Here is a 68,769-nt window from a genome sequence, read left to right as displayed (position 1 = left end):
CTATTCTTTCGGGTTCTTCAGAATTGTCAGTGTCCTGTAAAGCTACTGTGTGTCCCCAAAAGTGGAACCCCCATTTGGCTACCAGATATTCTTTTAAAAAAATATTTATTGGGGGCTGGAGAGATGGTTTAGGAGTTAAGACACTTGCCAGCAAAGCTAAAGGACCCAGGTGCCATTCCCCAGTACCCACATAAAGCCAAATGCACAAGGTGGTACATGAGTCTGGAGATCCTTTGCAGTGGCTAGGAGGCCCCAGCATGCCCATTTTCTCTCTTTCTCTCTCTCAAATCAATAATAATAATAATAATACAATTTAGTCAGGTGTGGTGGCAAATGCCTTAAATCCCAGCACTTGGGAGGCAAAGGTAGGAGGATTGCTGAGAGTGAGAGGCCACCCTGAGACTACAGAGTGAATTCCAGGTTAGCCTGAGCTAGAGTGAGACCCTACCTCAAACAAAACAAAAAATAAATAAAAATTATTTATTGTGGGGGGCTGGAGAGATGGCTTAGCAGTTAAGGTACTTGCTTCCAAAGCCTAACGACCCTGGTTTGATTCCCCAGTACCCACATAATCCAGATACACAAGGCGGTGCATGCATCTGGAATTTGTTTACAGTAGCAAGAGGCCCTGGCATGCCCATTTTCTGTCTCTCTCTTTCTCTATCTGCCTCTTTCTCTCAAGCAAATAAATAAATAAAAAATTTAAAAAATTATTTATCGGGCTGGAGAGGTGGCTTAGTGATTAAGGCACTTGCCTGCAAAGCCAAAGGATCTCAGTTCCATTCCCCAGGATTCATGTAAAGCCAGATGCACAAGGTGGCGCATGAATCTGGAGTTCATTTGCAGTGGCCAGAGGCCCTGGCATGCCCATTATCTTTCTCTCTACCTGTCTCTTTCTCTCTCTCTCTCAAATAAATAAAAATGTTTAAAAGGGTCTGGAGAGATGGCTTAGTGGTTAAGTCCCTTGCCAGGTTTGATTCCCTAGGTCCCATGTAAACCAGATGCACATGGTAGCACATGCATCTGGAATTTGTTTTCAGTGGCTAGAGGCCCTGGGGTGTCTATTCTCTCCCTGTCTCTAATAAATAAAAGTTAAAATGTTAACAAAAATGCACTTATTTGCAAGCAGAGAGAGAGAGACAAAAACAGAAAGAGAGAGAATGGGTGTGCCAGGGTCTCTTGCCACTGTAAACAGACTCCATATGCATGAACCACTTTGTGCATCTAGCTTTATGTGGGTACTGGGGAATCAATCCTGGGCCAACAGGCTTTGCAAGTAAGCATCTGTAACTGCTCAGCCATCTCCCCAGCCCCAGAGGTTGTTTTTACTGGCTCTTTAGGCATCTACCTATAATTGCTTTCTTGCTGTGCTCAGACCCGAGGCCACAGGTTGGGACTTGTCCTCACTCTGATCCATGGAGCCTTCGCCAGCTCCATCCCATATGCTTACCAGTTACCTATAAAAATCTTGCTTCCGTGATAGGAAACTCCCTTGACTGCATCTCGGGATATTAAGTCCTGACTCACCATAAAGGCCCAGACTATCTTGAGTCCCAATTTGGTAGCAAGCTGTATCACTTCCTACTTCCTCTTTCACTTATAATTGAGAAAACTTAGGAAATCCCTAAATGTCCAAAGTAGGATTGGTTTTATTGTGATCCTAAACTAATGTTTAGCCACCAACAAAAAGAGACTGCCTGAGTGCTTTAATAATTGGTTGTGACATACTGTGATAGTCAAAAATAAAATTGATCTAGAGAGATTTCTCAGCCATTAAAAGTGCTTGCTTACAAAGCCTGTGGCACCAGGTTCAATTCCTGGGTACTGGGCATTTAACCTGGGTACTTTGGCTTTGCCAGCAAACATCTTAACCACTAAGCCATCTCTCCAGCCTGGATTTTTAAGATTACTAACACAAAACCATGACAAAGAGTTGAGGATTTTAAATTACCATGATCTAATCATTATACATTGCATATACATTATACATTCCATAAATGTTCATAATTATCAATTAAAAATTAAAATAATTGGCAAGGTGTGGTAGTTTGTAATATCAGTACTCAGGAGGCTGAGGCAGGAGTATTGCTGAGAGTTTGAGGCTAGTCTGGGATATGTAGTGAGTTCTAAGGCAACCAGAGGTATATAGTGAGATGCTGTCTTAGGAGAAAGAAGCTGGCTATGGTGGGTACATGCCTGTTATACTAGCAGGTAGGAGCCTGAGGCAAGAAGATTTGAATTTGAAGCCATCTTGGCCTGCATAGGGAGCTCTAGGCTATAGGCTGGAGAAACCCTACCTCATAAGTAAATAAATAAATACATATATACATACATACATACATATATAAAATAAGACATTTAATTATATATACGTTTTGGGCTCTGGAGATGGCTCAGTGGATAAAGTACTTATTGCACCAAAGTACCTGAGTTGGAATGTCCAGAATCCATGTAAAACTAGATGCTGCATCTGTAACCCCAGTGTGCCTAGGGCAAGAAGGGAAGTGGCAGCAGAATCACATGGAAGGTTGTGGGCGGCTAGCCTGGCAAATGGAGCAGTGATTGACAAGAGATCCTGCATCAAATGAAATGGAAGGCAAGTACTGACACCTACAAGTTGTCCTCTGATCTCCACACACATGCTGTGGCATGCTCTCTCCCTTATTCACATACAGAGAAAATACACACAAAATAATAAATGTAGAGGGCTGGAGAGATTGCTCAGTGGTTAAAGATGCTTGCTTGCAAAGCCTTGTGGCCTGGATTCCATTCTCCATTATCTATGTAAAGCCAGATGCACAAAGTGGCACATGTGTCTGGAGTTCTTTTGTTAATATTTTATTTTATTTTATTTATTTATTTATTTTTTTTTTGGTTTTTCGAGGCAGGGTCTCACTCTGGCTCAGGCTGACCTGGAATTCACTATGTAGTCTCAGGGTGGCCTAGAGCTCACAGCGATCCTCCTACCTCTGCCTCCCGAGTGCTGGGATTAAAGGCGTGTGCCACCACGCCCGGCTTTCTTTTGTTAATATTTTAAATTTTCATTTATTTACTTATTTATTTGAGAGAGAGAGAAAGAGGAAGAGAGAGAGAGAGAGAGGAAGAATGGGAACTCCAGGACCTCCAGCTGCTACAAATGAATTCCAGACACCTTGTGCATCTGGTTTATGGGGTCCTGGGGAATTGAACCTGGATCCTTAGGCTTTGCAGGCAAGTGCCTTAACTGCTAAGCCATCTTTCCAGCCCAACGTCTGGAATTCTTTTTATTACTGTTATTATTTGTTCTTTTTAAGTTGTTTGGTTTTTCAAGGTAGGGTCTTGCTGTAGCCCAGGCTAATCTAGAATTCACTATGTAGTCTCAGGTTGACCTCCAGCTCATGGTGATTCTTCTATCTCTGCCTCCCAAGTGCTGGGATTAAAGGTGTGTGCCACCACACCTGGCAACATCTCAAGTTCTTTTGCAGTGGCAGGAGACTCTGGTGCATCCATTCTCTCTCTCTCTCCCTCTCTCTATATATGTGTGTGTGTCTGCCTCTTTCTCTCTCTTAAATAAATAAATTATTAAGAAATAAATATGTAGAGGGAGGGAGTTGCCATGGTTTGTTGTCTATAATTATAGAAATTGTCAATTTAAAAAATAAGAAATAGAAATAAATAAACAAATGTGTGTACAACTTATTGTAGAATGTATGAAAAGTGCTAGAATAAAGGCAAAACAGGGCTGAAGAGATTGCTTAGCAGTTAAGGCACTGCAAAGCCAAAAGACCCAGGTTTGATTTCCCAGGACCCACATAGGCCAGATGCACAAGGTGGAGCTTGTGTCTGGAGTTCATTTGCAGTTAGAGGCCCTGGCGTGCCCATTCTCTCCTCCCCCCCCTTTTTGCTTCTCTCTCCAATAAATAAATAAACAAATAAATAAAGTATATTTAAAAAGATAAAACATAAGGCTGAAGTTGGAGGATCACTGTGAGTTTGTGACCAGTCTGGGCTACAGAGTGAGCTCTAGGTCAGCCTGGGCTAGAGTGACACCCTGCCTCAAGAAAAAAGCAAGGAAAACTAAAATAAATACAACACAATTTCCTGGTAGGTAGTTCATTCTATGGCTTCTGTAGAAGGATCAATGGATAGATACTGGAGGGAGGTGAAGGGCAAGGTAGGAGTTGAAATACCAGCGAAGGCTCTCCGTGCCTCTTCCCCACTTATGCATTCTCTCAAGCCGCCACCACCATGCTACCAGACGGCCTGGGTGCGTTGCCAAGAGCAGGGCGCAGGGGCACCATGCTGCCCCGCCCTTATCAGAACTAAGCGTCTACTGACACCCTTTCTGCTTGTTCCTGCTTTTCCTGCCACTCTCTTGATTTCTCCAATATCCTTCTTGCCTTCTCTTCCTCTGACGACCTCTGTATTTTGGATGCTATGTGGATTCTGTGTTTTTTATTCCAAGACCTTGACATGCTAGGCAAGCACCCTGCCAGCAAGTTCCATTCCCAACCCACGTGGAATCTGGTTTTTAAGGCCTCTTTTCATTCCCATGGGTGCTTTCCGAGATTCCCGGAGTCTTATGAGTTGATCTCAGACATCACTGACTACCTGTCTCCACCCCACAATCCCCTGAAGCAGTTCCATCAGGAGTAGTTCACTCTTCTCGCTTACCCCCTCCAGCTGCTCCTCCTCCTTTTATGGCCCCAACCTCCGTGAGCACTGGGCACTCTCCTCTGGCCTTCTTAGTTACATCAACTCTCCGCCCTTCATTTATTGATCTTGACTTGTTTCTACCTCCACCTTAGCTCTGGTCTCTCTGCTGGTCTCTATCCTCCAGTCTTCCCTCTTGTTGTGGTCTTTTATTTTTATTTACTTATTTGAGAACGACAGAGGGGGGGAGGGAGGGAGAGAGGGAGGGAGAGAATGGGCATGCCAGGGTCTCCAGCCATTGCGAACGAACTCCAGACACGTGCGCCCCCTTGTGCATCTGGCTAACGGGGGTCCTGGGGAATCGAGCCTCAACTCGGGGTCGTTAGGCTTCACAGGCAAGCGCTTAACGGCGCTAAACCATCTCTCCAGCCCTTTTTGTGGTCTTAAAAAAAGAAGAAGAAGAAGAAGAAGAAGAAGAGGGGGCTGGAGAGATGGCTTAGCGGTTAAGCGCTTGCCTGTGAAGCCTAAGAACCCCGGTTCGAGGCTCGGTTCCCCAGGTCCCACGTTAGCCAGATGCACAAGGGGGCGCACGCGTCTGGAGTTCGTTTGCAGAGGCTGGAAGCCCTGGCGCGCCCATTCTCTCTCTCTCCCTCTATCTGTCTTTCTCTCTGTGTCTGTCGCTCTCATATAAATAAATTAAAAATTAAAAAAAAATACTTTAAAAAAAAAAGAAGAAATAATCGAAAACAAGCCATTGCTGTTGATCTGAGCCATTGAGATTGGGGAGTGTTGCATCGGATGTCCCCCCCCCCCGCTTACTCATGCGTTTTGAATGCTTGGTCTCCAGCTGATGGCAATTTGGGAAGTGGAGGCTTGCTGGATGAGGTGTGTTGTTGGGGGCAGGCTTTGGGATGTTATAGCCAGTGCACCCTTGCCAGAGTTTGGCTCACTTTCTTGCCTCTGTTTTCCACCTGCTATGGGAAGGAGGTGATGTCCAGCCTCTGCTTTACTATCTTTCCCCTGCCATCATGAAGCTTCCCCTGGCGACTGTGTGCCAAAATAAAAACATTTCCTCTCAAATAATAATAATAATAGATACAGGAGCTCTAGTCCAATTGCCTTTCTTTTTAACAAATATTTTATTTAGGGCTGGGCATGGTGGCGCACGCCTTTAATTCCAGCACTCGGGAGGCAGATGTAGGAGGATAGCAGTAAGTTCAAGGCCACCCTGAGACTACATAGTGAATTCCAAGTCAGCCTGGGCTAGAGCAAAACCCTACTTTGAAAAACAAAACAAAACAAATATATATATACACACACATATATATTTTATTTACTTATTTGAGAGAGAGAGAGAGGGATATATTTTATTTACTTATTTGAGAGAGAGGGGGGGGGGAGAGCATGCCATGGCCTCTAGCCAATGCAAAGGAACTCCAGGTTTATGTTCCACCTTGTGCATCTGGCTATACGCGGATACTGGGGAATCGAACCTGGGTCCTTAGGCTTTGCAAGCAAGTTCTTAACTGCTGAGTCATCTCTCCAGCCCTCCAGTTGCCTTTCTGATCCTCCTGCCTCCACCTCTAGAGTATTGGGATTATAGGTGTGCCTGCACCACCATATTTGGTGTATGTGGTGGCATGGATCAAACCCAGGTCTTCCTCCATGCTGGCCAAGCACTCTGCCAATGGAACTGATACATGCATAGCCCATTTATTTTTGTTTTCCCCAGTAGAGAAAGGCTTATCTTTCTAATTCTGTCGTAACTGTCAAGTGGCTATGGCATTCTAGACACTGTGCTACTGCAAGATGGTCTCTTCTTTCATGGAATTTGCTTTTTAGTAAGTTTAGAAAACAATATTTTTGTGTGTGTAGTATATAGTAACTGAGCAAATTAATGAGATAATAAAATGTGGCAATGCCCAAAGAACATGAAAGTGATAGCTGGGCGTGGTGGTGCATGCCTTTAATCCCAGCACTTGGGAGGCAGAGGTTGGAAGATCACTGTGAGTTTGAAGCCGGCCAGGGACTACATAGTGAATTCCAGTTCAGCCTCAACTAGAGTGAGACCCTACGTTGAAAACAAATAACAGCAAAAAGTAATATGATAAAGAGTGTTGGAGGTAGCCTTGCACAGTGGTGTAATCCACCTGTAATCCCAGCACCTGGGAATTTGAAGCAGGAAGATCACCAGTTCAAGGTTTGAGGCTATTTAGTGAGATTGATGTGAGACATAGATAGATGTGTGTGTGTGCGTGTGTTGCAGTCAGGTTCTCATTGCTGGTAGAAATCACCCAACCAAGAGCAGCTTCTGGGAAAAAGACATTTACAAGCTCAAGGGGAAGCTCCCTGATGGAGGGGGAAACGATGGCATGAGCAGAGGGTGGACACCACCCCCTGACCAACATAAGGTGGGCAATAGCAACAGGAGAGTGTGCCAAACACTGGCATGGGGAAACTGGCTATAAAGCCCATAAGCCCACCCCCAACAATACACTCCCTCCAGGAGGCATTAATTCCCAAATCTCTACCAGCTGGGAACCTAGCATTCAGAACACCTAAATTTATGGGGGACACCTGAATCATACCACCACAGGTGTGTGTGTGTGTGTGTGTGTGTGTGTGTGTGTGTGTGTGTGAGAGAGAGAGAGAGAGAGAGAGAGAGAGAGAGAAAGAAGAAGAAGAGAGAGTGCTACATCTCATTTTGAACTCTAACCAGGCTAAACTTCTTACAGTTTCTCCCAAGTCCCCAAGGGCTTTGCTTTTCCCTTCGCCCCAAGGTCTTTGCACATGCTGTTATGTTCCTCTTCTTTTCCTGGCTAGCTTCTGTTTGTCCTCATTCTCTGCTTAAGATGCCAGTTCCTCCTGGAAGTCTTTCCTGATAGTCCAGAGCTGTCTCAGCACCAATTCTGTGTCCTGAGAATGTTAACTCTTTCATCATCACCAATCATACTGTGCTGTCGTTTTCTTTTTTTTCCCCTGATTTTTATTTATTTGAGATAGAGAGAAGGAGAGAGAAAGAGAGAGAGAATGGGGACACCAGGGCCTTTAGCCACTGCAAATGAACTCCAGATGCATGCACCCCCTTGTGCATCTGGCTTATATGGGACCTGGAGAATGGAACCTGGGTCCTTAGGCTTCTCAGCCAGGTGCCTTAACTTAACTTAATCTCTCCAGCCCTGTACTGTCATTTTCTTGCGTTTCTTCCAGGCTTCCCTACATGTCAGTGACTTTCAGATGTTCTAACAATGTTCTCCAGTAAGAAACACATTTTTACATCACAATGGAATATATATATATACCTGTATAAGCATTGTGGTGCTTTGATTCAGGTGTCCCCCATAAACTTAGGTGTTCTGAATGCTAGGTCCCCAACTGAAGGCAATTTGGAAATTAAGGCCTCCAGCAGGCAGTGTATTGTTGGGGTGGGCTTATGGGGGTTATAGTCAGCTTCCTCTTGCCAGTGTTTGGCACACTCTCCCATTGCTGTTGTCCACCTGATGTTGGCCAGGAGGTGATGTCCACCCTCTGCTCATGTCATTGTTTTCTCTGTTATCATGGAGCTTCCCGTTTAGTCTGTAAGCCAAAATAGACCCTCTTTTCCCACAAGCTGCTCTTGGTCCAGTGCATTCCACCAGCAATGTGAACCTGACTGCAACAAGCATACATTTTATTACATCTATAAGTGAACCAAACATCTCATAAAGTAGTATTTACTACCACGTATTAGTACGTATTAATACCTTTGTTCTGTTCTATTTCATCAAAAATATTTCTTGTTTGTTTTATGAGACAGGGTCTCATGTAGCCCGAGCTAGTCTCAAACTCCATGTGGCTGAGGATGACCCTGACCTGATCCTCCTGGCTCCACTCCCAAGTGCTGAGATTACAGGTGTGGGCCACCATACCCAGCTAAGAATATGTTTTTGAGACTTACTTATGACTTTATGATTCACACAGTTTGTCATAAACCTGTGTTTTCAAAATCTTGCTCTAGAATGAGTCAGCAAACTTTTTCTGCAAATGTAAATATTTTAGCTTCAGTAGTCATGGGGTTTCTATTATAAATTGTGTCAGACTTTTCACTGCTATGTGACAAAATACCTGTGAAAACCACTTAAGGGAGAGTGGATTTGTTGTGGTTCACAACTTTCTGTCCACTATCAGCTGGCTCTCGTGTTTTGGGCCTGAGTGAGGCAGAACATCATGGTGGTGATACAGGAAACTGAGGCTCACAGAACTAGCACCAGAGACTGAGTGCAGAATCAATTTACCACCATGGGCCCAGAAAAATCTCTTCCAAAGCCTGGACTCTGATTCTTGGTGGTTCAGAGATTAGATGCTTTATCTTGGGCTGTCCTCATTATTGTTAATTCTCAGAGCTCAAAACCCTGGCCTAGTGCCAGAGACCTTGAGTATATGATAGGCAAGTTTTACAGAAACAGAAGAAAATGGTTAGTTAGCAGACAGATGTCTGCAGCTGCTCTACGGAGATAAAAACAAAGCATAAGATGATTTACAATAGGAACAGCAACACAGATGATGGCCTTGAAACAATATAAAAAGTACAGTGTCAGCACAAGAGTCTATGCAGTACAGGACATAACTTTGGTGATAGGGGCTTCTAAAGTTCCTTTCTCCAATTTCTACCTCAGTGTGATAGAATCGAGCTGCTTACCTCATGGTAATCAGGAAGCAAGGCAAGAGAAGGGCCTGGAACAGGCATGCCTCCCACCATGAGCGACTTCCTCAAGTTGAGTCTTACCACCTTCCAATAATGGAGCCATATTATGAATCTGTTGAGGGATGGATCCGTTGATTAGATCAGATTGTTCATGATTGAATGACTTTCCCAAAGTCCATCTGCTGGTAACTCTGTTCCAATACAAACTGAGGAACTTCAAGTTACAATGTCCGTAAGTTTATATTGGAGTAGAGGAATGATTATTTCTTATTTATGTATTTGCTGCTACTTTTAGGATAAAACTGCAGAGTTTAGGGCTGGAGAGATGGCTTAGCAGTTAAGACACCTGCCTGCAGACCCAAGGACCCAGGTTTGATTTCCCAGTACTCACATAAGCCAGATGCACAAGGTGGCACATGTGCTTGGAGTTCGTTTGCAGTGGCTGGAGGCCCTGGCATGCCCGTTCTCTTTCTTTCTCTTTCTCTGCTTCTTCCCTCTCTCTCAAATATAAAAAAATGTTAAGATATAATATATGTTATACAATATAAAATAAAAATATAAAAATAGTTTTTATTTATTTATTTGAGAGAGACGGAGAGAGGGAGAGGCACATCAGGGCCTTCAGCCACTGTAAACAAACTCCAGATGCATGCGCCACCTTGTGCATCTGGTTTACGTCGGTCTTAGGGAATTGAACCTGGGTCCTTTGGCTTCACAGGCAGATATACACCTTAACTGCCAAGCCATCTCTCCACCTCAAAAATATATATTTTTTTAAATTTTGTTTATTTTTTATTTATTTGAGAGTGACAGAGAAAGAGGCAAATAGATAGATAGATAGATAGATAGATAGATAGATAGATAGATAGATAGAGAGAATGGGCACGCCAGGGCCTCTGGCCACTGCAAACTCCAGATGCATGTGCCACCTTGTGTATCTGGCTTACATGGGTCCTGGGAAATTGAGCTTTGAACCAAGGTTCTTAGGCTTCACAGGAAAGCGCTTAACTGCTAAGCCATCTCTCCAGCCTCAAAAAATTTTTTTTAATGCAGAGTTTAAATGCTGTATTTGTGTTACAGTTTTAATATGAAGCATGCCCCCAGAAGACTCAGTTGTTAATGGCTCAGCTACCAGAGAGAAAAGAAAAGAAGAAACAAAAAAGAAAAAAGAGGAGTTAAGAAGGTAGTTCAGTAGGTAAGAGAATTTTCTGGGCAAGGCTGAAGATCCAAATTTGATCCTCCAACACCCACATATGAAACTTAAAAGGACTAGGAAAATGACTCAGCAGTTAATGGCCCATGTTTGCAAAGCCTGCCTGCTCAAGTTCTATTTTCCAGCACCCACATAAAGCCAGGTGGAAGATGGTGCATGCATTTGTGATCCCACTACACCTATGGCAGGGGAGGAAGAGCCAGGATAACCTGAAGCTCATGGTCCAGTCTTGGACTTGGCGTTTATTCACAGCAGCAAGAGACCTTGTTTCAAAGAAGATGGGGAAGCTGGGCGTGGTGGTGCACGCCTTTAATCCCAGCACTCAGGAGGCAGAGGCAGGCGGACTGCCGTGAGTTCGAGGCCACCCTGAGACTCCATAATGAATTCCAGGTCAGCCTGGGCTAGAGTGAGACCCTAACTCCAAAAAAAAAAATAAAAAAAATAAAAAAGAAAAACAATCAAAGAAGATGGGGGAAATAGGACAGCAAACTGAAGCTTGTAGATCTGGCACCAGAGACTGAGTGGAGAATGAGTTTATTTTCATGCCAGCATGGGCCCAGGAGCATCTTTTCCAAAGCCTGGACTCGGATTTTTGGTGGTTTAGAGTTTATATGCCTTACCTTGGACTACTGTTATTACTGTTAATTCTCAGAGCTCAGCCGCCCTGCCTAGTGCCAGGGACCTTGAGTATGTGATAGGCAAGTTTTACAGAAACAGAAAAAATGGTTAGTTAGCAGACAGATGTCTGCAGCTGCTCTTTGGAGATAAAATGAAGCATAAATTGATTTACAATAGGAGCAGCAACACAGATCATGGCCTTGAAACAATACAAAAACTACAGTGTCAGCACAAAAGACTGCAGTACAGAACATAACCAACACAAAAGTCTATGCAGTACAGGACATAATCTTGGGGGTAGGAGCTTCTAAATTTCCTTTCTCCAATTTCCATCTCAGAAGAGCACAAACACTTTAAAGTTGTCCTCTGACCACATTCATGCCCTCATGCACACCCATTCACATAGGTATATATATGCATTAATTAATTAATTAGTTACTTAAGTAATTGTGTGTGCATGCCTGAGAACCCAGTGATGACAGGGGGAGAGGAAACAGGAGGATTGCTCTGGCTCACTGGTCAGCCAGTGTAAATGAGAGACAGAGACAGCCTCAGGGAAATAAAGGAGAGGAATGATAGCAGACGACTACCCAGCATCCTCCTCGGGCCTCTTCCCATGTGTGTGGGGGCGTGCAAACATCTATACACATGCACACACACAATGTACATACTATACATGCAAGGTGGGGGGCACTGAAACAAGAGAAACAACTGAGAGCCAGGCATGGTCATGCACTTCTGAAATCCAAGAAGGATCAGAAGTTCAAGGCCAGCTTTGGGTATGTGAGCTTTTGTAAAGACAAAAATAAATAAATAAATAAATAAAAATTAAAAAAAATATTAAAAGCTAGGTGTGGTGGTGCACACCTTTAATCCCAGCACTTGGGAGGCAGAAGTAGGAGGATCGTCGTGAGTTCAAGGCCAGCCTGAGACTACAGAGTGAATTCCAGGTCGGCCTGAACTAGAGTGAAAACAATTTTTTTTAAAGGAAGGAAAGAAAGAAAGAGCTTAGATCCATATTTTTAAAAAGTATACTTTTTTTTTTTTCAGGTAAGGTCTCACTGTAGCCCAGGCTGACCTGGAAATGATCCTTTAGTCCCAGTGCAGCCTCAAACTAACAGTGATCCTCCTACCTCTGCCTCCCAAGTGCTGGGATTAAAGGTGTGCGCCACCACGCCTAGCTCTAAAATGTTTTTTAAATTAACATACATGTCACATATATAATAATGGATTTCATTATGATATTTTCATATATGTATGTAATACACTTTGATTGTATGCACCCTCCATCTCTTGTCCCTCTCTAACTTCCACTGATCCTCTTTTCCCCAAATCACCCCCAACTCCTTTCATGTTTGTTTGCCTGGTGACCAGGGTGTGAGGTTATTTACAGGAGCGCAGGCATCTTCTCAGTGGCTATATCGTTGAAGAAAATTTCTCTCTCACCTACAGCAACCGTAACTACAAATCCTCCGGGAGGGGTGGGGCCTATGAGCCTCTCATCCCTGATTTTAAAAAACATTTTATTTATTTATTGAGAGAGAGAGAGAAAGACACACATACACATACACACACAGAGAGAGAGAGAGAGAGAGAGAGAGAGAGAGAATGGGCACACCAGGGCCTCTAGCCACTGGAAACAAATTCCAGATGCATATATCACCTTGTGCATCCAGCTTTACACGGTTACTGGGGAATCGAGCCTGAGTCCTTTGGCTTTGCCAGCAAGTGCTTTAACTGTTAAGCCATCTCTCCAGCCCATTTTTTTTTTTGAAACAAGCTCTCACACATACTATTTTGGGGTATGGTGTTTTCATTTTCATGCCACTGATTTGAGGGGAACATTCTACAGGACAATTATTTCCTTGGGTGTTGTTGTTATTTGGTCATTTATCTGATTTAGTTTCCATCAGTCAATAGTTGGACCTAGAGGACAATGCCGTCTTGATGTCACCACCAACCTCAAGGGGCTGATCTTGTAGGCTTATCTCCTGCCACTTCTGGCCCACCAGCCAAATGCATTTAAATAAAAACACTCATTGTGGAATTTCCCATTTTCTTGCTCAACTAATGACTACTTCACTTCCTTAGGGTGGGGAGGGAAGCATTTCCTAACCTATACTTTGAAGCTAGACACCCCACTTTAGCCCTCATAGCACCTTGTATTTCCCCTTTCTCACACTTGTAATTTCTAGTCTCCTCTTTCAGTCACAAATCTAGAAAGGTCTAGCCTGGCCTGGCACAGTGGCAGGGCCTTATTATACTGCTTATTTAATTTCCCCCAACCATGTTTTCCTTCTCCCCCCCTTATCTTTTTTCCCTAGCTTCAGTCCCTACAGCCCAAGAGGGAAGCCTGGTTTCCCGGTAGATTGAAGGGAAACAAAACTCATTACCACTCCCTTCACCAAGAAAAGAACCATTCCCTAAATTCTTGCCAGAAAAGCGTGCAAGGATATGCTTTCTCCAAGATCTAGGATGACTAAGCATTTCTTTATTCATTTTGTTTGGATTGGTTGCTCATTTTTCTTCTGTGAACCACACAGTATTTTAAAAAATATTTATTTAATTACTTATTTGCAGAAGAGAAACAATATGAATAGGCATGGCCTGAGGAGGTTGAAGAAGGAGAATCTTCAGTTCAAGGCCAATGTTGAGGCTTAATTTTAAAAAACAAAAGAAAAGAAAAACAGGAAAGAGAATTTCATGATGGTACCTGTGTGGTGGTCAGAAAACAATTTTCAGGTTGGTCTTTACCTTGAGGCAGGGTGTCTCATAGGCAGGGCCCCTCTCATAAGCAGCGTCTCTCATAGGCAGGGACATTGTTGTTCGCTGCTCATTCATGAGTGTCCTGGGAATTCTGTCTCGGCCTTCTCACTGCGGGTGCGTTGGGATTACAGAAGGCACCACAGCCTCCAGCTTTTATGTGGGGCCTGAGGCCCTAAACTCCGGAATTCAGAGCTGCGCTTTACCCATGGAGCCATCTCCCCAGGTCCCACATCTTTCCTTTTCTTGCTGACTTGAACTCACTGCTTCTGTTACCTGTGGATGAATGCTAGAGGTCTCAAACAGAGAGAGATTAACATGGGTGTGGTGGTTTATGCTTGTAATCCCAACACTTGGGGGGAGGTTGAGGCAGGAAGATTATGAGTTTGAGGCCAGTGTAGGTTACATAGAAATATCCTGTCACAACCCAGACTCAACCAACCAACCAGAGAGACTGACTGAGATCCCTACCCGGTGTTTCCAAGTCTTGTCACCAGCAAATAAAGAATTTACAGATGGAAAAAAAAAAAAAAAAGAATTTAGAGATGAGGGCTGGAGAGATGGCTTAGCAGTTAAAGTGCTTGCCTGAGAAACCTAAGGACCCAAGGTTCAATTCTCCAGGACCCATGTCAGTCAGATGCACAAGCCTGTGCATGCATTGTTTGCAGTGGCTAGAGGCTCTGGCGTGCCCATTCTCTCTCTTTATCTGCCTCTTCCTATCTCTCTCAAATAAATAAATAAAATGTTTAAGAAAAGAATTTAGAGGGCTGGAGAGATGGTTTAGCGGTTAAGCGCTTGCCTGTGAATACTAAGGACCCCGGTTCGAGGCTCGGTTCCCCAGGTCCCACGTTAGCCAGATGCACAAGGGGGCGCACGCATCTGGAGTTCGTTTGCAGAGGCTGGAAGCCCTGGCGCGCCCATTCTCTCTCTCCCTCTATCTGTCTTTCTCTCTGTGTCTGTTGCTCTCAAATAAATAAATAAATAAAAATTTTTTAAAAAAAAAAAGAAAAGAAAAGAATTTAGAGATAAATAAAGGCTAGGAAGAAACTTATTACAGGGCAAAGCTACATATTCAGGGATGAGTACAAGCTGGACTTTGTACTGCATAGCTTATCTGTTTTTGCTTGTTTTTTTATTATTATCTTATGAGAGAAAAAGACAGAGAGAGGGAGAGAGAGAGAGAGACAACTGGTGACCTTGTGCTCATGCATCACCTTGTGTGTCTGGCTTAATGGGTTCTAGAGAATTGAACCTGGGTTCTTAGGTTTCACAGGAAAGTGCCTTAACCCCTTAGCCATCTCTCCAACCCCTTTTTTTAATGTGTGTGGGGGGAGTGTTTTTTGAAGTAGGGTCTCACTCTAGTCCAGGCTGACCTGGAACCCACTCTGTAGCCCAGGTTGGCCTTGGACTTGAGGTGTTCCTCTTACCTCAGCCTTTGGAGTGCTGGGTTTATAAATGTATGAGCCCCCATGGTCCAGATGTATAGTTCAGTTTTTTTATGGGCAAACTTTATTTGTTTGTTTGTTTATGAAAGAGAGAGAGAGAGAATGGGCATGCTAGAGCCTCCAGCCACTGCAGACAAACTCCAGATGCATGTGCTTACGTGGGTCCTCGGGAATTGAACCTCGGTCCTTTGGCTTTGTAGGCAAGGGCCTTAGCCATTAAGCCATCTCTCCAGAAAAGTTTAATAGAAGGGAGGGTTAATCATGAGTCAAGGAGTGGGAGAGGGAAAAAGGGAGAAGAGGGGTTCTGAGAACTCTAGGAATAGGTAGGGATTTCCCCAGAACAGGGTTTAACTCCCTGCCTGTCCTTGAATATGGTTCCAGGGTGATGATGTCATGACATCAGATGAATGATGGGAAGCAGGTAACTTTTTCCCCCTTCCTTCCCTTTTCTTTTCTTTCTTCCTCCTCCTCCTTCTTCTTTTTTTGTTTTGTTTTGTTTTTTAGACAGGCTCATGTTCTGTAGCCCAGACTAACCTTGAACTGAAGGAAATCCTCCTGCCTCCTTCATCCAAGTTCTTCCAAGAGCCACCAGGCCTAGGTTGGGGACAGGTAATTCTTCAATGCCACTGATGTGGAGATGTCATTATAATGAAGCAAATGATAACTAGCTGCTATCTTGGTTAGTTGTAGCCAGTTTGGGGTGATTTTGCTGTAATACAGCTCCACAGCGTCAGCCTCCTACAACATACAGGTACTTCTTGTTTTCCTACCCCTGTCTAGCCTGCCTCACCTCCAATCAAGGGGTGTGTGTGTGTGTGTGTGTGTGTGTGTGTTGTGTGCGCATGCGCACACAAGCGTGCGTGGTAATGTAGTGTGTGTTCGATGTGGCTCAAAGACCAACTAGACCGGCACACACATGCAAGAGCCAAACAACAGACACGCTGCTGTGAAAAGAAGATGGAAGCAGAGCACAAACACGCAGATGTCATCTGATCTCCGCATTGGTGGGCCTGTGGGAGGCGCACACACATCATACATACCTACATGCAAACACACATAGTAGTAACAATGAAAAGGAAGTCACTGAAGGAATTTTAGCAGGAAAGCTTCGTTCAAAATGTTTATTTGTTTGTTTTGGGGCAGGGACTGGAGAGATGACTTAGGAGGTTAAGGTGCTTGCCTGTGAACAAGACCCTAATTTTTTTGTGTGTGTGGTTTTTCAAGGTAGGGTTTCACTCTAGCCCAGGCTGACCTGGAATTCACTATGGAGTCTCAGGGTGGCCTCGAACTCACTGCAAGCTTCCTACCTCTGCCTCCCGAGTGCTGAGATTAGAAGTGTACGCCACCATGCCCGGCCAAGACCCAAATATTTTTATTTATTTGAGAGCAGAGAGGGAGATACAGAGATAGAGAGAGGATGGGTGTGCTGGGGTCTCTTGCCATTGTAACAGACTCCAGATGCATGTCCCACCATGTGCATCTGACTTTACGTGGGTACTAGGGAGTTGAAGCAGGGCTGACAGGCTTTGCAAACACAGGCCTCTAACTGCTTTCAACCACTCCCCAGACTGGGCCACATGTGTTTTACATGTTACTTTCCGTCGTGTCAGGGCCTTGAATAAGCTGGGTTAGCTCTACCACTGAGCTACAGCCCCAGCGGGGCTTAGAAGGGATACTTGGGCCTTTGGCTCTGATGTGAGGGTAGTGAGATTGGTTCTAAACAGATGGATTTGGGTTATGGTAGACCAGTTCAGCAATAGATGATTGATCACTGGGCATGTGAGATATGAACAATCAAAGAAAGTAGAGTTAGGCCAGACGTGGTGCTGAGTGTCTTTAAATCCAGCACTCAAGAGGCTGAGGTAGGAGGATTGCTGTAAGTTTGAGGCCAGTTTGAGACTACATAGTGAATTCCAGGTCAGCCTGGGCTAGATAGAGTGAGACCCTACCTGAAAAACAAAACAAAATAATTTTAAAAATTAAAAAGAAAGAAAGAAAAGAAACAAGAAAGAGTTGGACAGAGGAAGCCTTTCATTTGGACCCTGAGAAGCAAACAGTCAGCTTCCTGTCCCTGGGGTGAAAAGCAACTAATGAAAATTAGAACACTTTTTGGTCTCCCCTTGCCTTGGCATGAATCCTTGATGTTACTGGGGTTGGAAAGATGACTTACTGACATAAAAACTGGGAGGGAAACTTGAGGTTATCAAGTAAAGCTATAGCTCCCGTCTCTCTCTGGACGCCAAATAAGAGGGGAGTGAAAGAAAGAGATGGGTCAAAGCCACTCCTGAGACCTTATCTCCTTTTCCAGTACAATGACCCAATCATGAGCATGGACTCAGTTACTCAATAGTTAGCCCCCAACCCAACCCAGGTAGGGTCTTTCTCTAACCCAGGCTGACCTGGGATTCAATATATAGTCTCAGGGTGGCCTCGAACTCAGGAAGATCCTCCTATTTCAGGATTAAAGGTACACCGCCACGCACAGATAACTCAGTAGTTTTGAACAAGTATTTTTATTGAACTTTCCGTGCCCTGCCAGCCAGTCCGCCCGGGGGCTCCCCAGGCTTGTTCGGGGAGGGCGGGTGGACTGCGGTCATGTCAGCCTCATCGGCGCCGGCGAGCCCCGCGCGCCGCTTTCTTCTCTGCTCGGCGCCTGCGGGCCGGGGTGGGAGTAGGGTCGGGGGGCGTGGGGGGTGGGGGCGCGGGCCCGGGCGCCGGGCGACCCCCGTTGTTGCCTTGCACGGGCTTGTAGATGAGATGGAAGATGAAGGCATTGCAGTACCTGCGGGGTGGGCGGGCGTGGTCAGGGCGGGGCCTGGCTGCCCGGAGGCGGGGCTTGTGACCAAGTGAGCGACAGTGTGCGTGGCGAGCGGCTAGGGGACTATATTTAGGGCTTGGTGCCACAGGGTCTTTTTTTTTTTTTTTTTTTTTTTGAGGTAGGGTCTCACTCTAGCCCAGGCTGACCTGTAATTCACTATGGAGTCTCAGGGTGGCCTTGAACTCACGGCGATCCTCCTACCTCTGCCTCCCGAGTGCTGGGATTAAAGGCGTGCGCCACCACGCCCGGCTCACAGGGTCTTTTAAAAATATTTTAGTTTTATTTATTTGACAGAGAAAGAGGGAGAGAGAGTGAGAGAATGGACGCACCAGCCACTGCAAACGAACTCCAGACGCGTGTGCCCCCTTGTGCATCTGGCTAACATGGGTCCTGGAGAATTGAACCTGGGTCCTTTGGCCTTGCAGGCAAACGCCTTAACCGCTAAGCCATCTCTCCAGCCCCACAGGATCTTTTTAGAGCCAGCAGGAGTTGGGAGATTTTTTTTTTTTTTAGTTAGATATCCAAAAAGTTGTGTTGTGGTTGAGATCATTCAAGGGTGGCCAAAGAAGCGAGGACAGAGAAGCCAGGTTGGAGGGTTGGGGGTAGGAAGGGTCCCAGGAGTGCAGGGTCCTTTTAGGACGCAGCGTGTGAGGAGCCATGGGTCAGAAGAGAGATCGCGGGCTGTGGGTCCTTCTTACCAGGGCATGCAGTTGTCAGCCGCTCTGAGGCGAAACGGGGAGCGGAAAGGATTGGGCTGTGGAGAGCTGGTGCCTCCTCCCGTGGCCACCGCCATAGTCTGATCGTCCATCACACAACCATACTCGCTGCTCTCGGTGAAGAAAGCTGGCACTCGGAGAGACTGGGAGGCAGGGTTCAGGGCTTCAGGGGCTCCCTGGAAGGCTCCTTTTCCTAGTCACCTCCCAAGCCCCACCCCGCAGACAGGATTGAGAGCTAAGGCCCCGGGACTGAGCATGATGGCAGAGAGGCACTACAAGGCTCAGGTGCGGGGGCTGGGGGACTCATGGGTGCTCCTCAAGTCGATGGAGCGCTTGATGGGGGACAGGAGAGTCCAAAGGCTGGGCTAGTGAGATTACCCACCTGTAATCGGGGCAGGGAGCTCAGCCATGTGTCCTTAAGACCAAAACCAGAGTTAAAGCCTGCCCAGAGAGAACAGAGATGTTGGTGTCCATAGTCTCCTTCTCTTATTTTCCCCAAACTCTTGCCTATGAGACGCAGGGTCTTACCAATAACCAGGTCAGGCTTGGGTCCCTGGAGCAGGTGGTAGGGCCTGGCGGACACCCTGATCTGCAGATCCCTGCGGCCCCCCTTTTCCTTAGTCCCAGAGCTGAGCCGGGCTGATACCCCAGAACCAGGACGCACAGACAACTCAGGACCATCCTGTGGGGCCAGGAGTGGGATGGGGGAAGCGATTGGAAGTCAGCGTACTAGAGAAAGCTCCACTTGAGATGGAGCAGCTGGGAGAAAAAGGGCAGGGTTCCAACCAGCCGGCCACCACAATCAGGGCTGAAGGGCAAGCCAGCTCTCACCCTCTGCATGGTAAAGTGTTGCTGGTCACTCTCAGGAGGTAGGTTGTCACCCACAAACTGCAGTTCCAGGGCCACATGGGGAAGCAGGACCAAAAGTTCCTAAAGGACAGAGAGAAGGTCAGGTCTGGGTCCCCCTCTGTGTCCACCCTTACACTCAGGGCTCACCACCTAGGCTGAGAGAGATTTACCCAAAACACCATGACAAGGTCAAACTCCTTCCCGGCCTCCACCACGTGGATCTTCAGTGACTGCTTGTTTTGAATGTTGAGCTCAGGGACTGGTGAGAAGCCAGCTTGTTAAGGACATGGTCTCCCTCACTATCCCACCTGCACCTGCAGCCCCCCCCCCATCTCCCGGTAGTCCTTACAGGACTGAGGCACCAGGTGGGTGATGACATAGTATACAGTCAACGGGTAGGTGAGAAGCACAGCCATGGGGGAGTCCAGGCTGAGGCCCCGCCACAGGTAGTAATCCTGCCACGAACCTAGGGAGAGTGGGTTACTGGGGGACCTGATCCCAGTCCTGGGCCCAACCTCTAATAGCTCCCTTTTCCTTAGCCACCCAGGCTTCTAAAGGCCCTGTGATCCCTGTTCTAACCCCTAGGTCCTTCAGGACCCATCCAGCTCACCAAAGAGGCTCCTTGGTGGATCTAGGGGCACTGGAGGCATCAGAGCAGATCCATCCCCCTGAAGAAACTGGTAGGGATCCCCTAAGAGTATGAAAAGAAGCAGGGGTTGGGGTCAGGAAATCCCTACATGTTCCACTTCCCTATTTCTCCTAGAAAAGGCTCCGTTCCTTGAGAGAGGGCATGGAGCTGGAGCAGGAGTGAGATTCGACCAGAAACAGAGATACCGGATGGGTCAGACAAGGGTGACTCCATAGAGAGCTGAGAGGAGGCAGGTTTGAAACAGTCCTGACAGTGTTGGTAGAGGGTTAATGTACATAGGGAGGGGTTATCTGGGATCGGGTCCACCCCCCCCATTCTTTCAGGCTGAGGCCTCAACACACCACTGAGAAGAAGGTTGTCCCAGGGATGCCTGGGGGTGCCAGTGCCAGGCCCTGGAATCAGCATGCTGAGTTGGGTCCAGTAGCCACGAGTAAGGCCCCGAGAGGCCAAGAATGCTTCCTTGTTAAAGGTTTCACTGGTCACCTCTGTAGAAGGAAAGGAGAGTTTGAGGGCCTGGTAGGTAACCCCAAATACTTTAGTTCTCCTTTTCTGCCCTCAAAGACCCTGTGTCTTATTGTAGATATGGAGAAAATCCATTCATTAGCAGAGTGTGTACGGAAAACAGGCTCCAAGGAGCAATTTTCTTATTTGTTTTGAGACAGGGTTTCATGTAGGCCAGGCTGGCCTGAAACCTGCTATGCTGCTGAGGATGACTTTGAACTCCTGATCTTCCTGTCTGCCCCTTGTAAGTGTTGAAATTATAGGCCAGCATCACTGGGCCTGGCTTTTCTGTTTTGTTTTTGCTTTGAGACAGGATCTCATGGAAATTCTTGCCTCTGCCTCTCAAGTTTACTAGGATTTATAAGTATGCACCAGCATACTGGGCTTAAAGTGACCTGTTTGAGGTCAGGCTGCCTGTTAGTGCTGGGGGTGGGAAGCAAGCATTTGAATTCCCTGTCCTCAAATTCTCTAAGCTTTCTCAGGGATACAGGCACTGAGTCTTCTGCTTTAAATACCCTATTCCTAGCTTGGGAGTCTAGTCCCTTAGCCCAAATACATAGCACGCAGGGATATAGATTTCAGCCAAACTTATTTAGCCTTTGTGGTACTTTGAATGGATGTCCCCAGTAAATTCAGTTTTGTTAAAGCTTCTTGGATTTCCAGCTGCCTGGCTGGGAGAGGTGTCACTATGGGCAGATCCTAGGGTCCAGCCCTAAGGCGTGTTTGGGGGCAGATCTGGAATTTCAGCCTAAAGATTTGCAGAGTGCTTGAGCTCTGCCTGGGGTTCCTAGAGTGTGTTTGCTTGTAGTTTTGATGGTGTTTTATTTCTTCTCTGTGTTGACCTGTAAAAGGGGTCTAGGTTCTTCTGCCATTATGGAACTTCCCCTGGACCTGTAAGCTTCAAATAAACTCCCTTCCTCCCATAACTGTGTCTGGTCTGGAGGTTCATCCCAGCAGTGTGAAGCTGACTATGACAGCCTTCAACCTCAGGTTCATGTTCCCTGGCACCCAGACCCCTCTCAAAGACCTGGTCTCAGCATCCTTTCCTGCTACTTTGACGTCCTATGGTACCTTTGGTATAGGTGAAAGGGAGAGTTGCCAGTTCCCCTGACCGCTCCATGAAAGCTGCAAGCCTTGGGCACCAAAACCGGTGGCTCACATCATCTGGGCATCGATGCAAATCAGTCTGGAGACAGGCCTCTCCACAGTACAAGACAGCACTGCACTGGGGGCTAGGAGACACCAGATGACAGGTACATACATACTGTTACTCTCAGAAGTTCCTCATCTGCCCTGTAGCTGACCACATGCCATTGAACCTGCTTGTCTTATGCCCTTGAACTAACTGCTACCAGTAGCTTGTTTCCATCTCCTTCTACCTTCCTTGCCCTCCCTCTGTTTGTCTGCTGCAACTTCCACTGGCCTAGATTGCCTTTTTCTTGGTTCGCCTGACTGTTAGAGGTCTTCCTCAAACTCCATCCTCGTGGGTTTCTCACCAGGGTGTCAACTTCACTTCAAAGCTGTGCTTGTGACAAACATGGCAGGTTCGAGCTCGAAGGGAGGCAAAAGTGAAGCCTGGCCGAGGACCCCATGCCCGCATGGGGCTCTTTGCTAACTTCACGCCCAACCTTCGGACTAGGTTCTCCAGCTCTCTGAATGGGGATGAAGATGGCATCAGGCTGAGAGGGTTCAGGAGTGCAGACCTCACACCTCCCCACCCTCTAGTAGCAGATTTCCTTACCCATGCAGCTGGGCGTCTCCCACAGTAAGCTGCCGGGGCTTTCGGGGGTCCCCAGAGCCCATGGGGCAGATCATGCTGTGGCAGAGAAGAGCATAGGCTCGAGGAGCCAGAGTCTCAGTCCCTGAGCCCTGACCCACACTCCCCTGGACTCCATTCATTAGCAGATCGATGCCCAAGATGGTGCCATGCTCATCTGTCACCAGTAAGAGGCAGGAAAGATGCAGGGGGGCAGCCTCTGCAGAAAGAGGAAAGTTGGGGAAACAGTAAGTGACAGTGATGGTCAGAGTCAGGGAGACCAAACTCCAAAGTACAAAAGGGCTAGGTGTGTAACATCAGTGAGTACAGGGGACTGGGCAGAGGGCCATCACCATCTAAAGGACACGGCTGCTATACAGTAGCAGAATTAGGGCCACACAGAATACAGGCATTCTTGCAAAACTTAAGGTATTTTTCTTGAGAAAGTGCATATCCAGGCTCGAGGTTTTTGTTACTTTCGATGTTCAAATGTTGATTAAAACAAAACAAAAATAACCACTTTGATTGATGACTACAACTTCTTGGAGTACATCTGCATGAAAGCCATCAGTTTGTGACTCCTAGCTGGGGTCTGGGTGGCAGGAGAGGAATTCGGAAAGGGAAGATGGCTGGAAGAAGGGCAGAGCCAGCCTGTGTTCTTACCGGTCCTCCGTTCCTTCCTCTTCTCAGCTCCTCTCTCAGCCTCCCCTCTGTCCTCTCCGCAGCCATCTTCACCACCTGCCTTCTTCTTGCTTGCCTCTGGCTCCTTCGTCCGGAGCTTTGCTTTCTGGGGAGATTCCTTGCTGGGGGCTGCTGGTTCCCCTCCCTCTTGTGGTTTCACCTTTTTTGTGCCAGCATTCTCCTCTCCAGTCTCTTCTTCATCTTCTTCATCCTCCTCCCCTTCTTCCCCATCCTCTAGGCTGACAAAGCTGACATAGGGGCTCAGGTCTCGCAGATGGAGAGGGGGCTCATCTCCCAGGAGCCGGGCAGCCCCCAGACCTGCTCCAGGGCCTGGCTCTGCACCTTGTCCCAAGCTGATGCCCACACTACGGTTGGGCAAGACATGGAGCACCCAAAGGGCAGGGTCCTGGGGCAACCTCCTTATCTGAGCTTCCAGCTGTCGCCATCGGCCCTCGTGGCTATTCCCCACGGTCCCCCTCTCTGCCACAAACTTGCGGAACCAGCCAAAAAGGAGAGCAGCGAAATCAAGGAACTCATCACGGTATCCAGATACAAACTCCATGTTTTCAGATGCACCGGGCCTGGACCCACACTGAGCAGAGGACGGGATATAGCCAGAGTCGTGGTGACAGTTTGGGGCTGGGTCACAAAAGGAGAGGATGTGTGGGTTTGGAGGCTCACTTAGGGTGGGATCTATGGATGAGTCTTAGGAGCTGAGATTCAAATTTACAAGGATGAGAATGAGGGCATACATGTGGACATGGTGGGCTAAAAGTGAGTCGTACTCGGGGATGGGATGATTTCGGACTCAAGTGTTGAGGACTCAAACCCTGTAACGTGAGGTTTCAATGACGGGACTAATCTTATAGGGAAAGGCTTGCTGAGGAAGGTATCATTTTGGATGTGTTGGTGGATGGGATATGGGAAGAGCTGGGACATCTCTTGGGCTTGGATCAGTTTGGTGTGAGCCCCAGTAGACCCATCCCTTTCTGGCCGCCCCGCTCCTCCGGTACCTGCAGCCGCCACCACTTTTCAAAGGTAAATACCTCGTGAGGAAAGACCGTCGTGACGTCAGGGCCGCCCGAGCCCACGGCCACCCTTGGGGGTGGGGGTGGCACGCTTTGGCGCTGGGCTGCGCCGGGGCCCGTGCGTGCGCCCCGCACCCGAGCACGGACAGGCCTGGTGGCTCAGTGGACGGCTTTGACTAGATCCAGGCCAGAGAAGTGAAAGCATCCTGAGCCGGTGGGAGGATCTCGGGGCCATCCGCTTCGCAAGTCCTCTTACTGACCTCCGATGGTCAGGGTAGGCGTAACATCCTTGAACCGATCTGGGTCCTCCTTCTGGGCCACGGCCCGCCACCCCCCGCCCCGACTCGTCTCGCTCAGCTGCCCAGGTTTTCTTTCGGTTTTCATATTCTTGGCTGTCCCTTACACCGATGGACCGTGGGTTTGACGCGGGGTGAAGGGACTCCGCCTCCCGGGGGTTTTCCCGTCGTGGGCGGCGGACAGGCGGGCGGGCGGGCGCCGCGGTACTGACCGGAGGTCGGTTCGGGGTTCGCGAGCGCGCGGGGACGGAGGGGGCTGCCACCTCGCGGCCCTCCTCGGCCGGCCAAGACTGGGCACCTGCGGCGGCCCGACGCCGGGCAGCGGGGGTACGAAGCGTAAGCGATAGGGAAAGTCAGCTGGACGTCAGGGCGAGCGGCCTGCTCCCCGAGTCCCCATGAGGCGAGGCTGGGGACCTCTGCGCCGCGCGCTCCTGCTGCTCTGGCTGGCGCGGCTCACGCTGCCGGGTAGGTGCGGAGACCAGGTCGGGAAGGGAAGGGGAGCCCGAGCACTGGGACGTGCGCGGTGCCAGGGGCTGCCACCCCGTCCCTGGCCGTGGGACACGGGCGTGGGGGACGACACCTAGGCCCAGGTGAGCTATAGTGTGTGTGTGCGGAGGGGTGGGGGGTGTGTCTAAGGGGAAAGGACCTGCAATGGTCCGGTTGAGTTGGAGACTAGGTGGACTCACAACAGCGGGGACAGATCCTCGGAAGAGAACCTGTGCTGACACTCTATCCCCGTCCAGGTGACGGCAACGAAGGCAGTGTCACTGGAAGTTGTCTCTGTCGTAAGATAGTTTCTTCTAGTTCCCCACCCCCGGCTAAAGTCTTGGATCATCTCCGGAAAGAACTGAGAACCTACAGTCACTGCCTGTTCTACATCAGGTACCCCCATCTCCCTCCTTTGAGAGGCGGGCCGCCCGGCCCCCCCCAGGCCCGCTGGGGCCAACCTAACCAACTCCTTCCGGGAAATCTAGGCCCTTTCTTGGTTTCAGTTATGCAGGGATTTCCAATCCCTACGGAAAACCACGTTTTCTCGGGGTGACTACACACCTTTGGAATGAGGAAAAGTGGGGAAGAGAAAGAGGCGAGCAGCTGAGACCAATCTTCCTCTTGCAGGTTCCACCTGCAGCACAGCACCGTGTGTGGAGGGAGCCAGGACCCCTGGGTTCTTGAACTGGTGAGCTGCTTCGATGGCGGAGGTGAGTCTTTCCTCTTCCCAGATCAGCCTCCAGGGCGCCTTACAATTCCTTCGGTCCTTTCACACCTGACACTCTCCTGTCCCTTCTAATGCTGGCCGAAGTACTTTCATTAAGTACCTGTCTTCCAAACACATCTATCATCACCTTCATGATTTTTCCCTCTAATTTATTTTACTGCATATGCTATTACTTAATATTTTTAAAATATCTTCTTGAGCTCACTGTGTGTGTTTCTTTTATTTATTTTTGGTTTTTCCAAGTAGAGTCCAGCTCTAGCCAAGGCTGACCTGGAATTCACTATGTAGAGTCAGGGTGGCTCATAGTGATCCTCCTACCTCAGCCTCCCCAATTCTGATATTAAAGGTGCGTGAAAAATATATTTTATTTATTTGAGAGGAGAGAGAGAGAGAGAGATAGAAACAGACAATGTGTGTGCCAGGGTCTCAAGCCACAGCAAATGAACTCCTGATGTGTGACACCTTGTGCATCTGGCCTTACATGGGTACTGGGGAATCGAACCTGAGCCCTTTGGTTTTGCTTAGCCTTAATGGCTAAGCCATCTCTCCAGTCTGTATATATAATTCTTTTTTTGAAAATTCACTTCCTAAATTTTTTGTTTATTTTTATTTATTTATCTGAGAGAGAAAGAGAGGGAGAGGGAGAGAATGGGTGCGCCAGGGCTTCCAGCCACTGCAAATGAACTCCAGATGCGTGTGCCCCCTTGTGCATCTGGCTAATGTGGGTCTTGAGGAATCGAGCCTTGAACTGGGGTCCTTAGGCTTCACAAGCAAGCGCTTAATTGCTAAACCATCTCTCCAGCCCAATAATTCTTTTTTTTATCTTATTTTTTCTCAATTTTTAAAACATTTACAATGATAAAAAATATCCCATGGTAATACCCTCGCTCCCCCCCACCCCCTTGAAATTCCATTCTCCATCATATCCCCTCCCCATCTCAATTATATATACTGCACATGCCATATATATATATATATATATATGCATATCTTTTATTTTGATGTCATGATATTTCCCTCCTCTTATGGTGGTCTTGTGTAGGTAGTGTCAGGCACTATGAGGTCATGGATATTGAAGCCATTTTGTGTCTGGAGGAGCACATTGTAAGGAGTCCTACCCTTCCTTTGGCTCTTACATTCTTTCCACCACCTCTTCCGCATTAGACCCTGAGCCTTGGAAGGTGTGATTGAGACGTTACTTGGTACTCTAGTCACTTCTTTCCAGCACCATGATACCTTGAGTCGTCCCAAGTTCACTGCCATCTGAAAAGAGAAGATTCTCTACCCAAAGTGAGAGTAGCATTAATATAAGGGTATGAATATTAAGAGAAGTGCTTACTGGGCAGTTTGATAAACATACTATATACACTTATCCAGACATCAGCAGATGTTACACCGCTAGGGCTCATGACAACCCCTGTTTTAAGATTTCAGTATCAGGGATGTATTCCCTCCCTTGGAGCGGGCCTCCAGTCCAATTGGAGGGCAGGTTTCCACCATGACAGACATGCCACTACGGCACCAGTTGGCTCATTTGGCCTGGCTGGCCAATTATAAGGCTTGCAGTGTCCACTGTTGAATATCTTCACTGGTGGTTTCTCTTTCTCCCATTGAACCGCATGTAGAATGGCTTCTTCCAGCTTTCTGTCAGCTGGTCTACATGGAGGTGGTTCAGCCCAATAATTCTTTTTTTTTGTTTTGTTTTTTTGGTTTTTCGAGGTAGGGTCTCACTCTGGTCCAGGCTGACCTGGAATTAACTCTGTAGTGTCAGGGTGGCCTTGAACTCATGGCGATCCTCCTACCTCTGCCTCCCGAGTGCTGGGATTAAAGGCGTGCGCCACCACGCCCGGCAGCCCAATAATTCTTGAACTGACTATATCTAATTCAATTTTGGTACTGGTGATTGAACATGCTTGGCAAGTGCTTTCCTTGGAGCTCTATCCCTAGCCTTTTTTTTTTTTTTTTTTGTATTTTTTTATTTTGAGACAGCGTCTTGCTAAATTGACCAAGGTAAAAAAATTTTAAAATTATTATTAACTTTCATGATTATAAAAACTGTCCCATGGTAACGCTCTCCCTCCAACTTTCTCCTTTGAAACTGCATTCTCCATCATATCCCCTCCCCTCTCAATCAGTCTCTCTCTTTTTATTTTGATGTCATGATCTTTTCCTCCTATTATGATGGTCTTGTGTAGGTACTGTGAGGTCATGGATATCCAGGCCATTTTGTGTCTGGGGGGAGCACGTTGTAAGGAGTCCTACCCTTCCTTTGGCTCTTACATTCTTTCTGCCACCTCTTCCACAATAGACCCTGAGCCTTGGAAGGTGTGATAAGAGATATTGCAGTGCTGAGCACTCCTGTCACTTCTTTCCAGCACCATGATGCCTTCTGAGTCATCCCAAGGTCACTGCCATCTGAAAAGAGAAGATTCTCTACCAAAAGTGAGAGTAGCATTAATATAAGGGTATGAACATTAAGAGAAGTGCTTACTGGTTTGTTTGATAAGCATAGTATATACATTTAGCCAGACAGCAGCAGACATTACACCCCTAGGGCTCATGACTTCCCGTTTTAAGTTTTCAGTCTCAGGGATGTATTCCCTCCCATGGAGTAGGCCTCCAGTACAATGAGAGGGCAGTTGTGACCTGGAATTTTCTATGTAGTCTCAGGCTGGTCTTGAAGTCATGGTGATCCTCCTGCCTCTGCCTCCTAAGTGCTGGGAATAAAGGCATGCACTACCATGCCTGGCCTTTTTTTTTTTTTTTTTTCACTTACTAATGTTCAATGATGAAAATAGACATGGAAAAGTTGAAAGAATTGTGCAGTGAATAACCCTATACCTATCACTTGGATTCTGCAATATTTGATTTACATATTTTTTATTTACTTATTTATATAATATGTAGTATTTGCAATATTTATTCTACAGCATTTTAAAATGTTTGCCTTATTATACAATCATTTATATACTTCTCTTTCATCATCAACCCACCTTATTTTTTTTTTTTAATTTTTATTTGACAGAGAGAGAAAGAGGCAGATAGAGAGAATGGGCGCATCAGGGCCTCCAGCCACTGCAAACAAACTCCAGACACATACTCCCACTTGTGCATCTGACTAACATGGGTCCTGGGGAATCAAGCCTCGAACTGGGGTCCTTAGGCTTCACAGGCGAGCACTTAGCCACTAAGCCATTTCTTCAGTCCAACTTACCTTATTTTTAAAATGTATTTAAACATGTCACAGATAATCATATTTTATCCTCAGATTTTTCAGCATCTACATTATTGAGTTCAAAATTTTATTATTCTTTTTTGTTTTGATTTTTTTTTTTTTTTTTTTGAGGTAGGGTCTCATTCTAGCCCAGGCTGACCTGGAATTCATTATATAGTCTCAGGGTGGCCTTGAATTCATGGTGATCCTCCTACCTCTGTCTCTCAAGTGCTGGGATTAAAGGCATGCATCACAACACCAGGATTCTTCTTTTAAAATAAATTTTACTTATTTATTTGAGAGAGAGAAAAAGAGAGGGAGGGAGGGAGAAAATGGGGCACCAGGGCCTCCAGCCACTGCAAACGAATTCCAGATGCATGTGCCACCTTGTGCATCTGGCTTACGTGGGTCCTGGAGATTCAAACAGGGATCCTTTGGCTTTGCAGGCTAATGCCTTAACTACTAAGCCATCTCTTCAGCTCTCTTTTTTATTTTGAGATAAAAATATGCACGCAATGAAATGAGTAAATCTCAAGCATTCATGGGTGTTTTTTAAAAATACTTTACAAATTGCCCTAAGCAGTAACATTTGTTTGATGTGTTGGCTGTATTTTTCCTTTTCAACAAATTTCTTTATATTTATTTGAGAGAGAGAGACAGAGAAGAAAAGAACAGGTGCCAGGGTCTCTAGCCACTGCAAATAACTCCCGATGCATGTTTCACCATGTGCATCAAGCTTACATAGATCCTGGGGAATTGAACTTTGGTCCTTCGGCTTTGCAGGCAAGTGCCTCAACCACTAAGCCATTTCTCCAGTCATGGCTGTCTTTTTCTCCTGAAATATACAGCTGTTAAAATACAAAATGTGGCTGGGCGTGGTGGTACATGCCTTTCACTCCAGCACTCGGGAGGTAGATGTAGGATTGCCCATGAGTTCAAGGCCATCCTGAGACTACATAGTGAATTCCAGGTCAGCCTGGACCAGAGTGAGACCCTACCTCGAAAAACCAAAACCAACCAACCAAACAAAACCCAAAAATACAAAATGTGGGCTGGAGAGGCGGCTTAGCAGTTAAGCACTTGCCTGTAAAGCCTAAGGACCCCAGTTAGAGGCTCAATTCACCAGGACCCATGTTCGCTAGATGCACAAGGGGGTGCACACATCTGGAGTTCATTTGCAGTGGCAGAAGGCCCTGGTGCACCCATTCTCTCTCTCTCTCTCTCTGTCTGCCTCTTTCTCTGTCAATCTCAAATAAATACATAAAAATAAACAACAAAAAAAATGCAAAATGTTAGCCAGGCATGGTGGTGTGTGCCTTTAATCCCAGCACTTGGGAGGCAGAGGTAGGAGGATTGCAGTGAGTTTGAGGCCACCCTGAGACTACATAATCAATTTCAGGTCAGCCTGAGCTAGAGCAAGACTAGAGTGAGACCCTACCTCAATAAATAAATAAATAAGGGCTAGAGAGATGGCTCAGCAATTAAAGCCAAGCCTAAGGACCCAAGTTCAATTCCTCAGTACCTACATAAGCCATACACAGAGCAGCACATGCGTCTGGAGTTTATTTGCACTGGCTGGAGGCCCTGGTGCATGAGTGTTCTCTCTGGTTGCAAATTTAAAAAAAAATTTTTTTTAATGGGCTGGAAAGATGGCTTAGCAGTTAAGATGCCTGCCTGCTAAGCTAAAGAACCCAGATTCAATTCCCCAAGATGCATGTAGGCCAGGTACACAAGGTGGTACATGTGCCTGGAGTTCTTTTGTAGTGGTTAAAGGTCCTGGTATGCCCATTCTCTTTCTGTAATTGTTTTGTTGTTGCTGTTTGTTTTTTGTTTTTTCCAGGTAGGGTCTCACTCTAGCTCAGGCTGACCTGGAATTCACTCTGCATTCTCAGGGTGGCCTCAAACTTATGGCAATCCTCCTACCTCTGCCTCCGAGTGCTGGGATTAAAGGCGTGCACCACCACGGCTGGCCCATTCTCTTTCTGCCTATCTCTCTCTCTCTCTCTCAAATAAATAAAAATATTTATAAAGCATTTTTTTAAAAAATCACAAAGTGTCCTTCAATGCACTAAAGTTGTCTTGCATAGTGTCAATGGCACTCGTATTGCCCCCCAGGATACACAGCCCACATCTTTCTTTCCTTCAGTCCCCCCAGCTACCCTGTCCTTAGTTTCAGAGTGGTTAGCTGAGAGTCAAGGCCACGAAGCTGTTTGTAGCATAGCCAGAGTCAAATGTACCTCAGAGCTCCAGCTTGCCTGTGGTGGCCTCTCATGGTTTACTCCCTTCCTTGTTCCTTGCCTGTGCTTTCTGCTGCTGCCTTCCTGTCCTGGCCTTCCACTGTTTCTCCCACCCCGTTTTGTACAGTACTGGGAATGGAATCCAGGGCCTTTCCTTAAAAATGGTAAGCCAGGGACTGGAGACATGACTTAGCAGTTAAGGTACTTGCCTGTGAAGCCTAAGGACCCATGTTACAATCTCTGGATCCCATATAGACCACACATACAAAGGTGAGACAAGCACAAGGATGCACATGCCCACTAGGTGGCACAAGCATCTGCAGTTCAATTGCAGTGCCAATTCTCTCTCTAAAACAACAGCAACAACAAACATTCAAGGTAGGGTCTTGCTCTAGCCCAGGCTCACCTGGAATTCACTATGTGGTTTCAGGGTGCCCTTGAACTCACAGTGATCCTCCCATGTCTACCTCCCAGCATTCAGGAGTCAGAGGTAGGAGGATCACCATGAGTTCATGGCCAGCTTGAGAATACATAGTGAATTCCAGGTCAGCCTGAGCTAGAGTGAGACCCTACCTAGAAACAAAACAAAACAAACAAACAAAGGTCAGGGCTGGAGAATGGCTTAGCAGTTAAGGTATTTACCTGCAAAGCCAAAGGACCCAAGTTTGATTCCCCACGTAAGCCAGATGCACAATGTGGTACATCATTCTGGAGTTTGTTTGTAGTTGCTGGAAGTCCTGGCATGCCCCTCTCTCTCTCTCAAATAAATGTCTGTTTGTTTGTTTTAAAAAAAGGTAAGCCAGCACTCTGCCACTGAGCTGCAACCCCAGCTCTTCGGCTCTCCCCTTGATGTTCTTCCCAGCACCCTTCCTCATAACATGACACACCAATATGGGACTTTAGCAACTGAGAAAACCACTGAGCCAAGGTCATTCTGACACCCCATCTCCACCACCTTTTTCTGTAATGGTTGACCACAAAGGAATATTACAACCTACCTCGCTTAAAAGTGGCATAATATCTTCATGCCACAGGGAGCCTGCTCTTTGTAATTAAAAAAAAAAAGTCTTATGACTATTTTTTTAAATATTTAATTTTTTTATTTATTTAAGAGAAAGGAGAGAGTGAGAGAATGGGTTGCCAGGGTCTCCAGCCACTGCAAACTCCAGAAGCATGTGCCACCTTGTGCCTCTGGCTTATGTGGGTCCTGGGTCCTTTGGCTTTGCAGGCAAATGCCTTAATCATCAAGCCATCTCTCTGGCCCAAGCTTGCTTTCTAAAGGATCCTGTGTCCCATTAAACTTTGATTAAATAAATGTTATGCTTTTTTCTTGTTAATCTTTTTCGTTCTAGGGGTGTCAAGTACACCCTGGAGATAGGTTGGCAAGTCACCACTTTTTCTCACCTTCATCTGTTGGCTTCTTATTCATTTCCTCTCCAGAATGTGGACATGATCACTGGAAGAGTTCCATTCACCAAAGACATCCACTTCCGCCCAGTACCGTGATCCCTGAGCCCACGGAAGGAGTGCGTCCAGATGTGAGCAGCCTGGCACAGACTCAGAGTCCCCAGCAGCCCATCCTTCCATCAGGAGCACTGCCCTTGGACACAGAGCTCACTCATCTTAGTGAAACCACCACTCACACTTCTGACTACAGTCTGGGAGCTGGGCCTGAGGCTGGAGAAAATAAGAAACAGCAGGATGAAAAGCCAGGTGCTGTGTCTACGACATCAGCCATGGTGCCAGTGCTGTCCCTCCTGGCCATCGTCTTCTTCCTCATAGCAGCACTCCTCTATGTACTGTGCACCAGGAGGAGGAAACAATCACAGCAGTATTGTCCAGGTAAACAACACCTGTGAACGAACCTTCCCCAGGGACCCAGAGCTTCCTCACAGGGATGCTGCCCTGGTGGGAGGAAACCTAACCCAGGCCAACAAACAGTAAGGCTCTCTGCACTGCAGTCTGTGAGGGAAGGGTCAGGAGAACTACAGAGTGGAAAGGGAGCAAAGCTACCAGAGTCTCAGGGCCCAATGCTTGGAGCAACATGAAGACGGCAGCCAGGCCAGGCTAGTGGGAGATGGAGCTGTGGAGGAAGGCGAGGACCATTCTTTCAAGTCTCAGATCTGCAGAGTACTTAATGTACCAGGTCCTAAGCTCCATGTCTTAGAATCTGACTCCAGTTCAAGCTATCATGTCACCCCACAACTCTCCTGACTTAGGAGCTCATTTCTTAATTTCTTTATCCTTCCCATATTTGCAGCTCCATTATATATCCATGACACAAGACTCAGATGCCTGATTCAAGAGTGGAAGTTGATGCCAGTTGACTTTTGGGGGTTGGAGGGTGGGTGCTGGGCAAACTAGGTATGTTCATTTACCATCCGCCACATGCCCAGAACAGACTGATTTTTTTTTCTTTTTGTCGTTTTCAAGATAGTGTCTCACACTAGACCTGGAACTCACTCTGTAATTCCAGGCTGGCCTTGAACTCACAGCAATCCTCCTACCTCTGCCTCCCAAGTGCTGGGATTAAAGGCGTGTGCCACCACACCCAGTTCTGGGCCCTTTTAACAAGATGTATCAATTTAAAAATCTGTTGTCTTTGCTGGAGAGATGGCTCAGCAGTTAAAGGCACTTCCTTGCAAGCCTGATAGCCTAGGTTTGATTCTCCAGCAACCATATAAAGCCAGATGCACAAAGTGGCATACTCATCTAGAGTTTGTTACAGTGGCAGGTGGCGGCCCTGGTGAGACCATACTCTGACTTTCTCTATCTGTCAAATAAAAATATTTAAAATCTGTGGTCTGAAGGTATAGCTCTGTAGTAGAGTGCTTGCCCAGCATGTATATGAAGTTCTAGGTTCAATATCAGCACTGTCAAATAAGTAAATAAAAATAGTATCTGGGGCTGGAGAGATGGCTTAACGCCTACAAAGCCTAAGGACCCAGGTTCAATTTTCCAGGTCCCTCATAAGCCAGATGCATATGGTGGCACATGGGTCTGGAATTCCTTTGCAGTGGCTAATGGCTCTGGCATGTCCATTCTCTCTCTAATAAATAAATAAAAATAAATCTTAAAAAAAAAAACAGTATCTGCCTATTACACTGCATGAGAACTTGGACAAATTTTATATGTATTTGACTACTAAAAACTATCTTTAGAAGCCTGGCATGGTGGCACACACCTTTAATTCCAGCACTTGGGAGGCAGAAGTAGGAGGATTGCCATGAGTTCAAGGACACCCTGAGACTACATAGTGAATTCCAGGTCAGTCTGAGCTACAGTGAGACTCTACCTTGAAAAACAAAAAAAAATAAATTATCTTTAGAATTACACTTCCTTCATTACATAAGCTTTGGGCCCTTGTCTCCTTATAACTGCTGATATTCTCCCCTAGCCACAAGTCTCCCTTTGTACCACATCAGCTCTTTTCTAGCCACACCGAAAGCTTGGGCTTTCTCATCCTCCCTCCTCAGTGGCTGTGCTAATTTACTTCCTCAACCTCTTGTATCACTCATGTATACTTCTGTGAGTCTGACCTCCTTTAAAAGAAAACTGTTACTGGGCTGGAGGGACTGGGCTGGAGGGATGGCTTAGTGGTTAAGGTGCTTGCCTACAAAGCCAAAGAATCCAGGTTCAATTCTCCAGGTACCACATAAGCCAGATGCACAAGGTAGCACATACATCTGGAGTTCGTTTACAGAGGCTGGAAGCCCTGATGCACCCATTCTCCACACCCCCCCTGCCAAATAAATAAATCAATATTTTTTTTTAAAAGAAAGCTGTTACTGCTTTTACTATTAAAACTCTTACTTTGCCGGGTTGGTGGCACACACCTTTAATCCCAACGCTTGGGAGGCAGAGGCTGGAGGATCGTCATGACTTTGAGGCCAGCCTGAGACTACATAGTGAATTCCAGGTCAGCCTGGGCTAGAGCGAGACCCTACCTTGAAAAACCAAAAATAAAACCTTAGTTCTTTTTTTCAATTTTTATATTTATTTGCTTATTGGAGGGAGGGAGGGAAGGGGGTAGAGAATGGGTGCTCCAGGGCTTCTAGCGACTGTGAATGAACTCCAGATGCATGCACCACCTTGTGTGTCTGGTTTACAAGTGCCTTAACTGCTAGTCTCTAGTCCTTAGTTTTTATTTCGTCTCTTCCAATAAGAACACATACTTTTTTCTTTAAATTTTTAATTCATTTATTTGTACATGTGTATGTGATGTCTGTATGGGCATGCCAAAGCATGGATGCAACAAATGAACATGGAATACTTGTGCCTCTTTTTGCCCCTGGTTTACATGGGAGGCTTGGGGACTGAACCCAGAGCTGGCAGGCTTTGCAAGCACGCACCTTTAGCTGCTGATCCATCTTCTGAGTCCTTCATTTTCTTCTTTATTTATTTTTATTTTTCAAGGTGGGGTCTCACTCTAGCCTAGACCAACCTGGAATTCACTAGGTAGTCTCAGGTCAGCCTCAAACTCACTGTGATCCTCCTACCTCTGCTTCCTGAGCGCTAGGATTAAAGAAGTGTGCCATCATGCCTGGCTTCCTTTTTTTTTTTTTTTTTTTGACAGTGTCTTACTGTGTACTCCAGAATGACCTGGACTTCACTGTATAGACCAGGGTGGTTTCAAACTCACAGGGATCCTACTGCCTCATCCTCCCGAGTGATGGGATAATAGGGAGCCATCATGTTCAGCTTATTAGAAAAACATTATGTTGGGCCTGAGGAGATAGTTCAGTGAATAAAGTGTTTGCCTCTCAAGTTGGGAGTTCCCAAGCTTGACCTCCAGACCCCACTTAAGAAGCTGGAAGCCACGGAAGGTTTCTGTAATGCCAGCAGGCTAACAGGGATATGGAAGGCAGAAAAGAATTTCCCAGAAGCTTGTGGGCAGTGCAGCAAAGAACAGCAGTGCAAGATCCAGAGAGACAGACCCTGCCTCACATGAGGTAGAAGGCAAGGTTCGACCTGAAATGTTGTGCTCTGATCTCCACATGTCCACAGCACTTGTATGCCTGCACTCTTACTCCACACACAAAAATGAAATTAAAATTAAAACTAAAAATCATAAAAGAAGAATATTATCTTCATTGGGCTAAGGACTCTGGGGGCAGAGGTTTGCATGAGGAGGTGGGTTGGGCAGCCCAATGTCTTGAGCTTAAGTAACGGAAAGCAGAAACACGGTACTGAAGGGGCCAGGGCAGAACTAGGCGCAGGCGTGGACTTTAGTTTCTCCATTGCTACCTTCTGCTCCTTGGTCCTGCATGACTCAAACCAGCAGGACAGGTGTCACTCTGTGCTCCCCATCCCACAGGTCTCCAGGTTGTGTCCCAAGGTACGAGTAGGTCATCTCTGGATCCATGTTCTTGGTTTAGCTTTCTAACATCTGCTCACAGGTTCGTGCAACATCGCTGAGCTTGAGGCGGGCATACTCTACACGCTTCAGAGCCATTTGGCAGTCCTTCCTTGATGAGTAGCTGGAGCCCTCATGGGGTTGCCCCGTGGCCACCTACAAGGCAATTCAATTAATCCATGGAGCAAGGGCTTCCCTTATCCATCCCCAACCAGGCATCAGAGTCCTTTTCTTCCCTGAGTTCGATCTACTCAGCTGACTGGCAGCTTGGTGATCTAAGGCAAATGACTCTTCTGTTAACCTCACCTGTGAAATGAGAGACAACAGTAGAGTTGTTGTAAGGTAATGTAGATTGCCTGGTTGGGGGTATGCGGTAGCTGTAGTAAGGACTTTGGAATCCTCTCAGTACAGTCCCTTTTCTTGCAACGACGTATTTCACAGGTGAAGTCTCTAAGGTACAAAGCTCTGTGACTTTACACGCCATCCTGCCAGCTTCCAGTACAGGGGACTGAACCATGCTAGGCAAGAACTTTTACCATTGAACTACAGTTCTTAGCCCTCTTTTTTCACTTAAGTGACTGAGACTGGCTAAATTGCCCAAGCAGTCCTTGAACTTGTGACTCTTTTGCGTCAGCTTCCTGAGGAGCTGAGATAACAGGCCTCTGCCACCCGGTCTGACTAGGCACTGTTTATATACACCCTCTCCCAGGAACTTCCCTATCCGAGGGCAAGGGTGATGATACCCAGGTAGGCACGGCCACTTCTAAACTTTCCTTTCAGAAGAATAAACAGCCCACAGCCCGGTAAGGAGCGGGCCTACCCTGGTCGGGTTGAGGCCAGCATGAAGAGGCCCAATCCTGCCCAGCGAATGCTCGGCCACGGGCTCCCCAGGGCTAAGGCGGGGAGCAGCAACACCCACCTGGGTGAGGTAGCGAATCTGAGCCGACAGCTCCGCCTCCACGTGCTGCACGGAGGCGGTGAAGGCCGCCGCCTGCCGGTCCAGGAGCCGGTCGTTGGTCTTCTCCTTGGACAGTTCTAGGATCACGGTCCCTGCCAGGCCGGGGAGAGGGCGGAGATAGAAAAGGGGTTGGCCCCTTAGCCCCACTCCGGGGCGGAGTGCCCGGCTCCACCCCCGCCAGTCTCGCCGCGCATGCGCGTGCGGTCCCGCCCGAGTACGCGCGGAGTCCAGTCGGCGCATGCGGGCGCCCCGGGCTCTTCCCGAACCTGCGTTCTGAAGGATGGCGCCGATTTCCCTTTCGATGTCCTCCAGGGCGCGCAGTCGTTCATTTGCCAGACTGTAGGTAGCCATTGCTCCTCCCGGAAACCTCCGCGGCGCTTCTTCTTTGGGGAAATGTGGCGCCTGCTCCCGGAAGTGCCTCTTTTGCGCTTGCGCCTGCGCAGAGTGGGCTCTAGAGAACACTACAGTTCCCAGGATGCCCAGCGCGCTCTCGTTCTTTTGCATCTACCTGCGGGAAATACGATTCTGGGACGTTGTGTACCTGGCCAGGGCCGCTCCTCCACCACGAGACTATCTGTAGTATGTGGCGGCATTAACATAAGCCCTATCCTTAGGACGTTCAGCCTTGTCTACCTAATATATCGTCTAATGCACTATGTTGAGTTCATTCTGTAATAGTTTTTCGATCCTGGCCGGGTGCTAGGTGATCATGATACACAGCAATTCGAGTATATGGGGCTTTTCTTGGCCGACCACATTCAAGGGAAGTCTGGCTTGGTGAATGTTACATTACTGTTGGTGACTAGGAACCCACGCTGTAACACACACTATCAGCCTGGTATTAGATGCTAGCTCCTTCCAGCTTCCCTCCCACCTCTTTTCTTTCTCTGATTACTTTTTATGTACTAGGCTCTGGAGATATACATATGAACGAGGTGGTCTCTTACATGACACTGAGATCGATGTTTGTTAGCGACATGCTGAGGGTGCTAGGAGCATGGGAAAAAGGATTCGCTTAGGAAGCGCTGCTTGACCTGCATCCTGAAGGACTCGGGAGGTGGATGACAGGGTGGAGTGAAAAAGGGAAACAGAATGGTCGCGAGATGGCGCTGTGAAGAGGCCTTCGGCATTTGGGATCCTGGGGCTGGCTCAGTGAAAGTGCAGTGAATGAAGTGCTGGTGCTTGTTAGTTGGGGAGCTGCATCAGAAATAGGCTTACAAGCAACGCAATTTGCACTTTATTCTGAAGGGATTTGGGGGCATTGAAGAATTTTTAGGAAGTTCGTTGTGAAGTTTATTGGAAAGATCACACTTGAGAATTTACAGAGATTGAGAATGAGGAGGCTGGAGAGATGGCTCAGTGGTTAAGGCACTTGATTGCAAAGCTTAACCACCAGGGTTCAATTCTCCAGGACCCACGTAAAGGCCACGTGGATAAAGCACCGTGGCTCATGCATCTGGAGTTCATTTGCGGGAGCTGGAGGTCTTGGCGCCCCATTCTCTCTCTCTCTTTCTCTCTCTCCCCCCTCCTACATCAAATATATCTATATCTATCTATCTATCTATCTATCTATCTATCTATCTATATATATATATATTTTTTTTTTTTTTTGGTTTTTCGAGGTAGGGTCTCACTGTAGCCCAGGCTTACGTGGAATTCACTATGGAGTCTCAGGGTGGCCTCGAACTCACAGGAATCCTCCTACCTCTACCTTCTGCGTGCTGGGATTAAAGGCATGCGCCACCACGCCGGCTAAATAAATATTCTTAAAAGAATGAAACTAGGACTACTGAATGTGTAGCTCAGTGGTAGAGGTTTACCTGCATGCTTGTAGTTGCAGCAACTAGTAGGTGAATCCCAAAGGATCAAAAGTTTAAGATTATCCATGGCCACATGTAGAGTTAGAGACCAGTCTGAGCTACATAAAACCCTGTCTTCTGGGGTGGGGGGGCTACTTCTGAGTGCTTAGCCCTAAGTGAGACATCTACATCACACTCTCAAGGTTCAGGGAAAAGGAGGTGGAAAGAATGTAATAGCCACAGGATAGGAAGGAGTGCTTTGGAAGACTGTCTTGCAGACATGAAATGTACATTATAGTCATGACCTCAGAGGACATGTCATTTCCTGCACAAGACCTGCCTAATATTGGGATCATCAGCATTTTCATGTATAACAGAGGGCCAAAGAAAAAAAAAAGTCAAAATAGAAGGGCTAGCTGAAAGAAGAAGGGGTCCAGTGGAATGCAGAAGGGAAACAAAAGGCGATGGGAGGGGATTGTCATAAAATACATTATGAAGTTACATGAAAGTTGTCAATAAAAACTTTTTAAAGGTGGACGTGGTGGTGCACGCCTTTAATCCCAGCCCTTTGGGAGGCAGAGGTAGGAGGATCACTGTGAGTTCGAGGCTACCCTGAGAATAGAGTGAATTCTAAGTCAGCCTGGGCTAGAGTGAGACCCTACCTCAAAAAAAAAAAAAAAAAGGTTAAAGAGAAAGGGACAGCAGGAATTAATAGCAAAACTTTAGACAGAAGCTGGAAAATAGAGGCTAAGTGGTAACTGATTTAGCAGAAAAGTCTGGTAACTAAACCAATAATGAAGAAAATTTAGGGGGCTGGAGAGATGGCTTAGTGGTTAAGGTGCTTGCCTGTGAAACCTAAGGACCCAGGTTTGATTCCCCAGTACCCAAGTAAGCCAGATGTACAAGGGAACACAAACATCTGGAGTTTGTTTGCAGTGGCCAGAGGCCCTGGTGCTCCCATTCTCTCTGCCAAATAAATAAAGTAAAATACCTTTTTTAAAAAAGAAAGTTTAGGAGGCAAACTCACCCTTAAATTAGTGGCATTGCATACAATTTGGATAAAGTTGGAACTAAAATTAGGAAGCTTATTTGAGGCACTTAAACCACCCAATTTCCCTGACTTTTTGGTAACTACTCATCCCTTCAACCCATTAGCATGCTGGTTTTCTACCCTCTACCCCTGCCTTTTAAAATATACTTTATTTATTTATTTATCTGAGAGCAAGAAGGGAGAGAGAATGGACCCCTGCCTTTTTAAAACCAGTCTTGCGATGTGCCTCTGGCTGACCTGGAACTGTCATGTAGACCAGGCTGTTGTAGGTAGAAAACAGGGTTTTTAGCTTGGAGGATACTTGGGTAAAATGGAGGGCAACAGCCCTGCTCTGAAAATATATTAAACAAAAGTTTATTTACAGAGTTGTGGTTTCTACAACTGACAACCAAACTTAAACCTTTTCAGGTTAGACACAGAAAGACTTCTCTAAGGGGAATTTGAATAGTCAGGGAAAAGATTTAATTATCAAGGAGTTCTCTAACAAAGCAATTAACCAGATCACACCACAGCGCAATTCACTGGTGTTCCAGCTATTCACAGGATTATGTTGTCAATTTAGCACCTCAGGCTGGCCTGGAACTTGTGATTTTCCTGCCTCAGCCTCCTAAGTGCTGTGATTACAGCGGATTTCCACTGCCACATTCAGCTACTGCTTCAATTCATTTTTTTTTTTTCAAGGTAGGGTCTCCCTCTATCCCAGGCTGACCTGGAATTCACTATGTAGTCTCAGAGTGGCCTTGAATGCATGGTGATCCTACCTCTGCCTCCAGAATGCTGGGATCAAAGGCGTGCACCACCACGCCCAGCACTGCTTAATTGTTAAATGAGTAGAACAAAGGATTTCTAGATTTTAAAAATTATTGGGTAGAATAGATTTTTATATATTCATTTGTAAGCTGAGAAAGATAGAACAGAACCAGTCAGAGAGAATGGGCATGCCAGGGCTCCAGCTGCTGCAAACAAACTCCAGATACATGTGCTACTTTGTGCATACGGCTTTATGTGGGTACTGGGAAATTGAACCCCGATTGTTAGGCTTTGCAGGCAAGCACCTTAACCACTGAACCATCTGTCCAGTCCGTTATTTTATTTTTATTTTTTTAAAAGGAAGTATTATTTATTTATTTGAGAGCAACAGACACAGAGAGAAAGACAGATAGAGGGAGAGAGAGAGAATGGGCGCGCCAGGGCTTCCAGCCACTGCAAACGAACTCCAGACGCGTGCACCCCCTTGTGCATCTGGCTAACGTGGGACCTGGGGAACCGAGCCTGAACCGGGGTCCATAGGCTTCACAGGCGAGTGCTTAACCGCTAAGCCATCTCTCCAGCCCATATTTTTTTATATTATTATTATTATTGGTTTTTTGAGGTAGGGTCTCACTCTAGTCCAGGCTGACCTGGAATTCACTATGTAGTCTCAAAGTTGCCTTGAATTCATGGTGATCCTCCTACCTCTGCTTCCGGAGTGCTGGGATTAAAGGCATGCTTATTTATTGATTTATTTATTTGAGAGAGAGAGAGAGAGAGAAAGAGGTAGAGAGAGAGAGAGAGAGAGAGACTGAGAATGGGTGCGCCAGGGCTTCCAGCCACTGCAAAGGAACTCCAGATGCATGCGCCCCCTTGTGTGTCTGGCTTACATGGGTCCTGGAGAATTGAACAGGGATCCTTTGGCTTTGCAGGCAAATGTCTTAACCGCTAAGCCATCCCTCCAGCCCTATTTGTTTTTTGAAGTAAGATCTCACTGTAGCCCAGGGTGACCTGGAAGTCACTCTGTACTACCAGGATGTCCTCAAACTCACAGCCATCCTCCTACCTTTGCCTATCATGCCTGAAAATTTCTAGATAATTTGAAGAAATTTTCCAGATATAAACACAGGGGAAAAACAATATTTTGGGGTTCTTAGGTAAGATAATGTATGACTAGAGCTGGGCGTGGTGCCTCATACCTATAATTCCAGCACATAGGAGGCTTAGGTGGGAAGACTGAGGTGAGTTTGAGGTCAGCCAGGGATACAGAATGAGTTCCAGGTCAGCCTGGCTAGAGTGAGACCCTGCCTTAAAATAAAACAAGCCAAAGGGCTGGAGGAATGGCTCAGCAGTTTAGGCACTTGCCTGAGAAGCCTAACAACCCAGGTTCAGTTCACTAGAATTCACATAAACCAGATCCACATGGAGTTCATTTTAATAATAATTTTTACCTAGATGTCCCTCAACTGATGAGTGGATAATGAAGATGTGGCACATTTATACAATGGAGTTCTACTCAGCGGTAAAGAAAAATGAAGTTATGAAATTTGCAGAAAAATGGATTGACTGGAAAGGATTATACTGAGGTAACCCAGGCCCAGAAAGCCAAGCGCCACATGTTCTCTCTCATATGTGGATCCTAGCTACAGATGATTGGGCTTCTGCTGAGAATGAAAATACTTAGTAGCAGAGGCCAGTAAGTTAAAAAGGAGACATAAAGGGAAGAGAAAGGAAGGGAGGAGGGTACTTAATAGGTTGATATTGTATATATGTAAGTACAATGATTGAGATGGGGAGGTAATATGATGGAGAATGGAATTTCAAAGGGGAAAGTGTTGGGGTGGGGAGGGAGGGAATTAAATGGGATTTTTTTTAATAATCATGGAACATGTTAATAAAAATTTTTAAAAAAGAAATGAAAAAAATTTTTTTTAAAAAGCCAAAACAAAAAGTAAAGAAGGATTGGGGAGATGATACAGTGGTTAAAGCCATTTGCTTACAAAGCCTGGAGCCCATTGTTCAGTTCCCAAGCCTCCCATGTTCATTTGCAGTAGCAAGAGGCCCTGGAATGCATGCGTGGGCGCACACACACATATATACAAATAAATAAATAAATACTTAAAAACACACATGAGACTATATGATTAGGTGGGTGTCTGTGGTACATACCTGAAGTTATAGTTACCCAGAAGGCTGAGGCAGTAAGATCACTTGAGGCCAGGTGTTTGGGGCCAGCTTGGACAACAAGGCAAGACCTGGACCCTCCCCTTTTCTTAGACAGAGAGGGGGAGGGATGACAGAGAATTAAGGAGAGGAATTTGAGTGTGGGGAGATAACAGTGACCAACCATATCCTGTCCTTGTCTTTGTCCCAGAAGCCCCCAGGGTAGGAAAAGCCCCAAGAGGAAAAATGCTATCCCTTTAAACCTGCAGCCAAAGCTTGTGGCCCAAGTCAGAGGATCCAGCCAGAAGCCCACTTCCATGCTTATGGTTAGTTGCATGAGAATGCATGGGCAGGTGTTATGATGGTCAGACACATCAGCAGCCATCCTGCTCAGGGGCCCCTCCCATCCAGAAGGGAGTTTTCTTTTAGTTTTTGCTCAATAGAGTCTGCTTGCTTTACTATACTTCCTGCTAATTCTTCTTCTGTTTTATTTTCTTTATTTCCTTTTCTTTCTTTCTTTTCTTTTCTTTCTTTTTTTCTATCTTTTGGTTTGTCGGCATAGGGTCTTTAGCCCAGGCTGACCTGGAACTCACTCTAGTTCTAGGCTGGCCTCAAACTCCCAGCAATCCTACTATGTCTGCCTTCCCATTGCTGGGATTAAAGGTATGTGGCACCATGCCTGCCCAACTTCTGCTCTCTAATTCTTTTTATTTATTTTGAGAAAAAGAGAGGCAGACAGAGAGAGAATGGTACACCAGAGCCTCTAGCCACTGCAAACAAACTCCAGATACGTGTGCCACCTTGTGCATCTGGCTTACATGGATACTGGGGAATTGAACCTGGGTCCTTAGGCTTCATATCTCTCCAGCCTGGTTTTCTTTTAATATTTATTTATTTATTTGAGAGAGAGAGAGCGAGGAAGGGAGAATGGGCACACCAGGGCTTCTAGTCACTGCAAAGGAACTCCAGATGCATGTGCCTCCTTGTGCATTTGGCTTTATGTAAGTACTGGGGGACTGAACCTGCATCCTTTGGCTTTGCAGGGAAGAGTCTTAAGTTCTAAGCCATCTCTCTAATTCCCCATGCTCTCTAATTCTTTTTTGGATTGAGAAGAACCTGAAAAGTCCATTTTACAGTGTTGCCTAGGCTCCCTGTGTTTTACTAAATAAATAAAAGATTGAACCCAAGAAAGTGCACTTGAAAAATCAAACCATAAGGGAAGAAATGAAAAATTCACTGAGGGATGGAAGAGAAATTGATCAACTCTTTGAGAAAATAAAACAAATGGGAAGAGGTGATATATATGAAAAGGCAATTAAGAATCAGTCCAGGAGGGGCTGAAGAGATGGATGGATTAGTGGTTAAGAGGTTAAGACATTTGCCTGCAGAGCCGAAGGATCCTGGTTTGACTCTCCAGGACCCACATAAGCCAGATGCACAAGGGGGTGCATGCGTCTGGAGTTCGTTTGTAGTGGCAGGAGGCCCTGGCATGCCCATTCTCTCTCCCTCTCCTTCTTTCTCTCTCTAAAATAAATAAATAAGTAAATAAATAAAATAAAAATTTAAAAAAAAGAATCAGTCCAGGAGGCTTAAGTTCTAGAAAAGATCACAGAAAATGAAAAAGAAAAATAAACTTTCATTTCTAGATTCAGAGAGCCCACCAAGTGTCCAGTGTAATGGAGAAAAATAGAACTATGCATATCAGAACACCAGGCTCAATGAGAAAGGACTTCTAAAAGTTTCCAGACCAGTTGGGCATGGTGGCACACCTTTATTCCCAGCACTCAAGAGGCAGAGGTAGGTTTGCTGTGAGTTTGGGGCCAGCCTGGGATTGCAGAGTGAATTCCAGGTCAGCCTGGGCTAGAGTGAGACCCTACCTCAAAAAACCAAAAAAAACCAAACAAACCAAAAGCTTCCAGGAAAGAAGCTAAGGATCAGTGATTAGAATGATAAAGGTAATGGTGCACCCAGAGCCATAGCTTATTAGTAGAAAAACTTCAGTGGGATGGGTACCTTCCAGTGAGTTGTTGGCCAGGGAGGTTCCTGAAGCCCCCAAAACAATACAGGCCATTGCCAAGGTCCAGACCTAGATGGTAAGATCCAATTGCTGAAAACTCCACATGCTTTGGCTCAGGTCTAGGACTGAAAACAGTCAAAAGCCTATGGTGGGCGAGGTCACGAGCCCTAGGGGTATAAAGCCTACTGTTGTCTGGCTAAATGCATATGTTATGCTCACCAAACAGCCCTGTAAGCACTTCTCTTAAACTTAGTTCATACCCATATATTAATGCTGTTCTCACTTTGGATTAGAAAAGCTTCTCTTTTCAGATGGCAGTTACTACTGGGATGACTCAAAAGGCACCGTAGTGCTAAGAAGTGACAGAGGATACTCAGCATTGAAACACCTCTATCACACCTTCCAAGGCTCAGGGTCCATTGCAGAAGAGGTGGCAGAAAGAATGTAAGAGTGAAAAGAAGGGTAGGACACCTTATAATGCACTCTTCCAGATTCAAAATGGCCTGGATATCCATGACCTCACAGTGCCTCACACTATCTACACAAGACCAGTATAGTAGGAGAAAAAGATGATGACATCAAAATAAATGAGAGAAGCCAGGTGTGGTGGTACACACCTTTAATCCCAGCACTCGGGAGGCAGAGGTAGGAGGATCACTGTGAGTTTGAGACCACTGAGATGACCCAGTGAATTCCAGGTCAACCTAGAATAGAGTGAGACGTTACCTCAAAAAAATATAAATAAATAAATAAAAATAAAAGAGAGTGATTGAGAGTAGAAGGGGATATGATGGAGAGTGGTGTTGTGAAGGGAAAAGTGGGAGAGGAGAGGGAATTATCATGTATTGTCTATAATTATGGAAGTTGTCAATAATTTTTTTAAAAAGAGACTAATTGTGAGGGGGAGAGGATATGATGGAGAATGGATTTGTGAAGGGGAAGAAGCCATTATGGTTTATTGTCTATACTTATGGAAGTTGTCAATAAAAAAGTTTTTTAAAAAGAATGATAAAGGTCCTCTTAATAGGAACATTCCATTCTTAGTTTTTGAAGGAGCTGTATTTGGGTGAAGGCTAAAAATATGATTCCATTTTTCTTGGTGACTCAGTGAACTTAATTTTTTTTCTCTCACAAGACAGTTCAGTGTGGGCAGTTCAATGTGCCCCACAAATCACACAAGGACCAACGTTTGCAGTGTCGCCTGTGAGTATAGTCTGCAGTCTAGGGCATGGGAAGTACTTAGAGACCTGTGAGGGATGGAGAGTCTCTGCGTCTGACCTCAGACCTACAGAGTCAGAGTCTGTGCTTACAGATCCGCAGGGGGTTTGCATGCGCAATGAAAGTTGAGAAACACTGCTCTCGGGCTTCTTGCTTGCATGGTCAGAGCTGAGTTCCTGTTCCTGGGTTGCAGCAGGTGGGAAGGGGGAAGAGAAAATGTGGAGGAGGCAGATCTGTCTGAGGGGTCTGGATCACAAGTGGCCCACATTTCTACTCACATTCTACTGAAGAAAATTAAGTCATTGGTTTCACCTACCTGAGAGGTTCTAGAAGGTGCAGTTCTTCCTGAGGTGACCATTTATGTGCCATCACCATGGAAGAATAGATTTTAGGGGGTATTTAGAGACCCAGAGCTAAACTCTCAATTATGAAGGTACAATTTAAGACATTTTAGTATGTCTCAGGTTTTCTCAGGAAGTCATTGAAGTTAGACCAAATGAGGAAGCTATGGGATTAGAAACTGAGGCGCAAGTCACTCATGAAAGGTGACTGGGAACCACAATCTAATCATTAGCAGGACTCTGGACTCAGGGCTCTTCAAGGAGATGAATGAGATAGACATCTATTCTGTTTTGAATATAGGCTTTAGAAGAGAATAGGGCTCAATTAGTGATAAATTCAGAGAATAAGCAATTTTGAAAATGAGCATTGTTCAGTCAGGAAAAATGCAAGGTTGAATAGGAAGAGAAAAGTAACTGTGTTGGGAAGTGGCTCAGTGGTTAAAGGAACTTGCTTGCAAAGTCCTGATGGCCTGGTTTCTATTCCTCAGTACCGACATAAAGTCATATGCACAAAGTGGCACATGCATCTAGAGTTCATTTAGGGTGGCATGAAGCCCTGGCCTGTTACCCATTCTCTCTCTCCGCTTGCAAATAAATAAAAACAAATTTTCTTAAAAAAGAAAAGGAAGGTAAGCCAGCCATGGTGGCGCACACCTTTAATCCCAGCACTGGGGAGGCAGATGTAGGAGGATTGCCATGAGTTCAAGGCCACCCTGAGACTACATAGTGAATTCCAGGTCAGAATGGGCTAGAGTAAGACCCTACCTCCAAAAACAAACAAACAAAAAAAAAAAAAAAAAAAAAAAAGAAAGAAAGAAAGAAAGAAAAAAAGAGAGAGAGAGGAAGGTAATCATAAAATGTCACAAGAGTCAACTATAAATCTTTGCATAGGCATAATTAAATACTGAATATTGATCTAACTCCAGTTGACTCAATACTCTTGGGAGAACAGGGGTGTGGGCAGCATGGATAGCATTTCATGGTGATCAGGAGACAAAGAGAGCTCAGTCTTTGCTCTGTAGCAGGATCTCCAGCCTGAGTCTAATGGGCTACATGCACCTCATGATAGTTATCAGTGAAGCCTAGCAATTGTAAACTTAAACATTATGAGGGAAGCTGGGCATGGTGGCACATGCCTTTAATTTTAGCACTTAGAAGGCGGAGGTAGGTGGATCAATATGAGTTCAAAGCCACCCTGAGACTACATAGTGAATTCCAGGTCAGCCTGAGCTAGAGTGAGATGCTACCTCGAAAACCAAAAATAAAAATAAAAATAAATTAAAAAAAAAAAACAATTAAAAATCCCCAACATTACGAGGGGCTGGAGAGATGGTTTAGCAGTTGCCTGTGAAGCCTAAGGACCCATGTTCAATCTCTCTCCATATCCCATGTAAGCCAGATGCACAAAGGTAATGAAAGTGCACTAGGTGGCACAAGCATCTGGCGTTCAATTTCAGAGGCCCTGGCACACCAATTCTCTCACTCTGTCTAAAAATAAAAAAGAAAACATTTTGAGTTAGTTCTTTTTGTAACTTGATTGCACAGCTCTAGAGTGTTAACTTTATAGTTGATGCAATATCAAAATATTGGACATACCTGTTAGATGATGTTGAAAACAAACATCAAAAATATGCTAGGGGGCTGGAGAGATGGCTTAGCGGTTAAATGCTTGCCTGTGAAGCCTAAGGACCCTGGTTCGAGGCTCGGTTCCCCAGGTCCCACGTTAGCCAGATGCACAAGGGGGCGCACGCGTCTGGAGTTCGTTTGCAGAGGCTGGAAGCCCTGGCGCGCCCATTCTCTCTCTCTCCCTCTATCTGTCCTTCTCTCTGTGTCTGTCACTCTCAAATAAATAAATAAATAAAAATTTTTTAAAAAAATGCTAGGGCTGAGTGTGGTGGTGCACATCTTTAATCCCAGCACTCGGGAGGCAGAGGTAGGAGGATCCCCATAAATTCGAGGCCACCCTGAGAATACAGAGTGAATTCCAGGTCAGTCTGGGCTACAGCAAGACTCTACCTCGAAAAGAAAAATGCTGAGGAGATGGTTCAGTTGCGTGCACTTGCAGCAATCAAGAAGGAGCAAATAGGACTGGGAAGATGGTTCAGTCGCTAGAGGGGCTTGTTTGCAAAGTCTTCCAGGTAGAGTTCAATTCCCCAATGCCCATGTAAGCCAGATGCAAAAAAGTGGCACAAGTGACTGGTGTTTGCAGTTGCAAGAGGCTTTGGCGTGCCTTCTCCCAACACACAAGTAAATAAAATAATAATAAAAAAGAGCAAAACAAGTATGTTGAGAAATGTGAAGGTAAATGTTGAAGAAACATAAATGAAATGAAAGAAATTACTTCTGAGGAGAAATTGGGAAATTTGCTTTTTATTATATTTTTTATTTATTGTTATCTGGGTGTTACAGCACTACCTAGCATCTCCCTTTATTTTTGCAGTCCTGGGGATTAATCCAGGGTCTAATACATTTGCTTAAAATGCTCAAGATTCACACCCTAATCCTTACCTGACTCTTTCTCACTTTAGCCCAGGCTGACATGGAATTCACTATGTGGTCTCAGGGTGGCCTCAAACTCACAGTGATCCTCCTACCTATGCTTCCCAAATGCTGACTCCCCCATGCCTGACTTTATCTGACTTCTTAAACTATACATTTATTACTTTTTCTTTGTTTGTTTTTTTGAGGTGGGGTCTCACTTGAGCCCAGGTTGACCTGGAACCCACTCTTTAGTCCCAGGCTGGCCTCAAACTCACAGAGATCCTCCTACCTCTGCCTCCCAAGTACTGATATTAAAGGCGAGCATTACCATGCCTGAAACCTTTATTACTTTGAAAATGAAAAATGGGCTGGAGAGATGGCTCAGTTGTTAAAGGCCCTTGCTTGCAAAGACTGTTGACCCAGGTTTGATTCCCCAGTACCCATGTAAAGCCAGATACACAAAGTGGAACATGCATCTGGAGTTCATTTGCAGTGTCAAGAGGATTTGGTATACCCATTCTCAATTGCTCTCTCTCCCTTTCACTCAAATGAATAAGTAAAAATATTTTTTAAAAGAAGAAAATAGCCAGGTGTGATGGTGCACACCTTTAATCCCAGCCCTCAGGAGGCAGAGAGAGGTGGATCGTCATGAGTTTGAGGCTACCCTGAGACTACTACATAGTGAATTCCAGGTCAGCCTGGACTAGAGCAATACCCTATCCCCCAGAAAAAGAATAAGAAGAAAAAGAAGGTGGAGGAGGAGAAATGAAAAATAAATAAAGAGCTGGGCATGGTGGCACATGTCTTTAATCACAGCATTCGGGAGGCAGAGTGGGAGGATCACTGAGAGTTCGAGGCCACCCTGAGACTCCAGAGTGAATTCCAGGTCAGCCTGAGCTAGAGTGAGACCCTACCTTGAAAAACCAGAAATAAATAAATAAAGAGCTAAATGTGGTACACATTTACAACTCTGTAATCCCAGAGTCGAGAGGTTTAGGTTAGAGGATCAGGAGTTCAAGGTTAGCCTCAACTACATGTCTCAATAAAGCAAACCAAGAAGAGTGAGGAGATTGAGACGTTTGTTAGCATGAAAGAGACTCAAGACTGAAGTTTTTCCTTTGATGTCTTCCTTCTTTCATTTTTCTTTCTTTCTTCTTCTTACTATTTTGTTTTGCTTTTTTGAGGTAGGGTCTCACTCTAGGCCAGGCTGACCTGGAACTCACTATGTAGTCTCAGAGTGGCCTCAGACTTGCAGTGATCCTCCTACTTTTGCCTCCTGAGTGCTGGGATTAAAGGCCTGCACCACCACACCCGGCTTCGTTTTTCTTTCTTTTTCCCTGCTTCCTTCAATGAAAGAGACTTGTGTGGGCTTATTTACTGTGGAGGAAAAGCCAGTAGAGACAGACAGAATTCAGAAGGGGCAGGTTTGATGCGTCAAGGTCTAGAGGTGGGAGGGGAGGTGTGAGTACAGGTGGAGGAACTGGCTTGAGCTGGAGAAGGACCTTAACCTCTGAGGTGTAGGAGAAGCGGTGTACATACCAACGTGCGGGGTTTGGAAGTGGGAAGCTGAAATCACTCATCGCATTGCCTGATCTGTGAAAAGTGTGATAAGTCACTGAGCTGGAGGAAGGTGGAAAGTTAGGATGGGAGCATGACAGGGAGTTGACCAGGGACATGAAAGTATATGAAGAGTTAATAAGTACAGACAGTCCAGTCTAGCTTAGAGACCATCAAATTTTCAGTCACCTGAAATGCATATTCAGGTCCCAGCAAAGGGACTATATCTAGGATGTATTTAAAAATATTTTTTGGGCCAGGCGTGGTGGCGCATGCCTTTAATCCCAGCACTCGGGAGGCAGAGGTAGGAGGATTGCCATGAGTTCAAGGCCACCCTGAGATGACAGAGTTAATTCCAGGTCAGCCTGGACCAGAGTGAGACTCTACCTCGAAAAAATAAAAAATAAAAAAAATTTTTTTGGGGGCTGGAGAGATGGCTTGGCAGTTAAGGCGCTTGCCTGCAAAGCCAAAGGACCCAGGTTTGATTCCCCAGGACCCACATAAGCCAGATGCACAAGGGCGCACGTGCATCTGGAGTTTGTCTACAGTGGCTGGAAGCCCTGGCACGCCCATTCTCTCTCTCTCTCTCTCTCTCTCCTTCTTTCCCTCTATCAAGTAAATAAATAAAAATAAGACATTAAAAATTTGTTGAATGAAAAAATAATCTTGGTCATATGATTTCTCTCTTTAGCAGTGCTGAAGGGGTTTTATGACAAAACAACAATTAAGAAGATATTTTGGGCTAGTATGGGGGCACACACCTTTAATCCCTGTACTCTGAAGGCAGAGGTAGGAGGATCGCTGTGAGTTTGAGGCCAGTCTGAGACTACATAGTGAATTTCAGGTCAGCCTGGGATAGAGCAAAGCCCTACCTTGAAAAACCAAAAATAAGTAAATAAAATAAATTTTAAAATAAAGACAGTTTAAAAGGATTATAACTGATTACCTTAAAATAGAAAAAAAAATGTATGTATTAGTCAGCTCAGCACTCTGAAGCTCGACACAGGAGACCAGCCTGGACTACAGAATGAAGACCCTGCCTCAAAATAAATACAGCAAAAATACCTTGGAACTAGATCGAGATGATGGTTGTGAACACTGTAAAAGTACTAAATACTACTGACTTTTGTACTTGAAGATAAAATAGGAAACTAAATTAAAATGCAAGAGATATTGACAAACTAGAAAAAAATACTTAAATTATACTACAAAGGGCAAATTTCTTTCTTTCCTTCTTTCTCTTTCCTTCCTTTTCTTTCTTGTCTTGGGGTATTGGGTATGCTAGAATAGCAATCTACCAATGAGCTATAAAACCAGTCCTTTTTTTTGTTTAATATATTTTTCATTCACTAATGTATACCAATTGTGCAAAATAATGAATTTCATTGTGCCATGTCTCATGCACTCTGATCATATTCATTGCTCCACTTCCCTCATATCCCGCCTTTCCTTACCTGTGAAGCTTTTCTTTGCTAATAGTCCTCTTCCTGCCCCTGTAGATTCCACATATGACAGAAAACATGTGATACTTGCTTTCTGCATCTGGCTTAGTTTACTTAACATTATGCCCTTTGGTTCCATTCATTTTCCTGCAAAAATGTGATTAGAGTGTACTTTTTTGCATGTGAGTATGTGGCATGCTACATATGTGTGTGTGTTCACATGCACATGTATGTATGCATGTGGAGGCCAGAGGTAGTGTGTGTGTGTATATACACATACATACATACATACATACATACATACATACATACACACACATATAAATATTCCCCATGGAGTTGTGGGCTATGAATTGTGAAAGCAGCAGTCAGTCATTGTGTGTGTGTGTGTGTGTGTGTGTATTGTTATTTTATTTTAGTTTTTTCAAGGTAAGGTCTTATGCTTGGTCAGACTAACCTGGATCTCATTCTGTACTGTCAAGCTGGAGTCCAACTCACAGCGATTCTCTTACCTCTGCCTCCCAGGTGCTGGAATTAAAGGTGTGCACCACCATCCCCAGCTGTTTTCCACTACATTTTTCGAGACAGGTCTCTCACTAACCCAGAATTCACTGACTTAGCTAGCAAACCTTAGGCATTCTCCTGCCTCTTCTTCCCAAGCACTGGGATTTAAAGTGTGTGTATCTCTGTCTGACGCTTATGTGGGTGCTGGGAATCTGCACTCAGGTGCTCATGGCTGTACAGTAAGCACTTACCTGACTGAGTCATCTCCCTCCTCTCTTGTACTTTTCAACTTTGAATTTACTTATTTATAATTTATTATTATTTATGTGTGTGTGTGTGTGTGTGTTGGTGTGCCAGGGTCTCTTGCCACTGCAAATGAACCAGATATTTACACCACTTTAAAAAAATATTTTTATTTATCTATTTGCAAGGAGAGAGAGAGGAGGGAAAGAGAAGAGAGAGACACAAAGAGAAGATGAGAATGGGCACACCAGGGCCTCTTGCCATTGCAAATTAACTCCAGGTACATATACTACTTTGTACATGTGGCTTTACATAAATACTAGGGTACTGAACCCACACCATCAGGCTTAGCAGGCAAGTGCCTTAGCTGTTGGGCCATCTCTCCAGCCCCTTATACCACTTTTGAATCTGGTTTCACATGGGTACCAGGGAACTAAACCTGGGTTGGTAGGGTTTGCAAGCAAGCACTTTCAAACACTGAGAACCTAAGAGTTCTTCATGTGCTAAGGAAGTTAGCTGTGCCTGTAGCTCAGCAATAAAGTGCTTGCGTGCTTAGCATGCTCAAGGTCCTGGGTGTGATCCCCAGCACTGTCCCACCCACCAATCTTCTCCCCTGAAAAAGAAGAACAAACATCAGTTCAATAAGTTGGATTCATCTTCACTCATTATCAAAGAAGTGCACATTAAAGTAGATAACAGTTCTGAGAAGAGAGTTCAGCAGTTAAAGACACTTGCTTGTAAAGCCTCCTGACCTGGGTTTGATTTCCAGGACTCATGAATCTGGAATTCTTCGAAATAGCAAGAGGCTCTGACTCACCCATTGTCTTTCTGCAAATAATAAAATTTTAACAATAATATTTAACCTAGATTGATGTGGTTAAAAAAAAAGGTGTTGGGCTGGAGATATGGCATAGCGGTTAAGTGCTTGCCTGTGAAGCCTATGGACCCCGGTTCGAGGCTCGGTTCCCCAGGTCCCACATTAGCCAGATGCACAAGGGGGCGCTCGCGTCTGGAGTTCGTTTGCAGTGGCTGGAAGCCCTGGCGTGCCCATTCTCTCTCTCACTCTCTATCTGCCTCTTTCTCTCTCTGTCACTTTCAAATAAATAAATAAATAAAAATCTTAAAAAAAAAGGTGTTTATGCTCTGTAATCCAGAAACTTTCCTTCTAAGAATGTATCCAAAAAGGGGCTGGGGAGATGGCTCAGTTGGTAAACACGAGGACCTGAGTTCATATTACCAGAAGCTGGCAGGGGAGTGCATTCCTACAGTCCCAGTGCTGGGGAAGCAGAGGCAGGAGAATCCCTAGGGCTTGCTGACCAGCTAGTTTAGAAAAATTGGAGAGATACAGATTCAGTGAGAGATCCTGTTTAAAAAAATAAGGTGGACTGGCTGGAGAGATGGCTCAGCGGTTAAGGTGGTTGCTTGCAAAGTTTGATGACCTGAGTTCAATTCCCCGGTACCCACATAAAGCCAGATGCATTGTGCCACACACATCTGGAATTTGTTTGCAGTGGCTGGAAGCCCTGGTGTGCATTTTCTCGCTACCTCTTTGATTCTCTTCAATTTCTCCCTTCTTGCAAATAAATAAGTAAAAATTTTTTAAAAAAATAAGGTGCAGAGTGATTGAGGAAGACACCCGATGTCAACCTCTGGCCTCCATATGTACACACACACACACACACACACACACACACACACACTTACAAAGTACACTTCACACATGCAAGAAGATATCTTTAAAGGATAATTATAACACCCTTTGAATTATCAAAATAATAGACACTCAACAAGTTCATCAGTAGGACACTGGGAACCCTAAATAACATTTAGTTAATAGGAAGTTGTTCTTTAAAAAGGAGGACATAACGGTGTATGCACTGCTTAAGGAATGCTCTTCTAAATTAGCACTGTGTAGAAGTTGTTGGTTTGCTATCCTCGGTTATTAAGATAAGACAGTGAATACTTCATAATGATTGCCTCCAGGAAAGGGAAATGAAAAGGTGGGGAACAGGCAGAAGAGAGCTTGCTTTTTATGGTTTACTATTTTTTACTGTTAGGCATTTTTTTTTTTCAAGGTAGGTTCTCACTCTAGCCCAGACTGAACTGGAATTCACTATGTAGTCTCAGGGCATGTATTGCCTGCTAAAACATGTCCCCAAATAGAGATTTCAAAAAATTATGGGGTTGGCCATGGTAGCATATAGGTCTTTAATCCCAGCACTAGGGCAGTAGAGGCGGGAAGATCACCATCGAGTTTGAGGTCACCCTGAGACTGAATGGAAGCATAGGTAGGAGGACAGCAATGAGTTCAAGGCCACCCTGAGACTATAGAATAAATTCCAGGTCAGCCTGGGCTAGAGCAAGACCCACCTCGAAAAACAAAAGGCAAAAAACAAAAAAAAAGGAAGCATGCTTGGAGGGAGAAAAGAGAAAGTATGTATACATAATAAACTTTAAAAAAAGAATTGTGAGTTATTATAAAAATGCATTGTTCTCAAAAGTGTGTGTTAATTAAATGCCCATAGGCATGGGGTCTTCTTGGGATTTTGTCTTCAAATCTAGGATTCTGAGCCCAATTGTGGATCTTTCTTGTCTCCCAGAGGGTTCTGATTGGTCCAGGGAAGTGTGAGGTCCATAGACTTAGAGATGCAGATGCAGCAGGGTCTCAGGAACCAGAGATGCTACAGGTGAGGGAGAGGAACTAGCTTCTCTTTGTGGCATCACATGTGGGCAGAGTAGGCTGCTTCTGTGTGGGGTAATCAAGGTCACTGGCAAATTGGCGGCACTTAAAGCCTGTGGGTAAATAACTTAATTACATTTCATGAGCTTTTAAAAAAATCACTTAAAATACTTCTGTATATGGCACACGTGCACCATGTTGTGCATGTAGAGCTCAGAGGACAACTTCAAGGTGTCTGTGCCCTTCTTTCTTTGAGATAGGGTAAGGCCAATGAATTCCTAACTACGTGGCCCACAGGATCTAGCATTACATGGGTGCTAGGGAATCAAACTCAGGTTAGCAGGCTTTGCAACAGATACATTTAACCACTGAGTCATCTCCTCAGCCCATTTCGTGAGCTACAACATAGATCAAGGGCCCCTGCCAGTTATCCCTCTACCTTACCAGGACCTGCCTGACTTCCGGACTGCTGTCCCAGTCCCTGATCTGAGTCCTTGGAACATGCTGCTCCTCCTTTCTGTGGGTTGCCATGGTGGGGAGCTCATCCTGCCCGTCTCCTAACTCATCACTCAGCTCTCTGCTTAAAGGTCACTTTCTCCAGGGAAATCATCACCAACCCCCAGCTTAAGTCATGCTCCCTTGCACATTCCCATGCTTCTGCTCTTGGGACACAGGGAGTGTAATTAACTAGGGAATGACTGATTTAATGTTTGTTCTGGTTTTACTGCTATGTTCCCTATACCATACCTGACACACAGTAGGGACTCAAATCAAGATTGTTCATAGGAGTGGAGCCTCAAGGAGCTGCAGTGGGAGGCGTGACAGAGGTGAGAAATGTCTGTGCTCTGTCCCATCCAAACCTCAGGGATTCACCAACTCACGTCACAAGAGCCAGATCCTCGTGACTTGTCTTCTGCTTGTGCGACATCTGTCTAGTTAAGCATGCAGATGTGGTTCCACTGAGTCTCAGGAATGGACTGCTTGAGCAGCCCTAAGGAACAGTGGAAAGAAATCCAACTAGGTCGCAATGTGGTCATGAGCTGTCAGCCACCACAGGGGAGAACCCTATTCTACCAGCCCAGCCCCAGGGAGCAGCCAGTCTGCAGGAAGTTAGTTATTATTTCTTCCCTACATGACTAAGTTTACTGTGTGGCTTTACCAAGCTATACCCTTGAGGGTGCATGACCAAATCAAGTTCCAGTGTCTACCTTGGAACATAGGCATAGTAGCCAGTCAGTAAACATTTATTGATAGATAGCCTGTGTCAGGTGCCCTATGGATACAGAAAAGCATCATGGTGGGCACACTGCACTCTTTCTTTTTGTAAGCAAGTGCCTTTTTAAAATTTTTTATTTATTTGAGGGAGAGAGAGGAAGATAAGAGAATGGGTGAACTAGAGCCTTCAGCCGTTGCAAATGAACCCCAGACACATGCACCACCTTGTGCATCTGGCTTACGTGGATCCTGGAGAATTGAACCTGGGTCTTTTGGCTTTGCAGGTAAGTGCCTTAATTGCTACGCCATCACTCCAGCCCACATTGCACACTTTTTTGCATTCTGTTGAGAACACACACACAGACTCGTGCCTATTAAAAGGTTTATTTCTTCTTTATGCTCAGAAACAAAAGAAAAGGCCTTGCCCCACAAGGTCTCATCTTTTAAGGAATGGAGGCAGAGTGTGACTGAGGGTTGAGCTGGTGAGGCAGAATGTAGTTTTCCTTACTGCCCCCCCCCCCCCATTTTCAGTGTTCCCTTCTCAAAAAATTAGATGTGAACACAGCTTGCCACCCAGGGGAGGGGGGCCTGGGGAAGCAGAGCTGTAGTCAAAAGATTAATGCCCACTTTCAACAAGCAATGGGTCCAGTGCGTTACTTTGGGGAGTGGGTGGGTGGGTGGGTGGAAGGGAGCATAGGATTTGGTTAAAGGAAGCTGCCCAATGGAGGGGAAGAAGAAGAGGCTGGGACATCCCCACCCCCAACTACAGCGGGGTCTTGGTCCTGCCCCTACCTCTCCCAGCACCATCCACTCCCTTCTTCCAGCCCCCCTTCCTAGCAGAACTGGTCATCACAGTCATCGTCCTTCATCCCCTTCAGCCGGAGCCGGGCGAAGTCCTCAAAGACAATGTCGTCGTCTGTGGCATAGCTTGGTGGTAAGACAGGAGGGTAAGGGAAAAGAAGGTAAGGATTTCTGACTCTTCTTTGGGCTTCCCACTCTGCCCCCAAGCCCACAGATGGGTTTTAGTAGTAAATGAACTAGAGCAATTAGCAAGAGACAAGAACAGTGGTGATAAGCAGTCTCACTAGGTCACCTGACCTGATATGTCAACCACTCTTCTCCTACCAAAAGAAAGTCAACACAAAGCCCTCCACAAGGTATAAAGGTGGATCTACTGAGGATCAAAGAAGCAAGGTAGGAGATGGGTTTCTTTCTTACTTGGTATCGAATTCAATGAGGTTGGTATCCACAGGGACGTCTGTTTCCCGGGTGACTGAGGGTAGAAAGGGGGAGGGGGCACAAGAAGGATCAATGTTTCTCCACTAGCTTTGCTTCAGTCCCTCCCTGCAGGGGGCTTCAGGTTGGGTGAAGTGCTCACCTGACTGGGGTCTGGGGAGGGTGATGTGGTCATGGGGCTTGGGATGCATAAGAACAAAAGGCAGCTCCACCGAGGCATCCCTGGGAGGGGGAGAGGCCACATGAAGAGGACAATGACCACACCCCCATGGATCCACAAAGAACCACTGACCAGGCTCCCCTACCATACTCACCCGCCTCGAGACACCACCAGCTTCACCTTGACTCTGTAGGATACTAGGATTCCCAGCACCTCCTTGTTGGCTCCCTCTCTCACGCTGCCAATTTTGGGGGAGTTGAGTTGGCGGGGGGTCAAGGCCCATTGCCTTGTCACCTAGCCCACTATTGGGGCTCCAGCAGCATCCACCTTTACAGACATGGTGGCCACCGTACCACAGCACTCCCCTGCTCACCACCCTCCGAGGGCTTCCTGTGTGCTGGTTATAGCCAAACTCTCTGACTCCTCCCCCACCCGTGCTGCTCCCCTCACCTCCCACTTCTCCCCTGCTGTGGGGCTTTGCAGTTACCCAGTGCTCTGGGTCTTGGGCTGCTCCTGCCCAAAGGCACAGTGGCCCTTATAGTTCTTACACATGCTGAGACAGTCCTCTTTGAGTTTGCAGTTAATGCCTGGAACTCACTCGGCCAGCATATCCACACCACCTCCTTCCTCCGGGTCCTTCATCGTTCACCTTTCTTGGCCAGTTTAAAATCAATACCCTTTCTGTAGTTTGTATCTCCTAGCTCTGCTTGCTTTTCCTATTTAACACTTGTCCCTCAACACGCTATATAGTTTACCACTTATCTGATTGTCTGCCTTCCCTCCTCTACGCTGTAAGAGGTTTTTGTCTCTTCTGTTCACTGATACCTCTCTGGCACCTAAGCAGGATCTGGTACACAGCCGGCACTGAACGGAAGCTCGTCCCCTGGTCCTTAGCCATGCCCTTACATGGTGCTGGAAGCCAGGTTGGTGTCTTCATGCTTGAGCTTCCCATCCAGGGCAAGGCCACGCTTCTCCCGGTTGTCACTGAGCAGCGGGGTTATGGTGTACACCTTACAGAATGTGGAACTGGGAGATACCTGGTCACTGGCAGACAGGGACAAAGGGATAAAACTCTTGGAGGGGCTAAGTGGGGTGGGCATCCTATCATTCATAGGTAGCATCTCTTCCCTGTTCTTTTAAAAACATATCTATTTATTTATTTGCAAACAGAAAAAGATTGAGAGGGAGAGAGACAAAGAGAGAATGGGTGTGCCACAGCCTGTTGCCATTGCAAATGAACTCTAGATGCATGTGCAACTGGCTTTACATGGGTACTGGGGAATTGAACCCTGGCCTTTAGGCTCTGTAAGAAAGTGCCTAAGCTACTGAGCCATCTCTTCAGCCCCTCCCGGTCCTTTTGGGCAAGTTATGAGGGGGTAGGTTTTGGCTCATTCTGCTCTAGAAAGATAACAGCTTGGAGCCACCTGGATGTAGAGGGACATCCTTAAAGAAAACCTGCCCACTTCCTCATTTTCCCCCTAAGTTTGGGTCCCATGCCTGTTCCGTACTCACTCTTGTTCAAGCTGAGCCACAGGACACTTATACTGCGCGGTACTGAAGAGGCAGATGTCCGCATACTGTCTCACTGTGGGGCAGGGGAACAGAGCAGCTCTGGTTGGATCACAAACTACCCTTGTGGCACAACTCCAGACCACATGAGGCGAGTCTCCCAGCCCACCTGCTACCCCTGACCAACATTCCCTTCTCACAATAAACAGCAGGGCTGCATAGCACTCTAGAACAACTGCAATTCTCTGTACCCGGGTGCATCTCCCACATTGGGTTATGGCACCAGCTAAGATGGCAACAGAGGCCACTTATTGAGGGACTCCCTCCCGCATGCCTGTGCCCACCCCCACCCCACCCCACCCCCTACCAGAGACTCTGATCTTCTTGACGGTCTTGGTGGAGTTGTTGGTGACGTGGACGTTGACACTGAGGGGCTCCCCGTGGTAGTAGAGCTTTTGAAGGGAGGGCATTACATGAACTGCACCTGTCTTGTCCTGTGCCAGTCTCGGTGTGCTACCTGACAAAACCTGCTCGGGCCCTCCCCCAGTTCCACACCCAGCAAGGCACGACTTTAAAAAAAAAAAACCTCCCTCCATACTTCCTGTGGCTCCCCTCCCTCCCCCCAGGATCCGGCTTGTCGGTGGCATCTGTGTCACCCTCTCACACCCCACCTCTTTGTCCAGGGAAGCCTCAAGGTGCAGGGACCGGTCAGACATGAGGAAGTGGCGTGTGGTTTCGGCTGAAGGCTGGGGGCCGGGCGTCTCTGGGGCAAACTGCACCTTTCGGATCACAAGCCGCACAGAGTTCCTGGGGAAGGGGGCACAGAAGAGGAGGTGTCAGGTTTGGATAAACCCTGATTCTTTCTCCCACAGGGGGGGAAGCAGGGAGGGAGTAGTTAAGCCACTGAGAAGGTTGCTTCCCTCACCTTTTGTGGCTTTTCTCTTCTAGTGATTTGGCACAGAAGGCTCGAATCTCAAAGTCTACCCCGCAGGCCTTGGGAAAGGGAAGAGAGGCCACATCTCACCCAGGGCTCCCGCCACCACTCCCTTCCTCCTTGCTTCCCGCCTCGGGGCATGGCCTCTTGCCCTGTCATGGTGTGAGGAGTGCGGGAACGATTCAGTCTGGCACTGGGCAGAGCCTAACTCATTGCAGTGTGGGGAGCACACCTATACCCCAGTGCCCGCAGGTCAGAAGAGCAGGAGGTGGTGTTGCAGGTACATGACCACACCACACCCCCCCACATCCGCGGGGGCCTCTCCCTGTCCTCGGCCCCCCTGCCGGTCCCCCTCCAGCTCAGCTGTAGGTCAGACTCCTGCGGAACCCTGTGCTGCTCACGTGCCCTCAGAGCTGCTCCTTCTATACCTTCCCTGTGTCCTCTGGTCCTGGTTGCAGTGTAACAGAGCAGGGCAGATTCTGGGGTATCTGTGACAAAGAAAAGTAAAGGAGAGGCTTCAGTCCCCTCCACAGACAAGGTACTCGGGGACAAAAAAGGAAAAGGCCCAGGAAGGAGGCCGGGTCTAGGACTTCTTGAACACAGGGTGACCTTGAAGGGAGATGAATCCAGGGTCCCCATCTTATTTTCTCTCAGATCAGCTGGTAACAAGTGTCTCACCCCATGTCAAACCCATGTCATCCCAGACTCCATGCCCTGCAGTGTGGAGGGGGAAGGTGGGGCATCCTCACTGTGAAAAAAAAGGGGTGGGCGTGCTGGCCCAGCTTCCTCAGCAACCGGTCCTGTAGGCGAGTGGGGGGCCGGGGTGGATTAGGCATTGGGGGGAAGGCCTGGTAGGTGGCAATGAACAGGTCTTTGCGGAAGGATAAGCCCAGCACATCCAGATCTTCACGGCCATAGCGAAAGGCGCAGGTGAGGGTCACAAACACTGGCAAAGGAGGGTAAGGTGAGGTAATCAGGAGTATTATTTTTTCTTCACATCCCCCTGCTCCCCAATACCTAGTCAGCCAGCCCCTTCCTCAGCAGTACAGACTTCCCTGAATCCTGTTTCCACCTCTCTGGGACACCCTACCAATGCCAGCCCATCACATTCCCCCCCCGCCTGTTTCTCCTTGGACTTGGGGCCTGTACCTTTGCGGTCCTTCAAGTAGTCAGGATCTACGAGCACCACACCATCTAGAAAAGAGACACAGGGCCTCACTTCCTGAAGAAGTATTTCCCCAGTTCCTGGTCCCAGGGAACTTCTCCTTTGGGAGGCGGACCAAGCTGTCCCTTTCAGGCAAACTTACCCACAGGATCCACTTTGTCTAGGTGGTCTACAAAGTCCCGCTTGCCCAAGTACACGGTGAGCTGAGGAGATCAAGGGCCACAGGGAAGATTGGGGAGGACCATGACAAGCCATCAGACTCCTCAAGGGTGGTTGCCCTGCCCTGGGATCCCCAGGCCGGCCTATCAGGAAGGAGTTTCTCCCAGTCATGATGGAAGATGAGGTTGGCGGGCTTTCCTAAGACTACCCAACCAAGCTTTAGGCTTTTTAGCTGTTCCTTTATCACTTTTCATGCTTCTGTGCACCAGTTCAGGTGTGTGTGCATGTGTGTGTGTATGCTTGTATGTGTGTTTAGCTCCTCAGGCAGGACTCATACAGACTAGCCAGTTAGCAGGTGGCCCCTGGAGACCTGGAACAAACAAGCCATAGCTTGAAGAGCTGTTAGTTTTTCCTAGCCACAGGCTCTCTGGGTTGACTCTCAAGAGCATTATGTGCTTGCCTACCTAGCCCTGCCGCTGGCTCAGGCTGAGCAACATTTGCGGCTAGGGGCTTCAGGAGGGAAGGAAGTCAGCTTTCAGCTGTCACAGGAAGTGGGGAGCTAGGGGTTGGGGATCGTCTAGGCTTTGACAGGGCCCCATGAGGATCAAAAGGGTAAGTACTGTGGGTGACTCACCTTGCAGTTAGGGCTTGACTTCTTGAAGACCCTAACAAAACAGAAAGGGAGACCCCACTGCTTCCCTCAGACTCAGCAGGGGACCTACCCCCCCACATACCAGCAGCTTATCCCTCCCAAGTCTGAGAAGCAGAACTCACCCTGGCCCCCTGGATGGAGCCTTTGGGGCTTTGCCCAGCTCTCCCCCACCCCCTACTTCTTCCACAAGGTTCACGTGGCAGCCCCTGAAGCCTGTAGTCAGATCAAGTGCTTCCCTCATCCTTGCTTCATCCTAACTAGCCTCCCTCCTTCTACAGTAATGGCCACTGGTTGTTTCCGGAATGACCCAGGATCTTCCCAGGAGACCTCCTGGAGAAGGGACCTGAACTGGGTTGCTGCCAGATGTGTGGATTAGATTTAACAGTTCCCACTGGCCTCTAGCTCCAGTGACATCTGGGGTGACTTCTGAACAATGGTATTGAATTTTTTCCCTCAAATGGTTTCTACTGACTATCCAACTATCCAACTCTGACCCTATCATGAACCTCCCCATTTTGAACATTGGCAGCTTAATAAAGAAAGTCCATTTGTCTTTTAAGGCTTAGTTCAAACATCATCTCCTTTAGAATGCAGGTAGGTCCAGACCTCAATCACTCCTTTTATGGGGTCCCTGCCACATTTTTATTTTTTTTGAGGTAGGGTTTCATTCTAGCCCAAGCTGACCTTGGAATTTACTATGTAGTATCAGGCTGACCTCAAACTCATGGCGATCCTTCTACCTCAGCCTTCTGCTGGGATTAAAGGTGTGCACTATCACATCAGGCTTATTTAATATTCGACCGAAGGACTGAAGTCCTAATAGCTTAATAGAAACAGAAGTCAAGAATTTTATGTAATTCACAGAGAATGTAGATGGTGGAACTCAGATCCAAACTATGGCAGTCTGGCTCCTACTCTTAATCACTAAACTGTCAGACTATCCCCCGTATTGAACATTCACAGTTCAAGTTGAAGGGTTTTTTTTTTTTTTACTCAGGCATTGAGACAATCTAAGCCTGGCTTCTACCCACTGCTGGGCGGGTAGGGACTGTCTGGTGACCCCAGTGCTCTGGCCATTCATAGGCCAGTCCTTCCAATCCATTCTGCCTTCGCTTCAACTCCTGGAAAAGCTCCCCAGATACCAGAAAACAAACTGAAATCCCATCAACTCTTCCATCCCTCCTCCAACCCTGCCACCTTAGTTACTGCTATGAGTTCATTGCCCCTTCTTTCTCAAAGGGCAAGCAATCCAAATGTCTATGGCAAAAGGTATGGAGGCCCCTGGGGTAACCCTAAATAATAAATATAAATATGGACATGGTGGTAGCTAGAGTAAGTATCATTCCTCTGTTCCAACTTGAGACTGACTTCTAGGGCACCATCCAGTTTCTCCCTCCCCTCTGGTTCTGTTTTTCCTCTTTGTCTTGGTGTATCCTCCCATTAGGAACCCTGGCAAAAGGCTGTGACAGCCACAATCAGCCAGATGGAGTGAAGCTCTAAGTCAGTTGCTCTGGAGCAACTAGAGGACACCTACCCACCTGCCCTTTGCATTCTAACGCAGCTAACTCTTGCCAGGCTATGACATGTACACACTGACGCTGGACAAGAGGTAGAGTATGGGAATGATCAGTGAGGTGTCCAGGGTGGGGGTAGGCAGCTGAAGTAGATGTCCCTTTGCATTTCCGGCTATTCTCTCCATTTCCTGTGGCCGAGAATCTGATGGTAGGGGATTATACCAAGTCAGCAGTCTCTTCGGCCTATCTATTCCCCTTCCTGAACCACAAAACGGAAATTGGGGGGCCACCCTCAAGTCAGTGACTTCCCCTTTCTCTGGGATGTTTAACCCCAAATCTAAGAGGTCAATTTTGCGTCTGATCATCTTGCTCAAAGCTTGTTCTCTTGACCAGAAACCCGAGATCTCTTACTCTAAGGGTCTTGAGAGTGGTGGGGTTGATCTGACGTTTTGCAGAACAAGGAATAGTTCAGGACCAGGTCCTGTTCTAGAACCTCTCTACCTTGGGGCATACAACCCCAACGTTTTCTCTTGTTCCTACTCCCCTGGGACTCAGGCATTCACCCCTTACCCCCTTGGGGATGTTGGGTCACAACAGGAAGTAGATTTTGCTAGAGACCAAAAAAAAAAAAAAAAAAAAAAAAGACAGAGAGAGAACTCGCATCAGTGGAAGGAGCCTCAATTGCACAGAAAACATCTGGGGAGTGGAAGCATGTCCAGGGCAGATACTACCTCTGTATCTTGAGTTTCATAGAGGGTCCCTATGCACACTGAAGATGAAGCTGTTGCTTCTAGCAACCTAGGGGAAGACAGAAGTTTGGAAGCAGAGCTACCTGGCCCTCGGGACAGGTAGGGGCAATCAGCCTGTCGCTGGAGTACTGGACAGGAGGCTTTTCATTGGTTGGGCATGAGTCGGGGCGGGGGTTCCCTCTCTCAGCATCCAGTCTCCCCGTACCCTCAGGCCGTCCACCTGCTCCTCCTTCCTTTACCCTTGCATCGCAGCCTGTATGGAGAACCCAGTCCGTCCGACTGCTACATCTCTGCGAAATCCCCGACGTGTGCTTCCCGATGCCTAGCAGCTCTTGCTTCCTGCAGGGACTAGGGCACTCAGCACCCCCCCCCCCGCCCCTCCATTATCCTTAAGAACCCAGGCTGGCGGCCCCATGGTTACCCCTAGGGACCCAGCAGTCCGGCCCCTGGATCTTCACCCTAGTGTCCTAGTCTACAGACCGCTCTGGCACCCCCGTGAACCGCAGCTGCCGCCGCCCCAACCCCACCTCCCTTACCTGGTCCCGGGTTTCTCCCCCATGGTGCACGCGCCCGCCGCCCGCCCGCCGGGTTCGCGGCTAGCTCGCAGCCTTTGCGCCCGCTGCCAGGTCCCAGCTCCTCCCCGTGCCAGTGCGCACGCGCGCCCTCGCTCCTTCGGCGCTGCCCCTCCCCTCGGGTCCCCGGGAACCAGGACCAGATGCGTCAGCCGGATCCCGCGCGCCGCCGCGCTGCCCGCCCTCTCCCCATAGGCGCGGTGATCGGCTCCACCCCTCCGCCTCCGCCTCCGCCCTCCGTCTCCCCGGGGGAGCCCACCCGTGCGGTCCCTACTCCTGCTCGTTCCTCCCATCTCCCCGCCCCGCTGCAGACCCTTGGCAGCCCATTGGGCCGCTTGAAACGGAGGCGTCTGCATTCCCGCAGATCACAGTCCTCTGATTGGCTCTGACTATCCAGCCTTACAGGGGTCCCGCCCCTTTGTTTGCTTTCGGAGCGGCGGTGGAGGCGAGGAGGGTGGTGGGGGCGGTGGGATGAGCTCAAACACAGTCTGGGATGGAGGACGCGGGGTTGCGCACGTGGGTGAGTGGTATCTGCGCGCTGCTCAACCCCGAGCTTGCAGCCTTGTTTAGGCTGCCTTCCTGCTTTATTGTGGTGTGTCAGCTCCCCCTGGTGTGCATCTTCGATTTTTCTCAGGGTCACTTAAATTTTTTTTTTTCTCAGATTTTCCGTCTTCTGTATCCAATCCATCTCAGCTGTTGTCCACCCACTCATCCATCCATCCCTCCATCCCTATTTTATGCTAGTCACTATGCCAAATACTGGGAACACACGTTAATTACCATAGCCAAGCCTTCTTGGGTCACTTGAGATGTATTGAACAGTACTATGAGCCCAGGAATGCTATAATAGAGGTATGACTCAGAACGCAAAACTGAAAGCGCTTGGCCAGCGCAGTGAGAGGAGAGTGCAGGCAGTCCAGAGGAAAGGAAATTTGAGGACAATTGTTCTGAAGGATGAGCAGAAGTGGGGAAAGAGTCTCCCAAAGAGGGAGACAGGCAGGGCACATCCTGGGCTGGGGTGCATGCAGGTTAGCTAGCAGGAGAGAGGACCAAGGACAGGAACAGATCAAGGAGGAGCTTGTAGAGAGGGTGAAGAGCCTCAGGAATAGGGTGGTTTTTAATTTTTTTTACATCCATCATCTTTATATTCTCTGTCTCTCTCTCTGCATGCGTAAGTAGTGTGAGTGTGGAGGTCAGAGGACAACTGCAGGTGTTCGTCCCCAGTCTTCACCTTTCACCTTGGGTGAGAGAGCACCTCTCTTGTCTGCAGCTAGAATGCCAAGACACAGCTAGCCTAGAAGCAGCAAGATTCCCCTCCTTTTGCCTCAGGCACCTGTATGCTGCTGCCTCAGGTTTTCTGTGGGAAAGCGCTTTTAGCCACTGAGCCATCACCCCAGCCCTGTTTGATTTTTGTTTCATTTTCTGCCCTGGGGATTGAACCTTGGGCCTCAAACATGCCGGGTAAGCACTCTCCAAAGCAAGCCCAGGCATGATTTTATTGTATCATATTGTATTTTTAGCAGAGCACTGGTCTAATGAGAGTTTTGGATGGTGAAAACTGTGTAGCAAGATTGCTATAGATAAACTAGCCAAGGGGAAAATGACGAATTTGATAATGGAATAGAAAAGTGAGAGTCATTTCTGGGGTGAAATTGATTGGATGGGGGGAGGATGGATGTTGATGGACATTTCTGGTCTTACAGAGATAAGGGCCTTCTCCTTTCATTTCCTTACTATACTCTCCCCTATGTTCTCCAAATGAAATAAATTCACAATTCTCCCTCCACTTTGCCGTGCAATAGAAAACACATCGGGTCGTGGTGGCGCACGCCTTTAATCCCAGCACTGGGGAGGCAGAGGTAGAAGGATCTCCAGAAGTTCCAGGCCACCTTGAGACTACATAGTTAATTCTAGGTCAGCCTAGATCAGAGTTAGGCCCTACCTCGAAAAACAAAAACAAAAACAACCCCCCCAAAAAACAAAACAAAACAACAACAAAAAGAAAAACACACCACAGCTCCTCAGATAATTTTTGTTTCAAACATAGGCATTGCCTATCATCTGATCCCTCCCCACCCCTGTTTTATCACCACCTCACAAGTTTACTCTTTTTATTTATTTATTTTTATTTTTGGTTTTTCGAGGTAGGGCCTCCCTCTAGCCTGAGCTGACCTGGAATCCACTGCAGTCTTAGAGTGGCCTTGAACTCAAGGGAGCCTCCTACCTTTGCCTCCCAAATGCTGGGATTAAAGTCGTGTGCCAGCCACCATACCAGGCTACTCTTAAAAAAAAAATTTTATTTGTTAGAGAGAGAGAGAGAGAGAGAGAGAGAGAGAGAGAGAGAATGAATGGGTATGCCATGACCTCTAGCTACTACAAACGGAACTAGACTCGTGCTTTACTGGAGTACTTAGGTTTTGCGGGCAAGCACCTTTGCTGATGAGTCATCTCTCTAGCCTCCTAAGATTACTCTATTATTTATGAGCGAGAGAAAGAGGCAGATGAGAGAGGGGAAAGTGGAAAGACTGGGTGCTCCAGGGCCTTCAGCCACTACATAAGAACTTCAGATGCATGTGCCACTTTGTGCATCTGACGTATGTGGGTCCTGGAGAATTGAACCTGGATCCTTTGGCTTTGCTAAGAATACTTTTAACATGCATTAATAGCTTTTATTCAATTTTTCCAAAGGTCAAAGGTCATGATGAAAAGTATTGAAATCTCTAGCTAAAATACTGGTGGGGCTGAAAGATAATGAAATGAAAGAAAAAGATAGTGGTATGCATAAAAGCTAGTAGTGCTATGCATGACATGGAGCCTATTGGAAATAGTCACCTTTGGAGAAAGACCTTCTTTTACAGGTGTGGTAGCACACGCCTTTAATCCCGGCACTTGGGAGGCAGAGGTAGAAGGATCATTGTGAGTTCAAGGTCAGCTGGACACTACATAGTAAATTCCAGGTTAGCTTGGGCTAGAGCAACACCCTACCCAAAAAAAAACCAAACCAGCCGGGCGTGGTGGCTCACGCCTT

The 68,769-nt window shown here is 46.7% G+C and overlaps 4 protein-coding genes across 10 annotated transcripts; 1 reads left to right on the top strand and 3 right to left on the bottom strand.

The window, feature by feature from the left end:
- Nucleotides 1–17,959: 17,959 nt before the first annotated feature.
- On the bottom strand, nt 17,960–24,319 carry Zmynd15 (zinc finger MYND-type containing 15). Of its 3 annotated transcripts, XM_045159756.1 has the most exons (13): nt 23,308–24,319; nt 22,630–22,864; nt 22,385–22,540; nt 21,960–22,120; nt 20,729–20,872; nt 20,349–20,429; nt 20,088–20,204; nt 19,909–19,997; nt 19,721–19,819; nt 19,418–19,571; nt 19,272–19,330; nt 18,872–19,032; nt 17,960–18,137 (listed from the first exon to the last, which is right to left on the bottom strand). In XM_045159756.1, the coding sequence occupies exons 1-13, from the start codon at nt 23,885–23,887 to the stop codon at nt 17,960–17,962; spliced, it is 2,214 nt and encodes a 737-aa protein (XP_045015691.1). In that variant the 5' UTR covers nt 23,888–24,319. The 3 variants fall into 3 exon arrangements, with proteins under 3 accessions (XP_045015691.1, XP_045015690.1, XP_045015692.1); XM_045159755.1 differs by having other exon boundaries at nt 19,272–19,571; XM_045159757.1 differs by lacking the exon at nt 22,385–22,540.
- A 186-nt stretch (nt 24,320–24,505) lies between these two features.
- Cxcl16 (C-X-C motif chemokine ligand 16) lies at nt 24,506–34,987 on the top strand. 2 transcript variants are annotated; one of them, XM_045159758.1, is made up of 5 exons: nt 24,506–24,718; nt 25,393–25,531; nt 25,766–25,848; nt 32,757–33,158; nt 33,569–34,987. In XM_045159758.1, exons 1-5 carry the CDS (start codon nt 24,619–24,621, stop codon nt 33,613–33,615), a joined length of 771 nt encoding a protein of 256 aa, XP_045015693.1. In that variant the 5' UTR covers nt 24,506–24,618; the 3' UTR covers nt 33,616–34,987. The 2 variants fall into 2 exon arrangements, with proteins under 2 accessions (XP_045015693.1, XP_045015694.1); XM_045159759.1 differs by lacking the exon at nt 24,506–24,718 and adding an exon at nt 24,944–25,114.
- Nucleotides 34,988–35,849: 862 nt separating this feature from the next.
- On the bottom strand, nt 35,850–38,060 carry Med11 (mediator complex subunit 11). Of its 2 annotated transcripts, none has more exons than XM_004666920.2 (3): nt 37,897–38,057; nt 37,592–37,722; nt 35,850–36,828 (listed from the first exon to the last, which is right to left on the bottom strand). In XM_004666920.2, exons 1-3 carry the CDS (start codon nt 37,979–37,981, stop codon nt 36,691–36,693), a joined length of 354 nt encoding a protein of 117 aa, XP_004666977.1. In that variant the 5' UTR covers nt 37,982–38,057; the 3' UTR covers nt 35,850–36,690. The 2 variants fall into 2 exon arrangements, with proteins under 2 accessions (XP_004666977.1, XP_045014737.1); XM_045158802.1 differs by lacking the exon at nt 35,850–36,828 and adding an exon at nt 36,835–36,978 and having other exon boundaries at nt 37,897–38,060.
- Nucleotides 38,061–57,459: 19,399 nt separating this feature from the next.
- On the bottom strand, nt 57,460–65,786 carry Arrb2 (arrestin beta 2). Of its 3 annotated transcripts, XM_045159382.1 has the most exons (16): nt 65,706–65,709; nt 64,991–65,030; nt 62,889–62,919; nt 62,238–62,298; nt 62,080–62,124; nt 61,680–61,876; nt 61,359–61,418; nt 60,922–60,989; nt 60,668–60,803; nt 60,364–60,448; nt 60,000–60,072; nt 59,394–59,531; nt 58,642–58,725; nt 58,470–58,549; nt 58,310–58,364; nt 57,460–58,018 (listed from the first exon to the last, which is right to left on the bottom strand). In XM_045159382.1, exons 6-16 carry the CDS (start codon nt 61,764–61,766, stop codon nt 57,925–57,927), a joined length of 960 nt encoding a protein of 319 aa, XP_045015317.1. In that variant the 5' UTR covers nt 61,767–61,876; nt 62,080–62,124; nt 62,238–62,298; nt 62,889–62,919; nt 64,991–65,030; nt 65,706–65,709; the 3' UTR covers nt 57,460–57,924. The 3 variants fall into 3 exon arrangements, with proteins under 3 accessions (XP_045015317.1, XP_004666979.1, XP_045015316.1); XM_004666922.2 differs by lacking the exon at nt 64,991–65,030 and having other exon boundaries at nt 65,706–65,767; XM_045159381.1 differs by lacking the exons at nt 62,889–62,919; nt 64,991–65,030 and having other exon boundaries at nt 65,706–65,786.
- Between the last annotated feature and the right edge of the window lie 2,983 nt (nt 65,787–68,769).

The sequence above is a fragment of the Jaculus jaculus genome, chromosome 9 (genome assembly GCF_020740685.1).
Source record: "Jaculus jaculus isolate mJacJac1 chromosome 9, mJacJac1.mat.Y.cur, whole genome shotgun sequence".
Lineage (NCBI taxonomy): Eukaryota > Metazoa > Chordata > Mammalia > Rodentia > Dipodidae > Jaculus > Jaculus jaculus.
Note: the sequence above shows the minus strand (reverse complement) of the source record. Positions and strands in the feature narration are given on the sequence as shown.

Bases quoted from the DNA above. Each gene is read 5' to 3' on its own strand.
- Zmynd15 (XM_045159755.1), bottom strand. From the start codon at position 23,887: ATGGAGTTTGTATCTGGATACCGTGATGAGTTCCTTGATTTCGCTGCT. The intron at 22,121-22,384 runs GTGAGAAACCCA...GGTGTCTCCTAG, and splicing joins GAAGTGAAGTTGACACCCTG to CCCCCAGTGCAGTGCTGTCT. The intron at 20,430-20,728 runs GTGTGTTGAGGC...TCATACTCTTAG, and splicing joins GGACAACCTTCTTCTCAGTG to GGGATCCCTACCAGTTTCTT.
- Cxcl16 (XM_045159758.1), top strand. From the start codon at position 24,619: ATGGTCAGGGTAGGCGTAACATCCTTGAACCGATCTGGGTCCTCCTTC. The intron at 25,532-25,765 runs GTACCCCCATCT...TTCCTCTTGCAG, and splicing joins CACTGCCTGTTCTACATCAG to GTTCCACCTGCAGCACAGCA. The intron at 25,849-32,756 runs GTGAGTCTTTCC...TTTCCTCTCCAG, and splicing joins GAGCTGCTTCGATGGCGGAG to AATGTGGACATGATCACTGG.
- Med11 (XM_045158802.1), bottom strand. From the start codon at position 37,981: ATGGCTACCTACAGTCTGGCAAATGAACGACTGCGCGCCCTGGAGGAC. The intron at 37,723-37,896 runs GTTCGGGAAGAG...CCGGCCTGGCAG, and splicing joins CGCCATCCTTCAGAACGCAG to GGACCGTGATCCTAGAACTG. The intron at 36,979-37,591 runs GTGGGTGTTGCT...CTCATTTCACAG, and splicing joins AGATTCGCTACCTCACCCAG to GTGAGGTTAACAGAAGAGTC.
- Arrb2 (XM_004666922.2), bottom strand. From the start codon at position 65,728: ATGGGGGAGAAACCCGGGACCAG. The intron at 62,125-62,237 runs GTAAGTTTGCCT...TCTCTTTTCTAG, and splicing joins AGACAAAGTGGATCCTGTGG to ATGGTGTGGTGCTCGTAGAT. The intron at 60,449-60,667 runs GTGGGGTGTGAG...TCCCTTCAAAAG, and splicing joins AGGCTTCCCTGGACAAAGAG to CTCTACTACCACGGGGAGCC.